General features: G+C 37.9%; 1 pseudogene; it reads right to left on the bottom strand.

Annotated features, from left to right (window-relative positions):
* Nucleotides 1-39,198: 39,198 nt before the first annotated feature.
* On the bottom strand, nucleotides 39,199-39,676 carry LOC124517023 (prefoldin subunit 5-like; annotated as a pseudogene).
* Between the last annotated feature and the right edge of the window lie 32,413 nt (nucleotides 39,677-72,089).

Here is a 72,089-nt window from a genome sequence, read left to right as displayed (position 1 = left end):
CTATCCCATGGCCCCGGGAAGCCAAACACAGAACGTCTTCCCCAAGAAACCTTACACCTTGAAGGAGCCACTCTGACTAGAGTTTCCCTCAGCTTGACTAAACTTTGCACACGTTTCTTCCTGACTTGTGGCCCTGACCTTCCTTTCTTAGACCACTTACTTTGGAAAACTTGTAAATGTAAATTCCTTCTCTGGTCCCTTTGAGATGTAAATCTTGCCAGTTTTAGAGCCCAAGAATGTCTTTCTCAAGGGCTTGGAAGCCATGTCTTGGAAATGTACACATCAAGTATGATCACGTCCCTACCTCCCAGTTTCTGTGGGGTGGGGGGAAGGCTAACTTTGGTGGGCTCTTTGCTCCGAGTTTTAAAACGACTTCCTATCACGAAGACATGAGAATATTTATTTTTCCTGTAGGTGAGGCCAGTTAGCAAACACAGATGCCCTATCATCTTCTCATTCCAATTCTTAAAGAACTTTGTTTCAGTGGAGAGGGGTTCAGACACTTCTGGCCTCTCCTCGCTATTGGAATAACCTTGAATAATGTCTTCCTTCTGTGTTTATCTTTGTCTGGTGCAATTTTTGCCTTGACATTCCAAACCAGAATTTATTTAAAACTCTCTAAGCTATGCTTTGCAGTTTTAAAAAGTATGTTCTTCAGTCTACTTACTATTATACAAATAATAGACCTTCAAATATAGGCTCAGGGTTTTTAAATGTGAAGTACTTACGTGTGAGGGAATGCATGAGTTTTTTGTTCTGACAAAAATAATTCGTATGACTGTAATGACAGTTACACATATCTGTGAATATACTAAGAATCATTGAATTGTACATGTTAAAAGAGTGAATTGTAGGGTATGTGAATTTTACCTCAATAAAGCTGTTATAACAATAAAGAATGGCAGGAAGCTTCTAGGGAGTATGGTACTTGTTGGCTAAATTGACGTCAAAAAGAAAGACAAAATGAGAATTCTCCTGGTGTTAAGAAGGTCACAGTTTGTGTTTCTCTTTCACACATTAAAGAATTCCTCTGTCTTTTAGATGTTTCCTATGTTGTAGAAACAGTGTTCAGCTAATTGTGCCATCCATAAAACACAGATTATGGTGAAATCTGAGGATAACTAAACTTGATCATGCTAAGGAGGTCAGCTTACAAAGCATTCCAAAATACACTGTATTTTTAAAAATTACAAAAAAAAAATCATAGCTTTAAGCAGTTTTCTAAAAGGTCCTCAAACTCCCAAGAACTACTGATCCACCGGAACAAAAATCATATTTCCCTTAGCAATTGCTCTATGTATATGACTTAAAAACATGTATTTGCTAAAAGCTAGCTAAGTGAATTTTGTTGACGCCGTGCAGGAAAGCAGTATTATGTGAATCTAGCGGTATAAATCACTTGTTAGATAACCCAAGACTTTGTAATAACCACTTTATAAAATAAGATTCTTTCAGGTATAAAAAAGTCAAAATGTAGCTCTTTTCTAGAATATATTTGTTAAAAGCAAACTGGAAAAAAGAGCTAAAGTTATGCAGGGTAGCCCATGCAAATAGCTGTTCCTTTAAATTTTCCCTTTGGAATCAACGTTTTAATAGTTGGTTATATATCAGTTTTCACTAGACCCTGCATACCGCAAAAGGTAATGTTTGTGTGACTTTATTTTATTTTGAGCTTGATAGCATTCTAAAATAATTTAAGTACCTTAAATCGTATCGTACTTATGTTATAACTGTAAGTGAAGACACTGTTCCTGCCATCTTTTTAAATTACAAGTTTTATATACACATATGTATATATGTATATACATATACACATATATACATATGTATATACACACAGATATATACTCTAAATTAGATACATATTTCTATTAAAACTTGAAAAAAAATTTTTAACGTTTATTTTTGAGAGAGAGAGAGAGACAGAGCGCAAGCCTGGGAGGGGCAGAGAGAGAGGGAAACACAGAATCCGAAGCAGGTTCCAGGCTCTGAGCTGTCAGCATAGAGCCCGATGTAGGGCTCAAACCCACAGACTGGGGGATCATGACTTGAGCCGAAGTCGGACACATAACCGACTGAGCCACCCAGGTGCCCATATTTCTATGAAAACTTTTCATGGACTCATTAGTCTGTGATATGATCACGAGGAATAAAAGGTGGCTAAATTGTTCTTTAGACAATTTTCTGTTTAAAATTTTTGAAAAATAATTATTAAAGTAATGTTTTATTGCAGAATATTGAAGTGTAAAAACATTATATATACATATATAATTATAAAGTCATTATTTTGTATACAGGATACTCGTATAATAAATATAAAATCTCAGATTTTAAGATTTTAACTTCTCTCTATAAATGCCTCAGCAACACATAAAATCATACCTGATAACAATAAAAAAGAACTTCCTTAATAATTCAAGAAAGCTTAATGTTCATCTGGTACCAGAGTTTGATTTTGAACACATTTTTTTAAATTAGTTAAAAATTATTTAACATCCTGTTTAAAGAAATAAAACTAAAGTGTTCTCTTTTTACAGTGCTGAGTTCTATTCTAAATGTCATGGAAAGACAAGATACTTGTGCTCGAGAGCTGTTAACCAGGTTAGTGGGTAGTTACGACTAAAAAATTGGTGCTTAATTCCACTTGGATGAAAATGACCTTCTATTAATATAAAGCAAACCATTTTGTAAATATATCAAAATAATGCTTGTGGGAATAAAAACATCAAGTAATGGGTTATTATTTAAATTTTTGATATGGGCTATTATTTGAATTTTTAATAGTCATTCAGTATAACCAGCTTTTAAAAGCATCATTTATTTAAAATTTCAACAGCTATAATAAGATTTCAAAATTTCAAAAGTTCATTCAATTAGAGAAAATTTTTTTTAATTTTTTGATGTTGTACCAGACGACTGAAGTTTTCAGAGCAGGTGGTAAGTAACTCTTTAAGCAAATGGAGAGAATTCAACTCCCTCATAAACACTGAAAATCTAGAGGTTTTTTTTTTTTTGTAATGCTTATTTATTTTTGAGAGAGAGAGTGAGAGGCAGAGAGGGGCAGCGAGTGAGGGGAAGAGAGAGGGGGGACAGAAGATCTAAAGCAGACTCTGCTGTCAGCACAGAGCCCAAAATGGGTCTCAAACTCACAAACCGTGAGATCATGACCTGAGTTGAAGTTGGACGCTTAGCCATCTGAACCACCCAGACACGCCTAAAAATCTAGATTTAACTGACTTCCAAAAGTTATTTTACACTATGTGCTAAAATATGAAATATGTATAATATTAAATATGAGAGTAAGGTTGTTATTTATATAGAAAGGAAGAACAAAAAGAATTAAGGAATGCTATGTAAGCTTAAATTCGTGGATGTTTCTACTATTAGCTTGTACTTTTTCATATAAAACTATGAAAATAATCTGTTAGGTTATTTAAACATTCTGATTTCTGTGTAAGTTGGAGTGATATGTAAACAATAGTTTGCACGCATACTTTCAGGTGCAACAACACTCAACTGTAACAAGTTGAATTGTTCCCCATAGTTGGGCATTATATCCAGCCACTCTTTCTATTTATATTTACCCAGATGGGTTTTAACCTGACTGTTGAATATCAGCATGGCTAAAATTTACATGGAACACTAAAGTCTGGAACACTCCAAATGCCGCATTAGTGCGTTTCAGATTTTGTTTTTGTTGTTTGAAATGTGTGTATGCTAATTTCAGTTTCAAAGAAATTTAGAATTCAGTTTGACTCACAAATAATCCCGCATGCTTATTATCAAGTATCTCTACTCCTCCTCTGTCAAGTCTCTCGTGTAGCCTGATCAATCATAGGCACTGTTTCGGTTGCTAGAACCCTCACAGACAGAGAAACCTAGAAATATCTAGGTTAAATATCCGTTAAATTAATTAAACAAGGAGGCCATTAGACTGAGCTGGCTAAATGCAGCCGTGGTCTATGTAAGCAAACCAAAATCTAAACTGTAAATGCCTCAGGGCTACAAATTCAAAACCCAAGGACAACCAATCACAAATAGCCAACTAGGCTTTAAGCCATAGGCAATCAATGACTTCCTTACTTTGCTTCTGCCTTTTCTCTATAAAAGTCTCTCTGTGAAAGTTCTCTCTAGGAGTCTCCCCTGGGTGGAGTGCTCCTAACCACTTCTGGTTTGGCTTTCCCCAATTGTAATGGAATTTTGCTCAAATAAACTCTTAAAATTTTTTTTACCATTCGTCTTTTAACAAATTCTAACATCCAATTTTAATCAAAGCCCTCCCTGTCAGCATCTAGAGATTCTGGCTATCTTGGTCTCTGGCTTTGTTAGTATCACTGACTTGTTTGAACAAAGCCTGTATACTATTTTATTCTTGGTTACTCTTTGTTCACTCATTCATTTTCATTTATCAGTTTGGGGAGCAAATCCTCTTTTGTTTCTTGGATTTTTAGATTATCAGACCCTCGAAGCTTTCACTGTTCTTCCATTTGAAACACATTTCCTTCTTTGGCATTCTTCAGCATCAACACCAACACCTCCAATCATTATCTGCGTGTATATAGGACAAAGCTTTAAATGAGGTACAGTCTGCTTTCCAAATTCTGCACTGAGGACAATGGCAACCTCTGCCTCAATTACAGGTAAATTTAGTTTTGCAATCTTTCGTGTATGTTAAATAGATTTCAAACTAACATCTGCAAATTTTCAAATTTCTCAGTGCTGATTTCTCTCATGAAGAAAGCACACTGCACTGTTCTCAGAAGTATTTTTCTGCCTCTACGTTAATTAAAAGGTTTGGCTGAGGACAATCCTTGCAATGACCGTGATGTTTGGAGAGACTTTATGAAATTCATTGGTGGCATAGAGGTGGACACCCACTGAACAAAGGGTCCAGTTTAATTTATACTAACACTCATTCGTTGTATGTCACTTTGCCTAAATGTCTTTGGCGTTTCTATAGAGCACAGGATAAGCATTCTTACTGAGAGCATTTTGACATCTCAGCCTCCATTGGCCTGTCCCCACGAGGGGCTATGACTTGCTTTTTAATCTTATACTTTTATTTTTCCTACCCAAATGGTACAAATTTCTTGAGCATTTCACTTAAAAGTATTCAATAACGAACTGTTAAAACGCCACAAGATCTATTTCTTCACGTGGAGGGTAGCTATAAGCTTGTGTTCTAGCCGTGGAAATTCAGTGAACTGTATACTTACACTGTGTGCACTTTTTTGTATGTCTGTTTACCTCTATTTTTAAAAAGTTAAAGAAAAAACACCACCACTCTAAGGTTACTATGTGGTAGTTTATACCAGACTAATACTCCTGTGCACCTACCAAAAACAATTAGAAACCGTGAGTAAAAGACAAAGAAAATGCCATCTCTTTGAAGGCTTTGCAGAGCTGCCGAAGCAGCCGGACCCCAAGGAATCTCGTTACGTTAGAGTAAAATTAGGATTCCACTTCTGTCCCAGGAGCGTTTGGTGACTCTTGGAATAGATGGGAGCAGCTAAGAAGTCATCAGGGTGTTGAGCAATCACACTGAGCTAACGTGCAAGAGCTGCATTCGGGACTGGCGTGGCTTATGTCCATGTCGGGGGAGCCGAGCTTCTGGAGCAAAGGGAGGCAACAAAGACGTGCCCCTGACACTTGGAGGTTTTCCCCTCGGGGCAATTGCTCTTCAGACAATAGGTTAAAAAACCAAGCTGATGGTGGGGAAACGGCAAGATACATACGTGTATTTCTACTCTGTCTGCCAAGAAGGTCTGGAAAGTGATAACCCAGCAGCACTGGGTACACCTAATACCCAGATCTTGATATCTAAATACCATTCTCCAATACGAGGAAGCAGGGATTCTTGGAAAAGCGGCCAGTTCTAGGGTTAGGGCAGGGAAAATACAACAGGAACCTGGTACATCTTGTGGTGCCGGAAACTAAGCAGATAGATTAAAAAACAAAACAAAACAAAAAAGCCATGTCTGTTGAAAGGGCACAGAGACACAGTAACTCACTTGAAGGGCCTCCCGGTGGCCAAAACTGAGGTAATTTGAATATTAAATAATGATAGCATTAAATTTTAGCCTATAGAATAAAATAGATCTGCATGAACCTCTTCTGATATAAATGGATAACTGAATGACAATTAAGTGGGGAAAGAAAAGACTTTTACTTACATTCGAACAAAAATGAAGAAAATAGAAAGTCATTATTAAACAAACACCACAAGAGCTCCTGCAGACAACGTCAGTGGATGCTGAAATTAGTGGACAAAAGTATGATGAAAAAACAGAATATTTCCACAGTCTCGAAATATTTTCCCCATGTACTTATTAATTACAAAGAAAAAAATGTGAAGAAACCTGGCACATACCACCTTAATCACGTGATCGAGGTGAACCTCACCCAGTAATAAGATATACCAACAACACATGATGCGCTGAAAAGGCACATCACACATTATTCAAATGTGCCCAGAAAATGAAAAACGATGAAGGACTGAACATCTACCAGATATTGAAAGAAACCGAGGAAACATGACACTCAAGCGCATTGAGGGTTCCTGGACATTACTGAAAAAGTGGGAAAATGCTATTCAGGTCTGAAGGTTAGTTAACAGTTTTGTACCAATGTTAATTTCATGGTTTCGCTAATTACACTATGTTTACGTAAGATATTAACATTGGGGGAGCTTCAGGAAAGAGGAGAACTCTGTATCATTTTTGTAAGCTTTCTATAAGTCCAAAACTATTTCTAAATAAAAAATTAAAAATATTAATGTCACAGGATGTTTTGTCAAGCAATTTATTCATGAGAGTTTTGACTCTTATGTTTAGAAATATCTGGGGCGCTTGGGTGGCTCAGTCTGTCAGGCGTCCAACTTTGGCTCAGGTCATGATCTCACGGCGTCAGAGTTCCAGCCCCACATCAGGCTCTGTGCTGACAGCTCAGAGCCTAGAGCCTGCTTTGGATTTGGATTCTGTGATTCTGTCTCTCTCTGTCCCTCCCCCATTTACTCTCTGTCTCTCTCAAAGAAAAATAAGCAAACATTAAAAAAAAGAATATTTAGAAACATCTTATGCTCTAGTGTTCTAAAGCAAAGGTCAGCCAACCTCTACTAGATGGTAGATATTTCGGTTAAACAAGAAATTTGATATGTACTTTAATATAGTTAAATAATGAATTCTCTATTCCTTCCAACTGGCTTCCTACTTTATATTATGCTATTTTATACCCTATTTACCTTATTTAAATTACACTGCTTAATATTGTAATCCCTTATGTCCTTTCATAGTAAATTAAATTACAGCCTGAGACATAAATTGGATTATGGTTGTTTATCCTTAGAAAAGTGGGAAGTGTGACACATTTTATTATATTTTAATATTATAATAACAAAAACATTAATTTAGTTTATGTTGCTTTTCCTTCCAAGAAAATGAAACTAAAAAGTGTATCAATTATTTACAAGAGAGGATTTATTTAGAGTGCCTAAGGGTACTATAATAAGGGTATTTAATTTATATTTTAACAGTTTTGAAGAATGATCTAAAGATCTGAGAAGACCCATGTTTGAACTACACAAGCATGAATGTTTTTCAAGCCATTCAGGCAGTGCTAGGCAACATATAATTTTTGCAGGTCCAGAAACAGACGCTGAGCATGTGCTGAGTCTGCCTGGGAGGTGGGGGGAAGAACCTGTAGGGATGTGCAGAGGCGGCCAACAAAGGGCACAAGCCGGCCACCACTGTGAGTGAACGGACTTGAATCCCACTGGGATGCCATGAAAGTCCACAATTATTGGTTGTGGGCTGCTCTGAAGAATGGTCATTCCCCAGAACTCTGGCTCACTGTATGCACAGCAAAGCAGGCTCCAACAGCAGGATAAAGCCCACATGCAAAGAGATGCGGGTGCCGGCAATAAGGAGTCAGGCCAGGGCGTGCTGAAGTATGAGGGGGCGTAGGTAGGACACGGACAACATCTACCGCCATTTATTTAACTGATGAGCCTACACCAGCTTTTGATGCCTGGGAAATTGTCGATGCTATTTTTCCTCCTCTTTTGCTCTTTGGGGCAGGGTAGAGAGCAGAATATTTTTATTTCCTTCTCCTTCTTCCCCTTTTTCCTCTCCTTCTCCTTCTTTTTCCTCTTCCTCTTCCCCTTCTCCTTCTCCTTCTTCCTCTTCTCTTCCCTTTTCTATTCCTTCTCCTCCCCTTCCTCCTCCTGCTCCTCCTTTTCCTCTGCTTCCTCCTTCTCCTCCACTTTGTCCTCTTCCTCCTCTTCCCCTTCTTTTTAGTTCCTGTAAATTTAATTATCAAAAAAGGTGATCACACAGCAGCAAGGAGACACGTTTTCCATCGCACATGACATTGCTGTGCACTTGCAGCTTATCTCCAAAGCTTCATTATATCTTCCCTTAGTCGAGAAAGTACTTGTTTGTTGGAGAGGACTGCCCACGTTAGCTACGAGGCTATCCATTTATGGCAGCACATTGCTGAGGAATGCTTCGGGGCTGTCCTGCAGAGAACACATCTTGCAGGAATCTGAGAGATGGCAGACGTGATCTTTAGCCGCACAGTCTCCAGGCTGGGCTTGAACCTGAACCTACACACCTTGCTCCCTGGAGCTCATTACTGTTTCTCGTTGCTAGTGATACGGTGGAACACAGTTTGTTCCAGATGCTGCTGGTGTCTGTAGGTCCAATTTAGTTCTTCACCGTATTTAACCTATGAGTACACCAGGAAGAAGATACATCACAGGCTAACTCACTTTGAACCATTAACCTAGATGGATGGCAGAAAAGAGAATTCCTTCTTCGTTTCAGAAAACAACGTAATAACTGACCACTGAATGTAGGGCCCCATGATATTGAATTTAGATAAGGTAGGCTTAGATAAAGCGTGAGTTTTCCTCTGAAATAAAGGAAAAGAGGCTTTGGAGCTGTGTTGTGTTTCTGCCTCTAGAAGATGAAAGAGGAGAAGAAAGGGAGAGAGGAGAAAAGAGAGAAGGGTCCAAGAGAATGGGGGAACCAGTAACCTAACAGCAGGCTGCAGCTTCAGGAAGAGCATATCCACTGAGAAGTTCCTTGTGGTGGAGACTAACCAATGACTTTACGGGTGTAGTAATATTTTACATGCAATTTAAAACTGTCTTCATCTGTGATGCAATTATTCACTCTGACCCAAAGAACGTTCAGTAAAAAATCTAATACAGACAAAAACTTTGGCCGGTAGAATTTGGGACATGAAGACAAAACAATCACAGTACTGTATTTCCAGGAAAAATTCCGCTTAATAACATAAATGTCAAATATTCTATGAAATAACTGGTGTAGACTCTTTTAAAGGTCAATGTTTTTGGGCGCCTGGGTGGCTCAACTGGGTAGGCATCCAACTCTTAATTTTGGCTCAGGTCATGATCCCATGAATCACGGGATTGAGCCCTGCATCCAGCTCTGTGCCGACAGCGCGGGGCCTGCTTGGGGTCCTCTCTCTCCTTCCCTTTCTGCCCCTTTCCCGCTCTCTCTCTCTCTCAAAATAAATAAATAAACTTAAAAAAAAGTCAATGTTAAAATAAGAAGGGAGATCAGAAGGAGAGGAGGACTTCTTTTCATTATTTCTCCACAGGAGGGAAACACCTCCAAAAGTATTGCTTTGAGGCAATTGTGCTAGCAAAGGATTTTATAAATTTTGGGGGAGGGAGCAATTGTGGCAGCAAATGACTGAGACATTGGGGACAAGACCCAGAGCAAGTTTCCAAGCACTCTGACCTGTACATTTTCAAAACAGGATATCTGGTTGACATGAGCAAGAAAAAAAGATTCCTCTCGTTTCCCCAAGAAAAAATGAGTGGTCATTTCTCAGTGGCTGGCATTATCTTAGGGCCATGTAGGATTCCCCAGTTGAGGTGTCTAGGTAAAATTCTATTAGGTTAGGGGGGATTCCAGATAGTTCAGGAACATGCAGTATTTCAATGGCACGAGAGACTAAATAAATCAATGTGCTGTAAACTCTCTGTCCTACATTTAGAAATCTAATAACTAAATATATTGTGCAAATTTTAATTGGATCTTTAAATAAATAAAATAAACCAACTAAAAAAGACATTTTGGGGGCATTCAGGGTGTGTTTAATATAGCCTCCGTGTTCTATGATGTCACTGAACTAACATCAATTTTATTAGGTGTGATAACAGTATTGTAGTTATGTAAGAAAATGTTTTTATCATCAAGAGATGTGCATGCTGAAATATTTAGGAGTAAAAAATAGCTTTACCAGAAGATGTGTATGTGTGTGTGAGTGTGTGTGTGTGTGTGTGTGTGTGTGTGTGTGTGTTGTGATAAAGGAAATATGGAAAAAGGACAACGATTGGTCATTCTAGGTAAGGGTGTCATGTATTCATAATACTATACTTTCTTCTTGACTGTAGGTTTGAAATTTTTCTTTTTTTTTCTTTTTTTTTTTCATGTTTATTTTTGAGGCGGGGAGGGGCAGAAAGGGAGACACAGAATCTGAAGCAGGCTCTAGGCTCTGAGCTGTCAGCACAGAGCCCAATAAGGAACTCGAACTCACTAACTGCAAGATCATGACCTGAGCGAAAATTGGACATTTAACTGACTAAGCCACCCAAGCTCAAACCCCAGTTTAAAAATTTCAAAATGAAAGTGAGTGTGGAGAAAGGAGTCTTGAACTGATTCTTGTTTAAAAAAAAAAACTGATTCTTGGGGCACCTGGGTGGCTCAGTTGGTTGAGCAGCCGACTTCAGCTCAGGTCAGGATCTCACAGTCTGTGGGTTCGAGCCCTGCGTCAGGCTCTGCTTCTGATTCTGTGTCTCCCTCTCTCTCTGCCCCTCCCCTGCTCTCTCTCTCTCTCTCTCTCTCAAATAATAAACATTAAAAAGTAATACATACATACATACATACAGATTCTTGATTACCTCAAACATCAAAGACCAGATGAAGTCTGAGCCAGCAGAAAATGAGAAATAGCTTGGAAGGTATAGAGGAAAGTGGAAGAGTATGGGGTCATTGTTGCCAAGAGGGAAGAGCGAGTCTAGAACAAGGGACCAGTACAAGTGTTCAGAGCTCCTAAGAGATCATGTAAGGCGTGGGCTGAGGAATAGGCATTGGATTAAGTAACATGGTAGTCACTGCTCATAAAATATAGCTCAAAACTCAGTTTCTAGTTTGAAAGAGGAAAAAAGGGAGATACAGTGAATTAAGTTTTTAAAAATGGAAATAACGTCATGATGGAAGCGAAGGAGAGACAAAGATGACTTAAGATCAGGACAACTGGTGTCCCTACGGAGAAGCACAGAAGATTGAAAAAGCCCAGAGAGGAGGAACTAAAAAATTCTGCTGAAATGTGTGATTACTTTATCAGCAACTTCCTAGTTGCATTCAAATGAACAAGCTCATCCCTGGTTGAAGTTGTGTCGTCAAAAGTTCTGTCTTCAAAAGAAGACAGAAGGGCAAGGAAGGCTGTTGTCAGGGTTTTGTAGATCAGGGGCACCAAGTCTCAGAGGCTTAGGCTGTGAAGTAAGAGAGGAGTCATCCAAAGGATATGGCATTAAGTAGAGGTATCCATGGACTGGATAAAGAAAGAGAGGTTTATGTTGAAGGGCTGTTTCTTTTGTTGTTGCTGCCGTGAAGTTCATTTATTTACTTTAAGAGAAAGAGCACAAGCAGGGAAGGAACAGAGAGAGAGGGAGAGAGAGACAATCCCAAGCAGGTTCTGCAAGGCCAGCCCAGAGCCCAATACAGGGCTCGAATTTCTGAACCCTGAGATCATGACCTGAGCAGAAATCAAGAGTGGAACGCTCAACAGACTGAGACGCCCAGTTACCCCAGAAACGCTGTTTCTTGAATTAGTGATTTGAAGGCGGAACAGTTTTCAATGATAATAAAAAAGGAAGATGTGTAGAGTAGATATGAACTTAGACGAACAAAGGAATTTCAGAATTGAGACACTTCTGTGATTGTGGCTCTAGCAGTCACTCCCAATGGCTATCTGAGAAAGCAGTCAGCTTAGGAGTGAATTGTGTGACAAGGGCATTGTATTTTGTAGGGATTTAGGAAAATATTGCTGAATAAATGTAATTAGAAATTTGGGGAAGGGGTGGGAAAACATGAAATAAAAGGATATGTTTTGATCGACTGAAAAATATTTATCCAATTCTTATCTAAGTATGCAACTTTCAAAACTCTTTCTCATTAAATGTACTGTAGTTTTGACTACACTTTATTTTTTTTTTAATTTTAATGTTTATATTTATTTTTGAGACACAGAGAGACAGAGCATGAGCAGGGGAGGGGCAGAGAGAGAGGGAGACACAGAATCTGAAGCAGGATCCAGGCTCTGAGCTGTCAGCACAGAGCCTGACGCAGAGCTCGAACCCATGAACCATGAGATCATGACCTGAGCCGAAGTTGGACGCTCAGCCGACTGAGCCACCCAGGCTCCCCTTGACTACATTTTAAAAGTCAATGTTTGGGGCGCCTGGGTGGCTCAGTCAGTTAAGCGTCCGACTTCAGCTCAGGTCACGATCTCACGGTCCGTGAGTTCGAGCCCCGTGTCGGGCTCTGGGCGGATGATGGCCCAGAGCCTGGAGCCTGCTTCCGATTCTGTGTCTCCCTCTCTCTCTGACCCTCCCCCGTTCATGCTCTGCCTCTCTCTGTCTCAAAAATAAATAAACGTTAAAAAAATTAAAAAAAAAAGTCAATGTTTATCCATTCTTTTCTATGAACATATAATAGTTATTAGATATACTCACATTAAGAAGCATTTTAAATTTTTTTTAACGTTTATTTATTTTTGAGACAGAGAGAGACAGAGCATGAATGGGGGAGGGTCAGAGAGAGGGAGACACAGAATCCGAAACAGGCTCCAGGCTCTGAGCTGTCAGCACAGAAGGAAGCATTTTAAGAACTAGTATGTGCCCACATAAACATCTTAAAAGTTCTTACAGAAATTTCGAAACAGATTATTATAATTCCAGTAAAATTTTTCCTTGGGTTGATTCCTAATTATAAACAGAATATTTGTTTTGGGGAAAGAGATAATTTATATTAAATCCATTATCTATGACGAGCAAGTTGGGAAAATGTATTGGCATGTTGAAAATACAGGGTATATTTCTACATGTAAAAAATACAAAAAAAAACCCCACTTTAAAAATAAAAGGAAATGTTCGAGTAAAAGCAATCATTTTTTTTTAAGGGAAGGCAATTTTCTGTTAATTAAATTACTTGTAATTTAACTTTCACGTATAAGTAATTAGCAAAACGGGAGTGTCACGTCAAGTTAAAATTAGCAATATTTAAATTTATGTATTTATGGTGTTTCATTTTAAAATTCTTTTAACCTTGGATTTATTCTCTGATCACATACAATCTATAGCAATATCCATAATGTACTTTATATATCTAAAAAGTACCTATTTTAAAAAATTTAATCTTCCCATCTTACTGATTAAATTTTCTCTCTAATCTACAAAAGCACAAAATGTATTTATTTTTGAAGCTCTAGATCATTTGGCTGATTCAATATCTGAAAACCAATTAATGTAATCCATCATATCAGCAGACTAAAGAAGAAAAATCATATGCCCATATCGATAGATATAGAAAGGACATTTGATAAAAGCCAACATTTATTCAGGATGGAAACATGTAGCAAACTATGAATACAGGGGAAATTTCTCAACTTGATAAGGAACTTTTACAAAAAAACTACAGCTTAATAGAAAGCGTAGATAAGCCACAGACTGGAAAATAAATGAAGAAGACATAGCTGATAAAGGACTGTTATCCAAAATATACAAAGAACTACCTTAAATCTCAACAGTAAGAAAATGAACAACCCAATTTACAAAATGGGCAAAATACCTGAACAGACACCTCACCAAGAACTTGGCAATTAAGCATATGCCATTGACATATGCTTGACATCATATGTTATTAGGGAAATGCAAATTAAAACAACAAGATACACATCTATTAGAATGGACAAAATCCAAAATTCAAAAATTAAAAATACCAAAAAGTACTGGCAATACCAAATGCTAGTGAAGATGTGAACTAATAGGAGCTCTCATTCATTGTTAGTGGGAATGCAAAATGGTAAAGCTACGATGTTTGGCAGCTTCTTACAAAAGTAAACGTATTCTTACCATATGATCTAGCAATCATACTCATTGGTACTTACCCAAATGAGTTGAAAAACTATGTTCGCCCCAAATCCTGCACACAGATATTTATAGCAGCTTTATGTTAATTGTCAAAATTTGGAAGCAACCAAGATGTTGTTCAGCAGGTGAATGGATGAATAAACTGTGGTACGTCCGATTTAGGGCTAAAAAGAAATGAGCTATCAATCCATGAAAAGATAGGAAGGAACCTGAAATACATATGAATAGGTGAAAGACATCAATCTGGAAGGTGATATATTGTATGATTCCAACTACATGACATTCTGGAAAAGGCAAAACTATGCAGATAGTAAAAAGATCGGGGATTTCCAGGGGTTGGAATGGGGAGGAATGAAGAAAAAGCAGAGCATGGCGAATCTTAAGGGCAGTGAAAATCCTCTGTATGATATTATAATGATGTTTACCTGCCATCGTATATTTGTGCAGACTCACAGAATGTACAACATCCAGAGTGAGTCACGACATAAAACTATGAACTTTGGGTGGTATTGATGTCAATATAGATTCATTGATTGTGAGACATGTACCATTCTTGTGGGGGATGTTGATAGTGGGGGAGAATGTGCATATGTGGAAGCACTGGATATATGGGAACTCTGTACGCTTTCTACTCAATTTTTCTGTGTGAACCTAAAACTGTTTTTAAAAAATCGGTTTAAAAATAGACAGCTAACAAGGGTGCCTGGGTGGCTTAGTCAGTTGAGCGTCCAACTCTTTTTTTTTTTTAATTTTTTTTAACGTTTATTTTTGAGACAGAGAGAGACAGAGCATGAATGGGGGAGGGTCAGAGAAAGAAGGAGACACAGAATCTGAAACAGGCTCCAGGCTCTGAGCTGTCAGCACAGAGCCCGACGCGGGGCTCGAACTCACGGACCACAAGATCATGATCTGAGCCGCAGTCGGACGCTCAACCTACTGAGCCACCCAGGCACCCCTTGAGCGTCCAACTCTTAATTTCAGCTCAGGTTATGATCCCAGGGTTGTGGTATTGAGACCCGCGTCAGGGTCCATGCTGAGCATGGAGCCTGCTTGGAATTCTCTCTCTCCCTTCCTCTACCCCTGTCCCCCGCTCATGCTTTCTCTATAGAAAAATAACATAAAATAACATAAAATAACATAAAATAAAATAAAATAAAATAAAATAAAATAAAATAAAATAATAGCTAACATTATACTTAATTGTGAGAACAAGATGCTTTCTTCCTAAGATGGGGGAAAGGACAGCATACCTCCTCTCACCACTCCTATTCACCATCGGACTATTAAATCCTAGTTAGTGCGTAAGATAAGAAACAGAAATAAAATGTATAATGATTGGGAAGGAAGAAATACAGCTGTCTTTATTTGCAGATGACATGATTGTCTACGTAGAAAATTCTAAATGATTGACAAGAAAAATATCCCGAAAAAGTCCTGCAACTAATTGGTAATTGTAATAAGATTGCAGGATCCAATCCGATGATACTAACGTCAACTGTTTTCCTATGTACCAGTAAAGAACTCTTGGGATTTGGAAAGAAAAAAAAATACTATTTATATTAGCACCAAAAAATGAAATACTTAGGTATAAATATAACAAAATATATATAGCATGTATATGAGGAAATCTATATAACTCTGATGAAAGAAATCAAAGATCTAAGTAAGTGGAGAGATACTCCATCTTCATGGATAGAAAGATTCAATAGCTAATATGTCAGTTCTCTCCAATTTGGTCTACATATTCAGTCCAAATCCCACCAAAATTCCGGCAATTTATTTTGCAGATATCAAAAAACCTGATTCTAACATGTTTTGAAAAGACAAAAAAACATAGAATAGCCAACATATTACTGAAGAAGTACAAAGTCAGAGGGTAGTCACTAAAAAAAGATTTATGTTGTAAACCCTGATGTAACCACTAAAAAATAAATAAAGACGTAAAACTAATTAACTATTGAGGGAGATAAGTGGAATTTTTTAAACTACCCACAATCCTTAACTCAAAAGAAAGAAGGGCCTGGTAAAAAATAAGTGGGGGCTGGGGGGCAGGCAATAGAGAAAATGGAGAAAATAGAAAAATGATTAGCAAGATCACAGCTTTAAACACAACTACATAAATAATTACATTCAATGCCAATATTCTCAATGCCTCAACTAAAAGACGGAGATTTTGATATTGACTTAAAGATGTGTGCTAGTTAAGTATAGGTTGAAAGTTAAAGGGGGGGGGGAGGAAAGGAGTAAAGAAACGACAAAAGGAGTCAATTCACCAAGAAAACATAATTTTCCTCTATGTATATTTACCTAATAGAAGAGCTTCAATATACAATAAAAATGATAAAAATTTAAAGGAGAATTAAATCCATATACAATTAGCATTTAAAACTTAAATTTTGTCTCAGTAATTTATACCACAAGGAGACAGATGATCAATAAGGGTAAAGAAAACCTAAAACCCATATAACCAATTTGATCTAATTGACATTAGAGGAACCTCCATGACAAAACAAGATACAGGGCTGGCAGATGGACACATGAAAAGCTCATCACCATCTTTAGTCATTAGGAAAATGAAAAACAAACCATAGTGGAAAACCACTACAAATTAGAATAACACACACACACAAAATTGACAATACCCAATGCAGATGAAAATGTCAAGGACGAGGAACTCTCGAAATTGCTAATGGGGATACCAAGTTGAATGATCACTTTGGCAAGCAGTTTGGTAGATGTTTATATTTTTACATACTAACTATGATTTAGCAGCCGCACCTGTCGATTTCTACCCAAATCAAAGTGTATGTCTGCAAAAAGCATCTTTGCAAATGTTTATAGCAGCTTTTATCCAATAACAGTCCCAATGAGCTACTCACCAAGTGATGACTGAATAAATAAATTGCGATGCATCCATACAATGGAATACTATTCAACAATAAACGTAAAAACCACTGATACATGTGGTGATACAAATGAACCCCTTAAGCGTTATTGTGAGTGAAAGAATCCAGACACCGAAGGCCACATGCTGTTTGATCCTCTTTATATGACATTTTGGAAAAGACACAATGATAGGAACAAAAAGTATAGCGGGGGTGAGTTGCCAGGGCTGAGGGTTGTGTAGAGGGGACTATCAGGGGGACAAGGAAAATTTGGGATAATGGAAATCCTCTACCTCTCCGTCGTGATGGTGGCTGTGTGGTTGGTTGCACATATTTGCCGAAACAGACAGAAATCTACACCTGACAGAGTAAGCTGTGCTTTGTGTCAACTATACTGCAAAAAAAACACCTGAATTAAAGAAATAAGGAAAAATGCTAAGGAAGAGCAGGGGCTACCCCTCCTCCATGGCTGAGTCTTCATGTAGGGTTGGAAGGATGATGCATAGCAAGCAGCCGGGCAGCACACCCTGAGGGATGAAGGAGAAACCTTCACCCTCAACACAGTTCTACTCATTCCCACGGTCTCAAAAGCCCTGGAAGTTCAGAGCAAAGAGCAATTTGCCACCCTCCCTTCCTTTTCTTTCTTTCTCTTTTCTTTTCGACATATGCCATCTTTCTCTAGAGACCACAATACAGGCTTCATATTCTAGTCTATGTCCAATGGAGGTGATATCTGATTTGGTGATGTCTTTGTTGACACAAGCTTTGTATATGCGAAATCAAATGAAACAGAAATCATTTTCTATGTGTAAAAATGTCTGAGGAAACAGGAGACTGTGGGTTTTTGTGTGCCATTTAATCAAAATTCTAATGCATGAATCATATTCAAAGGGTTGATAAGCTGGGAGGATTACCTGCTGTAGAAGGCCTAATTTGTTTCAAGCCACAGAATTTGATTTCTCATTAAAAAAAAAAAGAATATTAATATACTCCATTCAGTGTTCTCTTGTGAGAATTAACTGATATTATGGATGTAAATTATCTGAGACTCAGAGAAATTAAGCAATTTGCTTAAGTTTACCCTGCATAAATGACAGATGAGGGATCTGGCATTAATTACTAGTAAACCTTGTTAAATATATGTGGGAAGAAGTTGAATATCACGGCTCTTAGGAACCGATTTTTTTATAGGTTCAATTGAATATGCTTTACTGTGACTTCACACAAGAAAATTCACTGTAATCCCTTTACTACACTCACTCACACACACACACACACACCCCCCACGCGCGCTCACCTAGAAACCTTGCTTGCATTTATTCAATGTGTCCACCAGGTGGCACTATCGGTCCACAGGCGGTCAGATAGTCTTGTAAAAAAGGTTCTTGTAAAACTTACCGCCTGTATTTGTTCTGAGTTAGGGAAACCTGCGCTTTCGCCATACTTGTTCCCACACATGTTGACGTTCCGTTTACCATTCTCAAATGAAACATTACTGAAAAATCCAATATGTTCAGTTGTTTTACCTGCGTTGTGGTGGCGATGCATGGTGAGGCTGGTGGAAGTTCAAGACAGCCACCAGAGAGAGAGTGCTACACGTGGATAACTCCCGGCTCCCTGGGGAGAACACAGAATACCAGCGCGGGACCACTCAAACACCACCAAACTGGGGCACCAGACAGAGGGAAGGCAAGTGAGCTGTGAATAAGCACTGTTACTGTAGTTTGGGTGGAAAAGAAAGTGGAGACAGGGCGAGCATGTTTGGGATTGGCTAATTTGACTAACATCAGTAGGTTCTGGGGATGAGGGCTGTCCCTGGCTGTCTGGTACCTGGCCCTGGGGCCATAAGGGAGTTGGTTGGGGTGTGGACTGAATGTAATGGTCAAGAAGGAGAACTGACTGATTTCTCAGCTGATGTCAAACCTGGGTCAAGACAACACACACACACTCACACACACACACACACACACACACACAAACACACACCACGAGTGATATAAGTATCCATTAAGTGTTGTGGTAAGTCTATTCATACTTCATGTAAGTGATAGCCATTTGGATCTATCTTGTTAAAAACTTGAGACTCCATTTATTCCTAAATTCCTGAGGAATTCTGGCAGAGAATGTCTGTGGAGCAGGAATGGAACAGAGCAGGAACAGGAGACGTAAGCCTGGGAGTTTCCATTCTCTGAGGCTGCCTTTGGGTCCACTTAATGTGAGGTTTTACCTGGGTGTCTTACATTCCTTGTGTACAAAATTTAAAATGTTGAACTAAATAGCGAAGGCATGGTGTTTGACACATAGGACTTTAAAGAAAGAGCCTGAAAGAATGGTGGTGAGAGCTAGACAGGTTCTGGTAGTGGAGGTCAATTAAATAGCCATGTATTACACAGTAAAAAGCAAATATTGGGTAGCTCACTTGGTTGAGTGTCTGACTCTTGATTTTGGCTCGTGGGATCAGGTCATGATCCCAGGGTCTTGAGATGAAGCCCAGTGACAGGCGGGGAGCCTGCTTAAGATTCTCTTTCTCCCCCACCCCGCCCCTCCCTCATTCTCTCTCTCTCTCTCTCAAATAAAAAAAAATTAAAAAGCAAATATTGTGGATTCCAGTGGCAAAATGATTACAAAATTGGGGGCCAGGGCATAAAATTCAAACCTAAAACATAAGTTCAGGCAAAGGGGGCACAGATAGTAAAATGTACAAATCGAAAGCCCAGGAGTAGCAGCCCAAGTCTGTAACAACCCCCAGACCTTCCTCACCACCTCCAAAACCAGAAAGTACTACTTTCTACTCCCATGCAGAAGTAAAGAATCTCCTGGAAAGAAGGCCCTTTCTGAAGGTTCTCCACTCCAGCCATCACCATGATGTTGACAGGTGCTGGGGGGCTGGTGGGTGGACATTCAAATTTATACCACCTCTGAACCAAGCTAGGCAAGTTCTCTCAGGGCTTATGACCAAAGAAGCCCTTTCTACAGCAGCTCTCAAGAACAGTGCTCATGGATTTGCCTGAAGCTTATCCATCAGGCAGACTGGCCTGTTCGATATGAGATGAAAAGAAAGAATAGAAACAGCATCTGGTTGGCTTTTAAACACTGTGGGGGTTAGGGGCTCTGACCCCTGATGCATTTGAAAATCCAAGTATAACTTTTGACATCCCCAACACTGAATTACTAATAGCCTACTGTTGACCAGAAGCCCTACCGATACCCATAGTTTATGTCACATGTTTGATCTACTGTGTTCTTACAATAAAGTAAGCTAGAGAGAAGAGAAGGTTATTAAGGAAATCATTTGTATACATAAATGTATATGTATAAATATGTATAAGTGACAAATGTACATATGCACATTTATGTATTTATGTATATAAATCATTTATGTACATTTATAGTACAGTACTATTTATATATAAAAACATCCATGTGTAAGTGCACCTGCACAGTCCAATCCTGTCTTGTTCAAAGGTCAGCTGCATTTCAAGATAGTATTGTTCTGGGAGATATTAGGAAATTAGGATAGCGCTGTCACAGCTTACAAAGAGGAAGGTGGCCCCCAAGCAGTAAGATAAACCCAAGTAGAGTGACTGGATGGTCAGTTCCAGGAGATACGTTAACGAGAAACGTGTGGAACATCCTAAAATATACAAAATGGCCAGCTTTTCTAGTGTTATGATAACATTCTAGTGTTATAACATTTCTAGTGTTATAACAATCTGAATGTTCCTTTTTAACTGGTTTGGGGCAAAGATAAAATTGGATTCATTTTTCTCTATATTAAGCATCTCACGTTTTACAAGTCGAATGACGGGTTGGGGGATTAATTGTGTAGATTTGTGTGAACAGCATCTATTTACAGCCCTCTCAAGCTTTCAAATAGAGCTAATTGAAATAGTTTTGAAGCCCTCATATTGTCAGCTAGCACCTCTTTCATTCTTCATCTTGACTCTAAAACCACTTGTCCACAACTTTCAACCCTTTACCTCATTAAAATTTATTACATTTTATTATAAATTCATACCTTTATGACTATGGTCTCCACTAGGCTATCAACTCCTAAAAAGAAAATGTTCATTATTTTATATTTCCCAAAGCCTAGGATATTAGATGGCATGCATACAATGGATAATTAAAATAGGCCGAGGGAATAACAGAATATACAGATTTTGATTTTCTAGGGAAAGAAATGGGAAGTGGATAAAATATCAACACTGAATTATCACTGAAAAAAGAAAAGGACCCTGCTTAATGTTGTGTCCCGGAGAGTTGCACAGCCAATTTTTAGTAGGGAACAGAATGCTCACCGGTGAAGAAAAAATGAGAAAAGGTAGTTATAAATATCAAAAAAGGAGAGGTTCTATTTATTTAAATTTTGGGTACAGTAAAAACATTGCACTAAGAACAAAGTATAAATAGTTGTCTTGTAAGAGATAAGCATAAGAGAAATCTTACTGGAGTGCCCAAAACTCCAGGAGGAAAAGACACATAAAGAATATGTAGAGAAGAATCCAATGGCGGCGTCTTTTTGCATATTTAATTTTAAGCATAGATTTCTACCTTATCCTAATATTTTCCCACCTTCATTTTTTAATCATGTCTCACAACGTGCCGTTAAATATTGAAGTTTTAAAGACATTTAAAATAGTTCGCCATGATTACATTTATAGGTTTTGGTTGTGGTTAAGATTTTTATTTTACCTTTTATATTTAGTTATTTTGTGATCACATAGATTGTATTTTCCTGGCATGGCCCAGTCTATACTGATGATGCTTTTTTAAAAATTTTTTAATGTTTATTTTTGAGAGCGAGCAAGAGAGAGAGAGAGACAGAGAGAGAGACAGAGCATAAGCAGGGGAGGGGCAGAGAGACAGAGAAACACAGAATCTGAAGCAGACTCCAGGCTCTGAGCTGTCAGCACAGAGCCTGATGCGGGGCTCAAACTCGTGAACTGCGAGATCATGACCTGAGCCTGAAGTTGGACGCTTAACCGACTGAGCCACCCAGGTGCCCCCTCCCTTTCCTAAATTTTTTTTTTAATGTTATTTATTTTTGAGAGAGAGAGTGAGCAGCTGACAATGTTTTCTTAATAAGCATTGGGGATTTTCTAGACACGGGCACACCATTCTGTTGCAATTGTAGTTACTCAAATGCCAAAGAAAACTGTACATACATAATAAACAATATGTAAGCTTTTTGAGGCAAGGATGCTTGTTTATTTTGTTCATTTCTTATCTGCACTGTTCAGAATTGTGAATGGCCCTGTTAGATCATCAACACATTTATTTCACTGAGTGCATTAGAATCAATTTCTTTTGTCTACAGATTACCATTTGGAAGGAAGCAAAAAAAAAAAAATTAAGGTTGAGTCACTGGAAATTCACAAGAGGAAAACGTATGCAGCTTCAAATCACACACAAAAATTGTGTTTGGAGAGTGAAAACTGTAGACTTTGGAAATGGCAATGTAAGAGAAGAATGCTTCTCAGATTCTGAGAAGAATGGTCAGCTCTAATAAAGACAGCTCAACTGGTGCAAAATTTGAGAAAAGATTTGAATTTAGATGAGATTCAGGTTTGCTAAAAGAGCTGAATTTGGAAGAGAATCTTAAATGTTTGGTTTCTTTTTGTTTCCCCGGTGTTTGGAACAGTGCAGAGTATGTGGCACATACACAGAAAGAATGAGTTTAAAGGAGATTAAAGATGAGAGGTTGCATATATATTGCAAATAGATGGCCCTTATCCTTGAAATCTTATGCTAATGAGAGAGAGGAGACTATCCTGAAAACAAATGATTGAGTTCATGGTTGGAAACTCATTGGCAAAGTAGCAAGAGAAGGAGCCCAGTAATGAAAGGGGGTAGGGAAAGTCTGGTTGTCTGTGAGCATATTTTTTTAATAATAAAGGGTCCATCAAGGACATCAGTCAATTGGGAATATCCAAGAAAGACTGGATGGATTGTTTGTATTTCTAATGTAACATCGTAAGTTCCTTGGGTTTCTTAAATCACTCTGGGATGATATTTTGTACTTCATTCAGTATATCTTACACATCTGTTTTTCCCATTTCTTCTAGATCTAGATATTTCTGTACTAGTAGATCTTTTTCTGAACATTGTGACTGCTCTTTTCTGAGGCCAAGGCCAAATTATACATGCATCTTTTAAAAGACAATAGCTCTGTGGTTGAAGAGTAATTACTTTTCCAACTTTCATAGTAAATTTTCTTTTAAAACACTATCTGCAGTGTGAAATTGAGTAGACATCTGATGGAGCTCAACCCATTTATTTCTCCCCTCAAAAAATCATTAAGTTTGAGTCACATTGAAAGCTGTGCTGACATTAAATAATGCATTCTATTGCTTTAAATTGCTTTTCTACCTACATATTATCCAGGTACAAAAACACCTCACAGTCTTCCACATTTTGAGCTTGTGTGCTTTAAATACACACACACACACACACACACACACACACACACATCCACACACTTACACCACTTCATTATTAATAGATAATAGCAACACAAAGAGAACAACTTGACATAAAGTTTTGGCTTTTTGGGTTATAATCAGTAATTTTTGTGATCAGGGATGTTATTGCCATTGGCTTTTTTGAGTGTTATTTAATTTGGTACTAATTTTCCAACAAAAGTGCTTGCTATGTTATAATTTGTTTTGCCTTTTATGAAGTTATCTTAATTATGCAGAAAATGTTAGCACTATGGTTGACTTTAATTAGCATATTCCAAGAAGAGAATTTAATCCAAGCAAGGATATAAGGGTATTGATTTTCTGTCTTCCATGTCACAGGGTCAAGTATAATGTGGATGCTGTTTGTATTAATATAAATTCCTAGCAATAGCATTGAAATCTGTCACTATTATTGATTCCTGTTTTAAATGGCCAATGCCCATTGATCTGAGCAGAAAAAATATTGGGATGGATTTAGCACTTGCTTGCTTTGACTTGTAGTCAATACATGACTTATTGAACAGACATTCATAATATTGCACTTTATGCATACCCATCAAAAAGCATGCAAAAAGATACAGTGGATGGGTATATTAGAAGTGGCTTGTAGACCACATGTCCTTGCTGGTTATTTTCTGATGGATTTCCAGGGAGAATGGAGAGAAATTGTGCATAGATGTGGGTATCTTGTAAAGTGCATATAGCAGAAGCTATGGTATCTGATATATTATCATGGAAGTATCTGGAATTTGTGAGAAAATCCCAAGACACTAAGAGTATTAGAATATGAGAGACTTTCTGGATACCTATAGACAATCACAGAAGTAATGACAATATAGGCAGTAATGAATATGTGGCTAAGTTTGAAATTCAACATTTGTAGATCTAGGAGCTTATGGGGTGAAATAGTCTATTTCCTATTTCTTAACAAATAATAATTTTATCAATTATCCCCAAACTACCCCATGTCCAGGGGAGTTCAGATCTAGAAAGCAGAGGTACCACACCACATGACCTAGCAAAGAGTTATCCCTGTTTTAACTAGGCCTTTATATTCATTTAATACCAACCCAACCTCAGACTTTTTGATTTAGCCCTTTATCTTGTCTCACTATTGTACTGCATTCTGTGGTCTTGAAACTAATATTTTTTGGTTTGTCCCCATTTTCTGTTGTTAACTCTTCTGGTTTTACACAACTTCTCCTGGTTATGGTCTGTCTGATGCCTATGTGAGCCTGATTTTTACAACTTCTCATAATTTTCCAAAGGGTAGAGAAAAAAAACATACGTTCTATCTTCAAGAAAAGCACCTACAGGTGATCCTGGGACCTGAGCTAACTTTGAATGTCATGCCTTCATTTCCATAGCTCCTGTGATGTTTCTTGTTTCTTGAAACAAGTGTAATTGGGAAAGAGACTCAGGTAACCTTGAGCAAGTCACTTCATCTCCTAAGATCCACCTCGCTAATTTGTATAATGATGATCTTGATTTTAATTTTCTGAGTGATACTGATCTGTAGAACCTCTATTTAACAACAGTAGTAGTTCAATCAAATTTCATTGTGAACTGGGCTTTCTTGTGGTTATAGCTTGGTATCTGCAAAGGACTTAGGTAACTGGTTGATAAGTATTTGAGTTTGGCTGAATCTTAAGGCATTATGTTCTCAAATATTTAAGAATGTTGAATTTGGTTGTTCTTGTATGAATTACACTCTATACATTCCCCAATGCAATAACCTTCCTGGTTTCACCCTTTTAAAAAAAGACCCATCCTTTAAAAGAAATCACAAAACTGTGGGGGCATCAATCCAAAGCCAGTCTCTGGCGATAGGCAACCTTGATCTAACACTGGATTCCACCACTTAGTGACTGTGAAATTCACCAAGTCTCTCAATTTTCCTAAGGATATTTCCTCATCCATTAAACGAGGATAAATAAAAAAAAGTGAGGCTTAAATAAAAATGTGTACATACTTAAATGTGAAATATTTGTTTGCTATTATGCCATTACTATTATCAGTATTATTTTCCTCACTATTATTATTAGCTACCTAGTTTTATCAAACCATGATTTGACACTAGTAAGCTGACCACACATCATTTACAATTTGATGGGTATGTTTTAACTCCAAAGTACATTCATGTCCCAAATGACTGCCTTACGTTCAGAGTGGGAAGGGATAAAATCTGTACAAGGCATGAGATTGAGCACATCTCTGTAAGTTCAACGGGGCAAAAATGAGGCCTAGAAAATAATTGTAAAATTTTGTAGGAGTCAGAATATAAGACTGTTGTTTACAGAATCCAGTTCCTTGTGGTGCAGAACTCAGGTCTGTGTTTTCTCAATGGATGTGAGCAGAGCCCCAGCCGGATCGGACCCGAGGCAGGCCCTGTGGAGCCCTGCAGACACAGTTCACAAGGCTGTGCTTTCTTCCAGGCCCAAGAGTGTGTCTGCTGCCATGTCTTCTGTTTTTTAGGACCTATTTGATTAGGTCCTACCCAAGATAATCTCTTTTGATTAACTCAAAGCCAACTGATGAGGGACCTCAATTCCATCTGCAAAATCTCTTTGGCCCTAGAACATACCATAATCAAGGGAGTGATGTCTCGTCAGATTCACAGGCTCTGTCTGAACCCAAGAGGAGGGGACTATGCAGGCAGTGACAGTCTTGGGGGCTACCATGGAGTTTTGCCAACCGGAATTCTCCTTGAGTGACAAAGGCATTAATAAAAGGACTACTATTGGCTGGCCCTGTCAATAACCTTTTCATGGAAGCAAATTATTATATGCAAGAGGTTGAGATAAACCCAGCTTTGGATTATAGAGGAGCTGGCGACCCATGAGGGCATATAGAGCAAACAAAGATTTGAAACGGGTGGAGAATAACTGCAGAGGACCAGAGATGAGACTAGTCTGCCTGGAGAAAGGCTTAAGGAAAAGTAAAGTTCAAAACCAAGATGGAACCAGTTGATAAGGAGGTCTATAGATTTGTAGAGCAGAGAAGTTTATGTTTCCTATAAACTTTCAAGCACAAAAGGCAATATTTATAAATAAAAATATTCCCTAAGATACATAAAGAGAAGCTAACAGGATGATTTATTTGTTTTTCCTCCAAAATGAGGTAAAGACTTTAGGAGAGCATATGAGTTCAAAATGTATCATTTATAATTAAAAAAATTAAATATTTAGCAAACCTCAGAGAGTGAGATACAAAATTTTTTAAGGTTAAAATACCAGATGAAAAGATAAAACAAGTAAAGTTAACTACATATATATAAATATTCTGTATAAAACTAAAGTTCATGTTTGATAAACATTTATAGTAAAGGAGATCGAAGGTTAGTAGTTTTATACAAACTCATCATCTAGTAAGTGAAAGATAGTCTTTCAAAAAACAGTGTTAAATACCTGAGGGGTATAAATTGACCATACCTACCATTTTCTGAATGTTTGATCACTGCTGAGCTCAGTGATTTATATCCATTCTCCTAATTTTAATGTTTAGTTTGATCTTGGTACTAGAGTTTTCAGAATGAATATGATGATTTATAGAGGTTGACTGCCTTAAGTCCCCAAGACAAGATGACAGAGCCCTCCCCAGTCAGTGCCAGGCCTGACCTCAAAGCTTCCTCTTTCATTTTTCTGCCTCCCCCCATTCTAGTACCCCAAATATAAGTAGTTAAGAAGCAGGAAGTTTAGGTAGGTCTCAAATATGCAGAGTACAATGCTTAATCTCTTTACTAGTGAAGGAGTTTTTAAAATCAGATGTCATTTTCATTTATCAAACTATAAAGATCTTTTTTCCCCTCATTTGTAAAGAAGTTTATTTATTTATTTTGAGAGACAGAGCAGGGGAGGGGCAGAAAGAGAGGGAGAGAGAGAATCCAAAGCAGGCCCCAGGCTGGTAGCAGAGAACTCCAGAGCCCCAAGCCGGGCTTGATCTCACAAACTGAGCTGAAACCAAGAGTCAGATGCTTAACCGGCCGAGCCACCCAGGCGCCCCTTTTTCCCCCTCATTTTAATTGGCACTTATCAAGTTGGCTGGTCCTCAAATGACAATAGATTCAAAACTTCATTTAATAGCCTTGGTTCATATCTGAAATCACTGTGAGAGTATCATGCAATAAACATTCTAAAACCTAGCATTCTGTTCATTGTCTTTAGCCACCGAGGAACCTGAGAACATTTTCCTTAAAAATTTTACAGGCCTAATTCTTGGGTCAGTGCTGTAAAGATTAGGACATGGGGGTTGTAGATTGTCTAGTCACCCTCATGATAGGCTGAAACAAAATTTAGTCCTTTAGCGCACACTACATATTTGGGAGGTAGCCCCCAGAAATGCTGGTAAGAGAGTAAGAGAGTCAGGGAAGAGGAAGGAGCCAGTGAAGACAATATTCTACACCAGCTGCCACTGGGGACTCTGGAGGCGGAGTAGACCATGAGCTGGGAAGAGTAGATAAAGGGCAAGGGAACAGTGGTATTTATCACCAACTCCCGCCAGTCAATGTGTGAGTACTGTTCCTACGGCATGTTAACGTGCTGATGACACTTTGGACAACTTAACAAATAGTTGAGTAGGTTCTGGACACTGGAGAATGCCCTCAGACAAAGAGATGTGGGACCCAACCTCCCAGTACATGACAAATACTATAATAGTAAGGCTAAGGGCTATGCGTGGGGTCTTGAGACATGTTTTTATCAATATTTATTTGTGCCTTAACTTTAGGTAGCTTCTGTATTATGACTAAATAATGATATGTAGAGAATGGCACATCAAACATATTAATATTCATGAAGGAAATGTGTTAATATGATAATGTTTATTATATAAAAATTTTATTTTATGTTATTAAAAAATTTTTAATATTTATTTATTTTGGAAAGAGACAGAGACAGAGTGCAAACAAGGGAGAGGCAGAGAGGAGGGAGACACAGAATCCAAAGCAGGCTCCAGGATCTGAGTTGTCAGCACAGAACCCTATGCGGGACTCTAACCCATGAATGGTGAGATCATGACCTGGGCCAAAGGTAGATGCTTAACCAACTGAGCCACCCAGGTGCCCCTATTATATACAAATTTTGTTTGTAAAAATATCATTTAATGTTTATTTTCTTTTTGAGAGAGAAAAAGAGAGTGTATGGGAGTAGGGGAAGGGCAAAGAGAGAGGGAGACACAGAATCCGAAGCAGTCTCCAGGCTTTGAGCTGTCAGCACAGAGCCTGACCTGGGGCTTGAACCCACACACTGTGAGATCATGATCTGAGCTGAAGTCGGATGCTTAACCGACTGAGCCACCCAGGCACCCCTATATAAAAACTTTAAAATAGAATCCAAATTGTATATTTTATCATTTAATGCAGTAGGTTTGCAATGATGTTAAAATATCAATAGGAAAATCTAAGAAGAAAATTCAACAAAAGATACATAGCTGTTATCTTTAGGTATTAATTTTTGTCCATATTTAATTACTATATTTTTATATATCCTTAAATATGTAGGCATTCTTTTTATATTAAAAATGAATAATTACATTCTTATTTTTAAAGACTGGTTTAGAAATAAATTGTGATTAAATAGTTTTGAGAGATATGTGATTATTTTCATAGTGATGAGTTCTTTTTTTTTTTTTTTTTTAAGTAGGCTCCACGCCCGGAGCAGAACTTGAATTCATGACCTCAAGACCAAGACTCGCATGCGTTACTGACTGAGCCAGCCAGGAGCCCCCATAGTGATAAGGTCTGATCATTTTCTCTCACAGGCTGATACCTGTCTATACCACTTACAATATCTCGGGTAAGCATACAACGGAGGACCACATATAACGGATCTAAATTTTAAAAGTCGTAAATCGAGAGCAAGATGATGGAATAGAAGCTTCCAGTCCTCACACCGCCCATAGAAACATCAATTTTAACAACCGTTCATGGACAAGAATACCATTATGGGAGCCCAAGAATACAGCTGAGAGATTCCCAAACTGAAATGGAGCAAAAAATCTGAGAAGAACTTCATTTTATGAGGCCAGCATTACTCTGACACCGAAGCCAGATACAGCAACTTTGTTTGCAATATACAAGCAAAGTGTAGACTGTGTGAACACGCACATTCACATACATGTATACACACACACACACACACACACACACATCTCTTCTGTATGATCAGATTGCATAAATCGCTAATTAGACATTTGGATGGATAAAATGCCCAGTGTGTAATTCTTGTTGTGCTGATCAGCAGCACAGAGGATTGGCCCCCAGTTCCATCAAGCTGATAAAAAGCCAGTCCTCTGCTTCACTCAACATGCAATAATCATCCTGTGTAGACCTATCTTCTCTCCTCTAGGTCTCCATGAAATCTGATAATTGTGTTACTTTGTGTGTGGGGGGGGGGGAGGGGGGAGAAAGCCATTTCACAGCATCGTGCAAAGGGAAGCAGTGCATCAACACTTTTGGATGCTGAGCATTTGGCAACATTTTTCTCTTGGGCTGTGAGGCACGTATCCTGGAAAACCGATGTACTTATTATGGGTTTTCCAATTGCACTGCATCGTTAGACATAAGGTTTTATAGAAGACATCAGGTCAGAGATGTCCCTTTCTGTGCTTTGGCTGCTTTACCTTTTTTCAAGACCATTCACATAATAAGAAGTTATTTCGAAGCAGCATTTCACAAGAAAAAAAATACAAATGCATTGTAAATAGCATTTAATTTCCTGCAGGAGAATAGCTCAAAAATGGTAATTATCTAAAGCACTGAAAAAAAAAATCCAGCAATCATTAAACAGGTTTCAATCTTTTGATAATAAATAGATGCACAGGATCTAACTGGCATTAGAAATAATGAAACATTTCATAGTTGGCATAATATTTTTTGTTGTATCAATATTTCAAAATATTACAAAAATCAAAATAACAAATTATGAACAATTGAGCTTGAAAAACATGAAAAGAATTACTGCATATCCACAATAAAGGGGATGAAAAAGAAAGTTATTTTACATATTTTTCACACAACATTCTTTGTTGTCTGGGCTCTATCTGTCCTCAAAAGCAGAATAAAAAGGCAAGAATATTTCTGATCATTGTCAAGAATTGCTTTAGGATTTCCAGTTCTCTTATTGCTTTTAATTTTTTTTAACACTTATTCATTTTTGAGAGAGAGAGAGAGACAGAGTGCAAGTGGGGGTGGGGCAGGAGAGAGGGGGACACAGAATCCAAATCAGGCTCCAGGCTCTGAGCTGTCAGCACAGAGCCCAACACGGGGCTTGAACTCACAAACTGGGAGATCGTGACCTGAGTCGAAGTCAGATGCTTAACTGACTGAGCCAGTCAGGCACCCCTCTTATTGCTTTTATATTAAGCAAGTGAAATGACTCTGTTTTATTTCTCAAACTGTGAAAGTTGTTCCCAACTGCATCTACTCTATAGTGTTTATGACAAAACGTCTAGTCTCTTTATCAAATATGCAAATGTTTATTTTAATTTAATGTGATGTTTCCAATTCAGTTACGAGTTTCCTGCAAGGGTGAACGGCTTAATGAATTAATTCTGATGCCCGCCCATTTCTTATTATTTTGGGTCTCAATACGTACTACAAGGAAAGTCCTTTAAAGTCTGCAGTGTAATCATTCTGTAAAGAAACTTATGTTATGCATACTCGTAGGGTCACAGTAGTCTCATGGTTTCTAGTATCACAAAAATGCTTTGAGATTTTGATGAAATCTGTGTGGATCTATGGATCATTTCCTTTGATAACATACAATAAATGACAAAAATAAATATGCAATTTTGGTGGCTCTCTGTCCTTTTAGAGTTTATGGGTTTCATTTGAGGACCCCCAGTTTATTTTTCTTCCCTATGTGTGGCGAATGGGAATTTAGAATAAGCAAAAGGGGAAAAACAAGTGGGCTATTAAGTTTGAAGTGTGATGATGGCTTCACCTTTGTGCACCTCTGTCCCCTTTGGCAAAATGAGGCGATTGAATGAGATGATCTCGGAACCCATTCCACCTCTGACATTCTATAATTATATATAACAATTACAATGATGTTGATAATTTCTCTAGAATAGCCATCCTCAAACTGTGCTCTTCAAGCCATAGGGGTATTAGGAGGTGCTTAAGAGTTATCACAAGTTTGTTAATCAATGCACTGCATCTAAGACTGGGTTTAAGTGCTCAGATACTAACTGGAGCAGTTCCTCTTGAACGTAATTAGGCATCTGTGTGTGAGTTCATTTATATATTTAAATGCTGTGCGGTATGCTAGCCACCGGTCAGAGGAGGCTATTGAGCACTTGAAATGTGGTCAGTGAGACTCGAGGAACTGAATTTTTAGTTTCATTTAATTTTAAGTTAAGCAGCAACTTAACTAGTTTCTAAGATGTTGGACAGGGCAATTCTAGGAATTTCTGAGCGAAATAACCTGCCTCAGTTTCTTATTATTAGAAATCTTTTTTTTTCTTAATTTCAGTCCCAAATCTACTTTGTATTTAGGTCTGATTTACTTATTATTGTAAAATTGAGATATAATTGTCATACATTATATGAATTTCAAGTGTCCAACATAAGGTTTCAATATTTGTATATATTGTGAAGCAATCACCATAATATAAAATAATTAAGTCATGGGGATGTGATGTACAGAATGGCGACTATACTTAATAATACTGTATTATATATTTGAAAGTTGCTAAAAGAGATCTTAAAAGTTCTCCTCATTATTAACAATCTTTAAACATCAGCTGATGACTAATTTAAAGAGTTATTTAGAGGCAATCCAAGCATCAAATGAATAATTGTACTGGGTGACTGAAGTTTTTGAGTTAAAATCTTTTGCTCAGATTATAAAGTAGGCACAGACTTTGACTCCTAAGATCCGGGGTGAATTCCACCTCTGAAGGGTAGTAGCGGAGTGTTCTGTCAAGTGAGTCACTGACATCTGTAACCCTCCCCTCCTTTGGTTAAAGCAAGTACAATCATTCCAATCTCACAGGATTGCCGTGAGGATTAAAGACAATCATTTGTATGTAGGTCCCAGTGAAGTGCGTGGCTCATGAAATTTACTTTCTACGAGTGCTATTTCACCTCTCCATGTAGTTATGTAACGTGTAAGTCAGGCATGTTTAATTCATCTTTTGAAATGTACAGATAAAATATATCTTTAGTGCCGAGGATGGAAAAAATAAAACAATGATACAGATGCTGCTAAACCAGTTTTACTTTTCCAAATGTGACTTCTAATTTGATGGCTGACTGTCCTGGTATATCCCAAGACTCAATAAGGAGATTGAGGATGAAGATTTACAGTTATAGCTTAATATAGACAGTACAGCTTTGAATCTAGCAAGTATATCCACTGACACTAGCAATAACATTACTGTCAACTCCAGAGTGGGCTTGTCACTGAGTCTTGAAAGACCTGTGCGTGTGCTGATGCGGCTATACATTTCTTCCTTGATTTGACTTCTCCAGAGGGACTAAGTCACCTGTAGTAGAGGCATGTTGATTTCCCAGGAAGACAGTGCAGGTGAATAGCATTGTGATCGCCTCTACCCTAGGGGAATTAACCTTAGGAGAATGATCCAACTTTCTCTTCATAAATCAAAAAGGTATTTCTTGGGATGCCTGGATGGCTTGGTCGGTTGAGCATTGGGCTCTTGAGGTGGGCTCAGATCATGATCCCAGGATTATGGGATCAAGCTCCGTGTTGGGCTTCACACTGATCGTGGAGCCTGCTTAAGATTCTCTCTCTCTCCCTCTGCCCCCTCCCCCACTCACACACCCTCTCTCTCTAAAATAAAAAAATAAATTAAAAAAGATGAGAAGATATTTCTTGGGCAAATTTCTGAGTGAGGAACACCGAAAGGAGACTCTATTTTCTGTTACTTAATAAATGTAGTGCTCCCAGCATGCCCTGACACCCACAAATGTGAGACATGAACACAAATTTTCCAGTTATATGTATTTTCCACTTATGTTCTTCAGTATCTTTTTAAAATTTGAGTATAGCTGACACACAATGTTACATTATTTTCAGGTGCACAACCTACTGATTCAACTTCTCTATATGTTATGCTATGCCTACCACAAGTGTGAGCTACCAACTGTCACCATGCACTATTACAGTATCATTGATGATATTCCCTGCACTGTGGCTTTTATTCCCATGACTTATTTATCCCGTAACTGTAAGCTTGTATCTCCCACTCCCCTTCACCCACTTTGCCTCTCCCCTCCCCTCTTCCCCATGGCAACCATCAGTTTGTTCTCTGTATTTTTAGGTCTGATTCTGCTTTTTGTTTGTTTTTTCATTTGTTTTGGTTTTTAGATTTCACAGATGAGTGAAATCATATGGCATTTGTCTTTGTCTGACATATTTCACTTAGCATAATATCCTTTTGGTCCATCTGTGTTGTTGCAAATGGTAAGATTCTGTCCTTTTTGTGGCTGTGTAATATTCTGTGTGTGTGTGTGTGTGTGTGTGTGCATTGTATATATATATATTCCATTGTGTTCCTTATCTACTCATCTATCAATGCAGATGACATGATACTCTATGTAGAAAACCCTAAAGACTCTACTAAAAAACTGTTAGAATTCAGTTTTTCATACTGAATTTCATACTGATGAATTCAGTAATGTTGTAGGATATAAAATGAATTCCCAGAAATTGGTAGCATTTCTATAAACTAATAATAAAGTAACAATTGCACCAAAAATAATAAAATGCCGAGGAATGAACTTAACTAAGGAGGTGAAAGACCCATACTCTATAAACTATAAAACATTGATGAAAGAAACTGAAGATGACACACATTGAAAGGTATTTTCCACTTATTCTTGACTCTAAATTCCAATTCACAGATTTCCACTCTAAATGTGCTTAAGGGGAAAGAGTTTTTCAAAAATTTTAGTCCAGGTGATTTATTCCCATGCTCCATCAAATTCTTGAGTTTCCTTGTAGTTGAAAGCCAGAAACCTAAAAATAATTCTGTTTTATATCTAGTTAACATACTTCTTTCCTTAGAAAGGATTGTTACATCTATATTTCTTTGGGTGACTCCAAAATCTAAATGCCAGCTCTTCTCTTGGGACTCTCTTTGAACCCCTATGGCATAAAACAGATTTGTTCAATGAATCTCAACCAACTTACAAGATGTTTTACTGGATCAACAAAAAAATAATATTTTTATGGTGGAGGTACATGTTTTTCTGAGGACTAATAAAGGTCTGGACTTATTTTACCATTAAAGATATATTAGTAATTAGTGGCCTGTTTGCAGGTGAAGACCTTCATTGACATTTGGGAAGCTGTGTCCAAGCAGCCAGTTCTAATTGACTTCAAAATGTGAAATGGCTCCACAGTGAATTACTGAATTATAAACCTCACCTCCTCCACTAAGATAAATTTTATGTAAAAATCCTGGGCATCTTCTGAGAGGGCCTGACCTGCAGGGAACCTGTCTAATTCTGATGCTCTGCAAAACTACATAATGCAAAGCCCTTTGCTTATTCTAAAAATAGTGAGTATAATTAGTCTTGCAAATCAATGTTTCCACTCATCAGGATGACAAAATAACTTGTTAAATAGCATGCTTAATTTACATATCCAAGAGTCAACAAAAGCTTCATCTACCATTTATTTGATTATATCCTTTTAGGAGAAAAAAATGCAGTTCATTGGCCGGCTGCCACTCTCCAAAATATAGGAGGTAATTAGAACCATACTGTTGTCATGTTTTCGTAGCAAAATACAATCTGCTTTCAGAGCAAATATGCCATTATCTTATCTGGAGCTCCTTTATTCATAATTATTATGTTATTTACGCTTATGGGCAAAATTAATAAAAATATGAGTAAATTGACAATGGATTTTACATGTACCATCTTGTGTTTATCTCAACAAAATTTTTAGAAATAAAAATAAATATCACATACACACGCATATATTTGTAAATACTTTTTTGTATAATAAAGGACAAAATAATATGCAATCATAAATGTTTAATAATTACAAATCTTTAATTTTTTCAAGTGATATGAAACATAGTAATGTAAAGAATTTTACTGATACTAGAACTGTACTATAATTAAAACATTTGGGGGCCCAGCAGCAAAAATCTACCAAGTTTATGAGAACATGTGAAAAATTTAAAGAGAAGGATAAATTTAGGTGTGTATTTCTTTTGTATTTCTACTTTCATCTCTGGATGTGGGTTACTATTTTTTGGTTCATTTTAAAACAAAGTTCCTATGAAATTTGTTTATTCCCATAATAAACAAAATACTATTAATATTACTATTAATCTGCTTAGTTTTCAATCATCATATCATGATCAGTTGACTCAAATCTTTTGTGGATAGTAACTCTTCCTCGATTGTCTGCTTCCCCAAACCAAAAGTGTTACGAGCTTTTAAAAGTATGATTTTACTCATATGTGGAATTTAAGAAACAAAACAGATGAACATAGGGGAAAGGAAACAAAGAGAGGGAAGCAAACCATAAAATACTTTTAATTATAGAGAACAAACTAAGGGTTGATGGAGGGAGGTGGGTGGGGGATGAGCTAGAAGGGTGAAGGGTGTTTTTTTTTTTTTTTACATTTTACTTATTTTTGATAGAGAGAGGCGCAGAGCACAAGTGGGGGAAGGGCAGAGAGAGACGGAGACCTAGAATCCGAAGCAGGCTCCAAGCTCTTAGCACGTCAGCACAGAGCCCGATGCGGGGCTCGAACTCACAAACCCACAAACCGTGAGATCATGACCTGAGCCAAAGCCGGACACTTACCTGACTAAGTCACCCAGGTACCCCTAACTAACTAGAATTTAAATAAAAACTTGAAATAAAAAAAAAGTATGGCAGTTTTCCAGCAATAAATAGATTTGTCAAAGAGCTGGAATACTTGAAATTATTGACACCAGTGAATTCTTGTTGACAGATCTCACTGGGAAGAAGTTCATTATAAGAAATTAGCTTTAGTAGCATGACCTGAGAATTAAGAATGAGAATTTTTGGCATCAGGATAGAATAGCATCATAATATGGGTGCTATTTACAAGGAAAAATGTAAATTTAATTCCATTTAAAATCATGAAATACTTGTTGAATAGATGCATTGAGCTGGCCTACTGTGTTTCAGGTTCTATTCAAAGGTTTGAAAAACGAAAGAGGAATAAAGCCAAAATGGTCACTTCCCTTATAAAACTTCCACTTTAATGAAGAAAAGAGAAGAAAAACCAGTACTTTCACTATAAGGGGAAGGGTATATTGTGAAAATACCTAGAAGAATGAGCTAGGCTTGTCCAGATGTCCTTTAAATTTTTAATATCTGAGGGTATTAAATATAAGTTAAAACATGAAGGATTAGTAAAAGTGTTTAAAAAATTCCTATTTTACTCTTGCTTCCTCGGCTTGTTGATTTTTAAAATGCTTTAGGTCAAATGTTGCATTATTTTATGTTTAGGTTAAACTACTACTAAGCTTACTTAATAATACTCATGGCCTAATAATACTTCTGTATTATTTGAATTTACTAACTAGACATGATAAAAATGTATTTAACATCTGAAGTTTGAAGAATGCATCATTCTTTCTAAACAGAATATGAATTGCATAAAATTCTCACTTATTACAAGTACGTGAAGGAAAGGAAAAGGAATCAAAACATTTAAAAAGTAAATATTCTGCAGCAAGCCTTTCCTAGGTACTATAGCATCAGGATAACAATAGCATAATGACAAATGTTATTGTTTTTATAAATATTCATACATAACAGATACTTATATATGATTTATACAGACGATAAATTATATAAGTTTATAGTATAATGGTTGATACAATTATTATCCCTGTGCAGAATTTTCCCTACATGCATGGTTTTATATTAAGTTTGTAAGAAATTAAAAATGAGTTACAAACCACTTTATGTACATTCTACTTGTTACGACGATTATCCTTGAATGACAATTATGTTAACTTATTTTATCAACAATTATATGGCACCTACTATGTGCTAAACCCCAAGCATAGAAAGAATTCAATACCTAACCCAGTCCACAAAGAGCCCACAATTTAGAGAGGAAGTTGGACACGTAATGGTTCCTTATGTAGTTCAGGAATGAGCAAAAACTCTTACATCTGTAATCTCATTTGATCCTGATAAGGTAAATAAAAAAAGTATTCTTTTTTTCCTTTTTTTTTTTTTTAATTTTTTTTTTCAACGTTTTTTATTTATTTTTGGGACAGAGAGAGACAGAGCATGAACGGGGGAGGGGCAGAGAGAGAGGGAGACACAGAATCGGAAACAGGCTCCAGGCTCGGAGCCATCAGCCCAGAGCCCGACGCGGGGCTCGAACTCACGGACCGCGAGATCGTGACCTGGCTGAAGTCGGACGCTTAACCGACTGCGCCACCCAGGCGCCCCAAGAAAAGTATTCTTATCACATTAACTTTACATTATTTCTTAATGCTTATTTATTTTTTGAGAGAGAGACAGAGCATGAGCGGGGGGAGGGTCAGAGAGAGAGGGAGACACAGAACCTGAAGCAGGCTCCAGGCTCTGAGCTGTCAGCACACAGCCCGACGCGGGGCTCGAACCCACAAACTGTGAAATCATGACCTGAGCCGAAGTGGGATGTTCAACCAGCTGAGCCACCCAGACGCCCCTGTCATGTTAATTTTAAAAGAAGCAGTTAAATGACTTCCCTATTACCACGCATTTCGTAAATTACAGAAGCGCACTATGTGGCCGCAGATGACAGGAATTCACAAAGCTAAATAAAAACCACTTGAATCAGGTCCAAAAATCAGAATAAAATATAGAATTTTTAGATAAAAATTTATCTAGATAATGGTCTCTAATGCAGCTTCTCTCAATTCCCCACTAAAAAAAAAAAAAAAAAACAATTAAGAAATGGAGAAGAGATGAACATTAATCTAAGAATGGCAATTAGCTATTACCAACATCTGGGGCTGGAGAAGAGATTCATTAATCACAAGATGTGTGGATCCCAATTAACAATCATAATCAGAAGTTATTCATTCGTTATTAAATGTTTGCTGTGAGCCATTTTGTTCTTCCTTGAAAGAGAGGTAGTAATATGATTTAGCTTTTTATCCCTACTATTCTGGATCTAGTTTGAAAAAAAGAAATATCTACACTGAGCAGAAAACTGGGCAAGCAGTCCTTCTGTCTGAGATGGTCAATATGAAGTCAATCATTTTTAACTTCCCAGAGACTGCCACACCCCAAAAACAGAAGGGCAAGGATTATTCATGTGTGTTTATGTCGGTGGGAGCAGGGGTGAAGGTCTGGGCATGAAGCCCAACATGGCAGCTGTAATTTAAGAAACAGAGTGAATGGAGTCAGAAGAGTAAGGCATTCTTTGTTTTTGTATTCCATGATTTCATATCATTTTTAAAAAAAGCATTAATAGAGGTGCCTGGGTGGCTCAGTTGATTAAGCGTCGGACTCTTGGTTTCGGCTCAGGTCTCACAATTCTTGAGTTTGAACCTAACATAGGGCTCTGCTCTGACAGCGCGGAGCCTGCTTGGGATTCTCTCCCTCTCTGCTCCTGCCCTACTCTCGCTCTTTCTCTCGAAAATAAAATGAATAAACATTGAAATTGTTTTCTACCCAGCTGGTACATTCATTAGCATTAAACGCTAGATCCTTCTCTTTCTTGACCCCAAGAAGCCATGCCCACAAAGTCCTAACCTCCTTAGGCAGGGTCCCTCTGTTCCATTTCTGAAACAAGCTCTCAGACAGTAGCCTGAGTTGTCCCCCAAGGCTGTGAGCTGCTGACGCTTCTGGCCCATCATCTCCATGGCAGCCTGATTCGTGGCATGCTTCTCCTGCAGAGCGGGCTGCATTTTCTCCATTTGCTTGGTGAGGAAGTCCATCTTCCTCTTGAAAAAGCCCTTGGCATCCTCAGCTGTCTTTTCTATATAGTAACCTGTTCCCACATTGATGAGGACATGTTCCACATCATGTAGCTTCCCAGGGACATACATAGAACTCTTCACTGGGACAAGTAATTCCCTTCTTTTCCCTTGTCGTCATGAACAAGAACTCCAGCCAGTTCTCGAGTATCTCTAGCTGCGGCAGGTTCAGTTTGGTGATGTTAACTGACTCGGTCATGTTGGGAAGGATATACATTTTTTTTCAAAAAGCATTAATATAAGCACTTAATAATAGGAGATAATATTTCTACGCAGTAATACTTAATAAATTATATGCTTGCTCATCTAATTCAGGCCACATATGTGGGAACGACAAGTATTCCAGCTCTTAACATTACAAATAAAATTTAGACCAAGTTCACGAACATCCCTCCTTCTGGTATAAAATGCTTGCTCCAATCTAGCAAGACCCAGTGGGTATGAGCAGTGACAAGGGGAATTTATATACCCTGAATGGCACCACATCTCAACAGACTGCTCCTTACTCTAGATTAAGTAAATATATACAAATACCCCTGAGTTCTGCTTCTGCTCAGGACACAGGAACCTTCAAGAAAGTGTCATTTCCGAACCAACAATGACAGAAAAAAAAAAAAAAAAAAAGGAGATTATTTACAAAATCATAGCTTTCTATTGCGCTCAGCAGAGAGTTAAAGTCATGAGTCAAGTAAACTGTATTCCAGAAAGAGATAATCCCCTTTTGTGAGCAACGGGACACAGGAACTGTTTTATTTTAGCCAATAGAAGATGTGGAGGCCATACAAACAAGTAAGAAAGAGCTGGCTGGAATCGTAACACATTACTAAAGAGCAAATGTGGGCTAGCAACAGGTTAGAATAACTAAAATCCGCAGACCCAAGGAGGGGCTTATGTTCACGTAGAAGCCTTTTGCATTGCTCCCCAATAGGTGATCATGAGAGAGGTCAAGGATGTGGTGGGAGACGAGACCCCTTCGGGGGTGCAGGAGGCGGCCGCTGCCGGGGCACAGACACACAGCCCTGCCAGACGGCCTTCATCCTTCTCTGCTATGAAGCAAAAACCCTAAAACTAGGTGCATGCGCAGCAATCGCTCAACACCCAGGGCCACTTAAAAATTAATTAATTCTGAGAAAAGAATAGAAGCAGAAATCCCTCTGTTTTTGATTGAGGGTAAGAAAGCCCTCTTAACTCAGGAAAAAGGCAAAAGTCAGTTGTGTCTGGAGAACACCTGTACCTGAGAGGGAGACAGGAAGCCCTTATGGATGCAGGATTCTGCAGGATTCAAGCAGGGGCTAGCCATCCCTGGAGAAGGAGCAGGAAACACCTTCCCGCCCGAGACAAATCACAGATCCGTGTCTGTGATGACCTCAGAAAGCCTCATCCCCAAAGGCCAGATACACAGGGCCTGCCTACGGTGGAGGCCGACCTGGGCAAGGGCCAGCCCAGCATGACCCCATAGCAAAACTGGTCCTGAGGAAAGTGAAAGTGCTCCCACTGAGGATGGAGCGAGAGTACCCTCTGAGGTCCAGGGGTGCAGGGCACCCCGAGGGCAGAGGGAGCCGGAAAACCCTGTGCACCAAGCCCTGCTCTCAGCACAGGTGAGAACAGCATCCGGAATGGCATTGAACAAAACAATAGCAACAGTGGAACCCGAACCCGGGACAACTGCTGACACAACTGAACTGGAACTCTCTATGTAGTCTCTTTCGGGCTGATTTTAGTAACTGCTGTCTTCAGTTATCAGCAGTTTGACTATCTATCAAGATGTTTTGTGTTTTTGTTTTGTTTTTAATTCTGCTTAGAATTTGCTGAGATTCTTGGATCTTTGCATCAACGTTTTTTTTTTTCTCAATTTTAGAAAGACCTTACACTTTTTAAATATATATATATATATATATTTTTTTTTTTTAAGAAAGTGTGAGTGGGAGAGGGGCAGAGAGAAAGGGAGACACAGAATCTGAAACAGGCTCCAGGCTCTGAGCTGTCAGCACAGAGACCGACGCGGGGCTTGAACTCGCAAACCACGAGATCATGACCCGAGCCAAAGTCGGACACTTAACTGACTGAGCCACCCAGGTGCCCCGCTGTGGATGTTTTCTAATTTGTGGCTATATGCCAATGCTTTCACACACAGAAAATGTACAGAATAAGTTGAGTGATACATATTTTCCACACCTCCATCTTTTGTCAAGCTGTGGGAGCTGAGAGAAGGGTCAATCTGTCTGATGTAGCTGGGCCTGGGGTTTGTCACACATGGTGTTTGATGGAGTTCGCCACTGACTTTAGATAGTCTGAGAGTTGCATGGACACTTTCTTATCAGCAGGGCATGGGGCTAAGAACTGGTAGGATTCGGCAATCTGCCTGTGCTTCAGAGCTGAGCCCCCAGAGAGATCTCTTCCTACTTCCCAGCCTGGCTGGTAAGTTTCTGGGTCAGCAGGGCCCTCTCTTTGCTCTCCAGGTTTCCCCTTCATTTCTGTGCCTTCGAGAGAACTCCGTAGTCCCGTTGTCTGTTCCTCAGCCTTCAGAAGGGGCCTCCCCGTCTGGGGTGATTCGGAAGGTCTCAGAATTTCTCTCAGTGCTACCCTGATGCGTTCAGGCTTTAGTATCTGCAATACTGGGGCGTCTCTGGAATTTCTCACAGTTCTGTCACCGCACCTCCAGACTTTGGTGAATAAAAGCCCTCATCCCCTCAGGTGACCCCCTCAGTCTGCATGTCCAGTTCCCAGCTTTTGGTAGTTGAAAACCTAAGGAAGTTTTCCGAACAGCCCTTCCTCACTACTTTGTAGGCAAAAGGTGGCACGTTTTGGACAGACTTCTGTCGGCTCTCCTGCCGTCCCCACCACACTCTAAAGGTGACTGCTTGGTACTGGGGCGATGGCCTCATGTGCCCTGGGGAGAATCCTTCTCCGTTCTCCTTCAGTACCCCAAGTGTTGATACATGACTCCCAAGGGTCTGGTGACGATGTACAGGAAAATGTTGGTGTTTGAACGCAGACTTGCTCTGGGGTTGGGCTGCTTATAATTCTAATATGACTAGCCATCCTGCATGTTGATGGGAAAAGATTTTCAAAGGTTAGCTGTTTTTACCTACCCGTCATCTATGGCGGATTCCTCTTCCACCCAGGAGAAAGTTCAGCCATGGGTCTCAAGTCTCCTCTAACTTGGCCTGGGGCGGGGTGTGGATTTAGTTCTTTTAGATTTCTTTGAGGCCGCAGCAAACTGTCCCTCCCATCCCTTGTGACGGCTGTTTTCGTTTGAATAGCTGCTTTTCATCAGATCTTCATAATCTCTAATATTTACTAGAAAGTAATATTCAGCTATTATCAAATGGTGACCCTTAAGTTATTCTCCAGCCCCCACTGCCTGTGCAGTTACCACTCTTCACATTCCACATTCCATTACCCTGGTGTCTAAACATTTTTCTTCAGGGGTGCCTGGCTGGCTCAGTCAGTTGAGCGTCTGACTTCTGCTCAGGTCACGATCCTGCTTGCGGTTCGTGGGTTCGAGCCCCGCGTCGGGCTCTGTGCTGACAGCTCGGAGCCTGGAGCCTGCTTCAGATTCCGTGTCTCCCTCTCTCTCTGCCCTTCCCCTGCTCACACTCTGTCTCTGTCTCTCTCTCTCTGTCTCAAAAATAAACATGAAAAATTTTTTTAAAACTTTTTCTTCATAGTCTTCTCACTGTGTGAAGTCTTTACTTATATGTCTACTTAATTATTGTCTAAATTTCTCCCCCAGAGTATGATCTCCATGAAGGTAGAAGCTTGGGTTGTTTACATTGGCCACTCTATTCCAGTACCCAGAAGAGTGACTGGCACTGGGTAGATACTCAATAAATACATATTGAATAAATGAATGAATGAATGTTAGGGTGAAGAGTTTGTTTACTTCGCATGACTACAATAAAAATCCACCTCCTCTTGAGAAGTGCTTAGAATTAGAACTGCTAGTTGCCCATAAGCTGGGAGGCTGAACTGTGAGTAGTATACAGTATAAATCACCCAAGTCCAGAAGTCTGCCTCAACACCAGTGAGCTGGTGACTCTTAAGCAAATCAGTTTTATTCTCCTCGCTCGCACAACCAAGTCTACAGAAAAGCTGGACATTAACAAGTTGGTCTTGGTACTCGAATGAAATTGCAAACCTAATTTAAAAATAGAAGTTATTAAAAATAGAATGATTGTTAAAAAAGGAAATGTTAAAAATAGAAGTTATCTAGAAATAAACATGACTTAAGTAGTTATCTCAAAAAAGAAGAAAAGAAAACCTTTAAAAAATCTCATGGGGTGCCTGGGAGGCTCAGTTAGTTTAGCATCAGACTCTTGATATCGGCTTAGGTCATGGTCTCACTACTGGTGGAAGCGATCGCATACCCTTGTCGGGCTCCCAGCTGACAGTGCGGAGCCTGCTTGGGATTCTCTCTCTCTGTTCCTCCCCCACTCACGAGTGTGTGCACATGCTCTCTCTCTCTCTCCCTCAAAATAAATAAATAAACATAAAGAAAAAGAAAACAGAAACAAAGGCCAGAAAACAATAGAAGAAGATGTAGGAAAATCAACCTTATCACAACAAGATATTTGATGCATAAACTAAGTGAAAATTTATTTTTAAAAAAGTATATCTTGCTATATAAAAATTAAACCTTTAGGGGCACCTGGGTGGCTTAGTCGGTTAAGCCTCCGACTTCGGCTCAGATCATGATCTCGCAGTTTGTGGGTTTGAGCCCCACAGCTGGCTCTGTGCTGACAGCTCAGAGCCTGAAGCCTGCTTAGGATTCTGTGTGTGTCTCTCTCTCTCTCTGCCCCTCCTCCACTCACACTCTGTCTCTCTCTCTCTCAAAAATCAATAAACATTAAAAAATTCATTTTTATTTTTTTAACTTTATTTATTTTTGAGAGAGACAGAACATGAGTGGGGGAAGGGCAGAGAGAGGGAGACACAACTGGAAGCAGGCTCCAGGCTCTGAGCTGTGAGCACAGAGCGTGACTGGGGCTCCAGCTCACGAGCGGTGAGATCATGACCGGAGCTGAAGTCGGAGGCTCAACCGACGGAGCCACCCAGGTGCCCCCAAAACATTTTTTTAAATTAAAACCTTAGGCTGGGATCATCATAAAGAAACCTAAGCCACTTACTAGGAAAAATATTTTCAGCATATAAGGCAGAATATTATCTTCTTAACATAAAATGCTTTATATAACAGTAAGAAAATATGATACCTCAAATGGAAAATGAGTAATGGACATGAATGAATAATTCACTACAATTAAATGATAAAAAATTTTAAATTGTCAGTTATTAGCTATTTAGTGAATGAAAAAGACAACACCGAGATGCTATTGTTTTATGTCTTGGACGTTGGCATCAGCAATTTACGTTAGCCAAGGTCCTCATGTTTGCAGACAATGACACATTGTCATCTACTATTAACTGATCTGTAAATTGAGTTCAATTCCAAGACAATGTGCTGGCAGGTTTGTTTTTTTCTGAGTCCTCCCTCCTTGGTTTGCATTCAACCGCCTTCTCATTGTGTCCTCACATGCTTGCCATGTCTTGTGTCTCTTCCTCTTCTTGTAAGGACACCAGTCCTAGTGAATTAGGGCCCCACCTTCCGACCTCATCTAAATGTAACTGCCGCCTCAAAGGCCCGATATCCGAATACAGTCAACATTGGGAGTGAAAACTTCAACTTTTGTCTGAATTTTGGGAGGGACACAATTCAATCCATAACAAGCACCTTGTAATGTACTGACCATTGGATCTTTCTTCACAAGTGCTATTTCAAGTGTTCTACCATTTTCTGTTGGGTTTTCTGTTTTTCTCTTATTGATGGGTAATTCGTTAGATGTTCTTCCTATTTGTTCGTTGTTAAATATATGCATTGCAGATATCTTTGCCTCCTCTTGGCTTGGCTTTCACTCCTAAGTGCAGTCTTTAGAGAAAAAGGCATTGTTAATTTTAATGTAGACCAATGTATCAATGTTTTCCTTCTTCTTTGTTTTCCATTTAAGAAATTTTTGCCTATCAAGCGAATGATGATTTTGCTTCTATTTCTTCTAAAACCTTTATTGTTTTATCTTTCTCATTTACATTCACAGTCCATTTAGAATTGATTTAGGTATACAATAAGAGGAAGATATCAAGAATAATATTTTCTATGTGCATATCCCTTTGATTCAACATTTATCAATACTTATTTATTTTGAGAGAGAGCGCATGTACGTGCATTCAGGGGAGGGGTAGAGAGAAAATCCCAAGCAGGCTCTGTGCTGTCACTGTGAAGCGTGACACCCGATGCAGGGCTCGAACCCACAAACTGTGAGATCACTACCTGAGCCAAAATTAAGAGCTGGACACTTCGCCAACTGAGCCACCCAGGCTCCCTAAATCCAACATTTATTGAAAAGACTAGCATTTCCTTATTACTCTGCAGTTATCTTTGTCAAAAATCAGATGACCATATATATTGAGGTAAATGTTTAAAAATATGTAAATTGAAGTATATACACTTAAATTTTAACAGATATTTTGGACATATTCATTAAAATTTTTTTTTAATGTTTATTCATTTTTGAGAGAGACAGAGCATGAGTAGGGGAGGGGCAGAAAGAGAGAGGGAGATACAGAATCCGAAGCAGGCTCCAGGCTCTGAGCTGTCAGCACAGAGCCCGACACAGGGCTTGAACTCATGAATGATGAGATCATGACCTGGCCGAAGTTGGACGCTCAACCGACTGAACCACCCAGGCGCCCCTCTTTGTTTTAATTTTTAAAAGGTTTTTACTTTTTCTAAAGTAATCACAAACTATTTTAATAACAAGGAAAATAAATACTGAAAACAGTGTAGAATGTAAATTTCTTTCTTGGGATAAAAACTTATGTTTTTAATATGTTTTAATATGTTTTATGCTTATGTTTTAATATGTTTATGTTTTAATATGCTTATGTTTTAATATGAATATTCTCCTAAAGGATACTATTATTTATTTCTGAAATAGTATGCAGAATGGAATCGGATATTTACTCGCAGTTTGGTTATTGAAATATACTCTTTCCACATACACCTATACATGAATATATGATACGGTATATGACACACATGTTTAGAGTTATGGTTTTTTACATGTTGGGAGGTCCTTAAAACCACCATCAGGTACAATAATTCACCGGAAGGACTCAGAACTTAGCAAAGCTGTTATACTCATGGTTACGGTTTATTAAAGCAAAAGGAAACACATCAAGATCAGTGATGAAAAAAGGTACCGAAGGGCAGAGACCCTGTGTGGAAATTCCCACTGTCCTCCTTCAGTGGAGTCACGTGGGCGGTGCTCATTTCTCCTGGCAATAATGTTTGACAATATGCCACGCTGGTTGGAGTGGCCAACCAAGGAATCTCACCTGATTCTTATTGTCCAGAGATTTTATTGGAGGTCAGTCACAGTGGCATGACTGCCGACAGGACTGACCTTAGCTCCAGCTCCTTTAGAAGTCAAGCCGAAACTATGTGGTCCAAGGTTCCCACCATAAATCACATTGTTAGCATAGATAATCTGGTGTGGGCTGTGCCGCCCAGGTTAGCAATGACATACTTTTCAGTCAGGACATTCCAGGGGATTAGAAGTTACCTCCCAGAAGCTGGGGGCAAAGGGCCAAACCTTTCTTGGGACAAGGTTAATCCCTTAAAGCACAGTTCTATATGGGCGTTTATTCAGCTAGGTTATACCAGTTGTGTATCACACAAACATACATGTTTATTTCTCCATCTTATTGTGCTACAAGCTGAGTTAGTGATCTATAAACAAACAAACAAAACCCCCAGAAAACAGAGCAAAAAAAGAAAACCAAAAAAACAAAACAAAAAACCACAAACAAACATACAATCCATTATAGAATTAAGGCAAATTGACACAAGAGCTTTCTAACTTTTGGAATAATTTACTGTTTAATTCCCTCATTAGTTTAATTTTTCCTCAATGGATTCAAGCTTTTAACTAATAAAATTATACTTATTTAAATTAAATTTTATTAAAATTGCATTTTATTCTTGAAACCTTGAAACCACTGCAGAAAAATACATTGGTAATCAACAATTAAGGGAAATTTCTACTGCACAAATAATGACAAATGATGCTCAGAATTCATTTAGGCATAGTTTTCTTATCTGAAGGGCCAAGCAAAGATATTTATTATCTTTACCACTTTTCCCCATCGCATTGGAACTATTGTTTATGGAAATTGGAAGATAATGCATTTTAAATATATACAAATCATTAAAAAGATCGTAAAATCTTTTATGTTGGTGTCATTATCACTTTTATTTCCTAATTTAGTTATACCCCAAATTGTTCGTAGTTATTTTGGAATCTGGTATCTAATTTATCAGTCATGAAGCACATTTTCTCAACTGTGCTCATCTCCTGTTATCTGCACTACATTTTGTACACACTTGGAAAGAAATCTGAAATGAGAAATAACCACATAACTAGATAAAATACTGTATCAAAAATAAGGGGGTGTTGTGGATATTTAATAAAACCATTTCTAGGTTGTTTCTTTCCAAATACACTAACTTACTCTATGTGTGTAAATGTGTAATACCTCATTTGGATATGGTGTCATTCGCAATCCATGAACAAGTTTCAGAATATATTTTTGTTAAATGAGGGATGTCAAGTCATTCTTTGACCGCTAAGACTAAGATGCTCCAATTAAGGAAAAGAAAAGCTTAAGAGCTATTACTTCCTACACAGGACAATAGACCTAATCTAAAGGACAACCAGTTATGAACAGCTAGAAAAGTTAGGGAACCAAGAAGAAAGTCAACAAAAGGCAAGACGTACAGTTAGAGTCATCATGATTTTGGAAGAGAAAATCCTTACAGTAGATCCAGAACTGAAAATAAAGGGGGAGGATTATCCTTAGAATGCTTGGAGGATTTTTCTGGATTAGAGGCTGAAATAATTTGCATGTTCAATCTAGGCTCTGAGCCGATTCAATCTACTTCTGTTATTTAACTTGTAAATATTCTATACCTAGCCAGTCTTCATAAGAACAACCCTCCCCGTCTCCACTGGCAGGGGTATGAACTCAGAACGAGCAGGTATTAAATATATTACCACTGAGGCATGAATTCCCTTTGGCTGAATAATCTGGAGAAATGATATTTTGAAAAAACAAATTCCATTATCTAAAAATTACAAAATTTTTAAAATTCTCTAGTTTTCAAACAACAAAAACTGATATATAATAACTAGAAGGTGGATGGGGAAGAAGTCTTATACATGGGGGTAAGGGGACTTGTTTATGTGGCATGATGGTGCTCATCATTAATCACACAAAGTCCAGTTCTGCTTAAAAGAAGTACCAAGACATCTTTATCACAACATGGATATCCTGACCACTGCTTGAATCAAGGATCCATAATCTAGAATTTCCAAGAGATTTTGCTGTTTCAGAATTCTCATTGTAAGGTACTTATTGCTAGTGATTTTGATTTGAATTCATTATGTCCCCGTAGGCAGAGGGTAATGTTCTTGGTGACATAAAAAGGAATCAATTAGGTCTGAGTCCTCCGCTAGGTAGTAGTCTGAGATCGGTAATTCTTACATTAACAGATGTTGAAAGGATTACCTGAACATAAACAAACGTATAAAACACCATTAAAGCCTCATTAATTTGGTCACACCCTTCAGAATTTATCATTACTTATTATTATGAAATGCATTAATGTTTACTTTTGGTGAATAAATTCTTTCTTCACAGAGTAAATGCATAAACACTTAAGGGAATATTATGTTTACAAGCCCTTTAGACACACTAATTTACATAAGTGGTACACTTAAGAATCGTAAACCCATGAGAATTTTTTTTAATGAGAAATTGTAAATTTTTTTAAATTCTGAAAATGTTCAGAGTTTTTCAGTATTAAAACAACTACACCTAATCTTATTATATCTTCTTGAATGTTTCTTATTTCTATCTTGTTTTTAAATGGGAAAAAGCTTTAAACTCTGTAGTTCTGTTGTTTGTTCTATTGGGGAACCAACACAATCTGAAACAAGGATTTATTGGGGAGTTTATCTAAAGGAGAAGAAATGAAGCAGCCAGGAGAGTGACATAGTCAGGAGAGCTCAATACAAGGGCAAATTACAAATGAGGACCAAGTTCTTATGGGACCTCCTAAGAAGTAAAGCAAGATCCTTCACTGAATTATTTATCTGAAGTACAGGAAACATGCATGTTATCTAACACCTCCCCTATCTGATTATTTGAGATCTTCCTTGGGGGCATTAATCCCTTGTACATCTGAGCAGCACATGAATGTAGCCTGAATAAAATTCTCTCCAGATCTTCAGAGAAGGTGAATTGTGAAGGCAAAAAGTGAAGATACAATGTGAAAGGGTTCTAGTCAAGCCCCACCCCCCCACCCCAGCCTAGCTTCCAGACAAAACTCAAAAGAGTCCTTACTTGGCCCCAACTCTTTGTGTTTCTAAGTCATGGTGCCCCTCATTCTCAGAAAGTAGACCACAACCATGAAACATATACTTCCCGGGATGCCTGGGTGGCTCAGTTGGTTAAGGATCTGACTCTTGATTTCAGCTCAGGTCATGATCTCACGGTTCAGAAGATGGAGCCTTATATCAGGCTTAGTGCTGACAGCACAGAGCCTGCTTGGGATTTCCTCTCTCTCTCTGCATCTCCCCCACCCTCCCCCAAATAAATAAAATAAACTTCAAAAAACCATATTCTTCTCTAGCCTGACCACAACCCACATCCCAACAAGCTCCAGACAGAGCCCCTCCAGAAACCTGCCAACTCTTGGCCAAGAATCTACCTCGCCAAGATCGACCCCCTCCCCACACCCACCATGGGCACAGCTGCAACCCCCTCACATCCTTAAGGAAAAGAAAAACCATAAAAGCCTCAGACCAACAAAGCTCAGAGCAGACATCCCTCTCAATGTCTGGACCTTCTTCTCCTTTGGAGAATGAATAAACCATCCTGCTTGTTGTTCTGCTCTTTGTGTAATTCTTTGCCACCCGCATCACTGGTCACCTTAACACATGGCACGCAATTGAGGATAGACTCTATCACCCTCTCAGGGAGGTGGAACACACCTAGATGGGCTTAGACTGAAGACATAAGAAAATGCAATAATAGAAATCATTCATCCTGAAAACCAGAGAGAAAAATATTAAAAATAAAATGAACAGAAGCTAAGTGACCTGTAACATAGTGTCAAGGAGTAGAATGTATGTGTAACTGAAGTCTCAGAAGAGAGAGCAGATGGGCCAGGAAGTACATCGCAAGGAATAATATTCCCCAAATTTCCCATATTTGGAAATTAAGTTGAAGACCCAAGAACTTCAGGGGTGCCTGAAGTCGGTTAAGTGGCTGACTTCAGCTCAGGTCATGATCGCACAGTTCGGTTTGTAAGTTTGAGCCCCACATCAGGTTCTTTGCTGTCTGCACAGAGGCAGCGCCTGCTTGGGATCTTCTGTCTCCCTCTTTCTCTGCCCCTCCCCCACTCGCACTCTCTCTGTCTCTCTCAAAAATAAATAAACATTAAAAATAGAAGATCCAAGAAGTTCAGCAAACACCACATAGTGTAAGCTTCATGACACGTTGGTACTTATATTACAAAGTTAGTTACATCTTAAAAGTATTTAAATAACAACATTTAAAAAAGTATTCACTTACGTATCATTTACAGTGCTCTTCATTCCTTTGTGCATGTCTAGATTGCCATTTTGTATCTCTTTCTTCTTCCTGAAGAGCTTCCTTTATATATTCTAGGGCACGTCTTCTGGTGCTAAAATCTTACAGCTTTTGCACGCCTAAAATCTTATTTCGCTTATATTTTTGAAAGCCATCATTGCTGAGTATAGAATTCTAGGGTGACAGTTTTTCTCTTTGGTACTTTGTAGATTGTCACAGACTCTGGGTCTAGAGTTCTTTCTTGTCCAGCAAGAAAGCGGGATGCAGGATTAAAAATGTGGGAGATGGCTAATGTCTGGGAGAAGACAGGAGCCCCAAGTAAGGGTCCTTGCTCTATTTTTATTAGATAAGAAGGCTTACAAACATGGTGATGGACGTGCACAAAGAGACAATGAAACTGTGAACATCAACTCATGGGCGTGAGGGAAAGGGGGTTTTGAAGATATGTGTGGTTAGGGGTTTGGTTAATACAAAACAAAACCCTGGGGTGGAAGGTTGTTTAAGGCAGACATGAGGCCCCACCTCTGTTTACCTCAACTGGTCCAGGGGACAAGAAAGACAGAGCCTGCTACCTCAGGGTCAACAAGGCACCTTTCTTTTGCAATTAGCTCCGCTCTGGGCAACTTCACCTTGCTGAGTCTATAGTCCTATTTACCTGTTCACCTAATTAGGTCCTTCCTTCCTGTGAAAGCAGTTTTCTGCTATAGTACTAAGTTGGGGGGTGTTTCTGCCCTGCATATCTATCTAATCTTGTTTACCTCATATACCTTTGTCCTATACTGGGGCCTTTGCCCCACCTTACCTATTCTTACTTACCTAGTTTTGTTTACCCAAACTTGGGTGTGAACATCCTATGGCTTTCTAATTCTTTATGCCTTGTTAACCCATCAGTGAGGCTCAGGGAATTCCTAAGCTTATTCCCCACAGTAGATGGTGTGCCACTATCTCTTGGTTTCCACTCCTACCAAGAGGATGTCTGCTTTAATTCTAATCTCTTTTTCTCTGTATGTGTGTGTGTGTGTCATTTTTTAAAAACAGCTTCTCTTTCTATCCCTTGTCTTAAATAATTCGAGTATAGTGTGATTTCGTATACTTTCCTTCATGTTTCTGTGCTCAGGGACATTGAACTCCTTGGATATGTGGATTTATAACTTAATTTTTAAGGAAAATTAGCTATTATCTCTTTAAATATATTTTCTCTCTTACTATTTGAGTCTCCCAATAACATGTATATTGGCCACTTGGGCTTCTCCAGATTCTTGTTTATCTTTTCAGCTGAGGTGACTGCCTCATTTTCCCTGAGTCTAGGTTTGGAAACCTCTGGTTAGTATGTGTTAGCAATTGTATGGCTCACCTTCTTTATTTTCCTTTTCTCAGTGATCACTGCCTTTTTCTACCCAGTGTTTAGTGTCTTGAAATATGTTTCAATATTTTGTCTTGTGTTTTAGTTGTTTCACATGGGATAGTTTATATGGTTTCTGTGAGTTCATCTTAGCTGGAGGATGAACTCCTCTTGTCAGTGTTTTTAATTTTAGCCTTTCTAGTGGGCATGGAATGTACCTCATAATTTTAATCTATGTTTTCCTGATATCTAATGATATTAAACTTTTTTTGGCCATTTCTATTTTTGTGCCGTATCATTTTATTTATTTTTTATTTATTAATTTTTTTTTTACTTTTATTTATTTTAGAGAGAGAGAGAGAGAGCGTGAGCAGGGTAGGGGCAGAGAGATGGAGACAGAATCGGAAGCAGGCTCCAGGCTCTGAGCTGTCAACACAGAGCGCGACGTGGGGTTCGAACTCAAGAACCGCAAGATCATGACCTGAGCGAAATCGGACACTTAATTGACTGAGCCACCCAGTTGCCCCTGTCCTGTATCATTTTAAGTGGTAGCTCTTGGATTAGAGTGTACAGTTATATTGCATTGGACTTAGAGCTCATAGTGTACTAGTCTCCAAGAAGATAATCACCTTTGCCGCAATATAATTTCATTTATCACCCAACTGTGAATCTTAATGTCACATATTTCACATCTACACACGTTATGAACCCCAAAACGTGGTGTTATACTTTTGACATGAAAGACATAGCTATATCTTTTTGAAGAGCTTAAATAGGAAAAAAAATAATATATTTACTTACATATTCAACATTTTGATGCTTTTAAATCCTTCTTGCATATATAAGTGTGTTTTAGGATCATTTCCTTTCATTCCAGAAATCTTCAGTTAGTATTTTAATGCAATCCTGTGATGAATTCTCTCAACTTTTAATTATTTGGAAATGTCTTTAAATTACCCTCATTTTTGAACATTTTCATTAGATATGGAATTGTGGTTTGACAACTTTTTCTTTTGGCACTCAATCCAAAAGAAAACAGAAGAAGAAAAAAAGTACCAAAGAAAACTAGGAGAGACATAACATAAATTGCAAACTGTACATTTAAATGCAACCATACTAACAATCACATGAACTGTAAATCACATCAACACTTCAATTTAGAAGGTGGAGATTCTCAGATTGGATAAAAATTCAAGACCCAACTATATTCTCTTTTCAAGAAACCCATTTTAAAAATAAATATATACATATATTAAAGGTACAGTAATAGAAAAAGATATACCATGATAACACAAATCAAAAGAAACATGAAGTAACTACATTACTACCAGCCAATGTAGATTTTAGCCAATTATTAAAAGGAATAAAGAGGGTCGTTTCATAATTATAAAGGGGTAAATTTACCAAGTGAATATAACAATGGTAAACATTTATACATCTAATAATAGAACTGCAAAATTCAAGAAGAGACAACTGATATATTCCAATACCCCCTTTTCAGTAACTAAGGGAACAGTTAGAAAAGCAGTTAGTATACAAAGACTATGCAGCCCTGACCACCAATATGTTTTAACTGACATTCATAGAACACTCTGCCCACTGACAGCAGAATGTGCATTCTTTCAAGCACACGTGAAATGTTTACCAAGATTGACCACATTCTGGGTGTAAAACAAGACGCGATAAAGTTAAATTGATTTGAATAATACAAAGTATGTTTCTATTCAAATGGAATTAAGCTAGAAATCAATTACATAAAGATATGTAGAAAACAATCAAATATTTGGAAGCTAAGTAGCACATTTCAAGTAAACCATGGTTGAAAGAAGAAATCCAAAGGGAAATTTGAAACTTTTAAATTGGATACAAATGAAACACTACATATCAAAATTTGTGGGATGCCACTGTTCAGAAATTCAAAACACAAAATGCTTATATTCAAAAGAAGAAAAGTTTCAAATCAATAACCTCTACTTCTACCTTAATATATTAGAGGGAAAAGTAGAGCAAAGAAAACCTACAGTAAGTAGAATAAAGGAAATAATACATATTATAATTGAAATCAATGAAATAGAAAACATAAAAACAATTGAGAAAATCAATAAAATAATAAGGTCATTCATTGAAACAGGAGAGAAAATACAAGTCAGCCATATTGGGACTGAAAGAGGTGACATCACTACAAATTCTACAGATACCAAAAGAATTAATAAGGCCATATTATAAGCAACTTTATGCAAGATGGACAAATTACTTGAAAGGCAGAAACTATCAAAGTTTGTTTGAAAAGAAATAGACAGCATGTCCAGGGTGATGAAGTAAAGATTTAGAAAACTCTACTCTTCCACAAAAGGGACGGGAACACGGGAAAATATAAAACTAAACTTTTTCAAAATTCTGGAAATTAACCAAAATCCCGTGACAATCTGACAAATCAATGTTAAAGAAAATTGATGAATTCACTGAATAATTACAAATCAGATTAACACAAAATAAGAATCTCTATTAGACAATATTTTGCTTGTATGTTATCAGTATGAGTATTAAACATTATTCCAGTGTAGTTTAATCCAGCATGTAATTTATAAGCAAACATTAAAGATCCTGAGCTAAGTACTTGGGGTAAATAATGAACAAACAATAACCATGTGAATGCATGCTCCAAAAGACCACATCCATCTGTCTTGTGATCAGAAGCTGACTTACATAATAGAAATAAGGGCAGAAGTGCTAGCTTGAGGCATACATATTTGTAATTCTAATCCAAAATAAAGTGATTGGAAAGTCCTATAATCTTCTTGCAAAGATAAAATTTGAAGTGGACATTGAACGACATAAACATTCCAGTATCTCAATTATGAAAGATCAGAAGGAGCGAGGAGGATGTATTTTAAACCTGAGAAAACACCATAAACCTCAAAACATTTTCTGAAGCAAATTGTTTTCTATAATGCTTTAAATGAGTGAGACAGAATTATGTTTCCATGAATTAAAAATAAGTATGGAATAATAATAATCAGACAGCAGGTACTATGTGGTTATGAAGATGTGCTCTCGGGAATACACGATCCCTGTTTTTCAAGGCACTTACCATCTACATAAACAAGTAAGCATACTGTAAGAGTGCATCAAGAATACTCTCCTGTGGGAGTGAACATGTCACAAATGTCTTCTCCAGCCTCACTGTAGGAGTGGGGAGAACATGAGCGAGAAGGGTTCAGGGACTGCCTGAAGAAGCCTAGAGAGTAAATGAGAATTAGCTAGGTGCCTGCCCAAGGGTTGTAAACACAGGATGGAGGGGACGGTTCAGAGGTAGTTAGGAATGTCTGAAGCAGGCTGCAGTGGAAATTGTGGCCGTAGTAAGACACAAGGCTGCTGAGGAACTCTCTGCTCAAATTGTTAGTAGAATCTAGAAGAGGGCAGTGGAAGGAAGTCAGAGTCCCAAGTCCTTGGAGGGGAATGATAGAGACCTGAGCAGGAGGCCAGGACCGTGATAAACAAGCTACACAATAAAAGCTTGGGCCACAACACTGTGGCCTTGTGGCTTCCAAGACCTTGGGGATGACAGATCGAGGGCCACAGGTGCAGGGTCTGAGCTCTCCACTTCTCAGCCCCAAGGTAACCCCTAGCCTCATTCTAGTGCATTTGCATTGCGAGTACAGAACCCCACCCCAACCCTCCATGGAGAAAGGCTGCTAAGAGGGCTCCTGTACTTTCACTGGCGAAATCAACTGTAAAAGTTTTTATTTTTTTATTTTAATTTTTTTAATATTTATTTTTAAGAGAATAAGCAAGCAGGGGAGGGGCAGAGAGAGAGAGAGGGAGACCCAGAATCCGAAGCAGGCTCCAGGCTCTGAGCTGTCAGCACAAAGCCTGGTATGGGGTTTGATCCCCATGAGCCACGAGATCATGACCTGGGCAGAAGTTTGACGCTTAACCAACCGAGCCACACAGGTCCCCCAGTTGCAAAAGTTTTTAAAAGATGTGGCTCATGATTCCAAAGGGTTTTTCTGTTATAATATATGTATCTTCCAAAGTGCCTCTGCCCATTATAGATCTCTTTCCTTACCAGTAAACAGTAGCTAGACCAAAGAATTCATGAGAATAATAAATGAGAATATGTTTTTAAGACATCAGGTTTCACCTGTCAGCAAATGAGGCTGCTATAAATTGCAATGATTTTAGAAATTTCTACTAAAGAACTACTTAGACAGCCACCGTCCAATAGAAATATAATGTCAGCCAAATACTTAATTTTAAATTTTCTAGTAGCCATATTAAAAGCTAAGAAGAACTGGGAGAAACTAATTTTAGCAATATATATTTAACTCAATATATCCAAAATACTCTCACTTTGACTTATAATCAACATTCAAATTACTTTTTAATTTCTTTTTAATGTTTAGTTTTGAGAGACAGAGCATGAACGGGGGAAGGGCAGACAGAAAGGGAGACACAGAATCTGAAGCAGGTTCCAGGCTCCAAGCTGTCAGCACAGAGCTAGATGCTGGCTGGGCTTGAACCCACGAATGTGAGATCATGACCTGAGCCAAAGCTGGATGCTTAACCTACCGAGCCACCCAGGCACCCCACACTGAAATTATTAATTTGATATTTTACATTCTTGTTTTCTTTCTGCTAAGTTTTGAAACCTAGCGTGTATTTGATGCTTACTGAACATCTTAATTTGCACTAGCCACGTGGCACATTCTCTGTAGCCTTGTGTGTGACTAGAAGCTAATAATGGATAGCGTGACTTAGGCATTGAGAGTCACTAGCATTACCTTGTCCTGTAGTAAGGGCAATGTCAACATGGTCCTCACTATGGTTAGCTTTCCAACCTGTCTGGTTTTCTCATATCGCTTCTCTTCTCTTTCTCCAGTCCTGTCCGTGGAGGTCGCAAGTCATTCCACAATATTTCTTGTGCATCTACTATGCCAGACGGCGTTCTAGTCACTAAAGAAACAGTAAAATACAGGTAAGTTCTCTGCCACCATCATGCTTATATTCTACTGGTCATATCGCTGTAGTTCTGTATCAGTTTTGGTCAGAAAAGCAGAGCCTCTATTAATCATATAGAATCGGCCTTTTATTATAAGGACTAGACCTTGCACAATAATGGGGACTAGTTAAGTGGCCTATGCAAAGCAGTTATTTTTGCATCTAGTGTTTGGCCTGAAGTCAGCAGAGCTGGAGTCAGGAAGGAAAGATGGATGTAAACTGGAGTAGTGCAGGAAAAAACTGGAACCCGCAGAGAAAAACTGGCATCACGATGTCTACCAGGAACCCAGATCTGTCTCTTGCCACTTTCAATCTTGATGCTGTGAGTAATGGACAAATTAGCACCAAATACCTGACCCGGGACACCTAGAATCTAAAAGAAGAAATCGGGTGGGAGCTAGAGGAACCTCGGGTCCGCTGTGGCCCCACCCCCAAAGGGCCAACCAGCACATGGGCCATGACGTGAAGAACTACAGTAGCTCCTGCCTCACACCAGAATCCTAAAAGAAAGGGACACGGTGAAGAAGAATTTGAACTTGTTAATTGGACACAGTACAAGGCCACTCTAATGTCTACCTCCTGGGGATTCCCCGTATCTTCCTCACATACATTTATTTACATTTGATTTTCCTCTGTTTTATCCTATCTGTTGTCAAGAAAACTTCCAAATATCGATTGTTTGGAAAAAAAGCCAAAGAGTACTTTGACAAAACAGGGTGTGTATATACTGTTTGCAGGGTTTGTATAATACTTTACGTGCCCCGGAATACTGTAAACAGTAATAGCACTTCCTTTAAAACGAGACACAGAAAAGGAGGTATTCCACATGAGGAAACAATCCAGATATATCAAGGTTACCCCATTCAACTCATAAAAATTAATCTTTGTTTTATGAGGGTGTCATTCTTTCAGGTGTCATTCTCTCAGTAGTCAGTACTGTGCTATAGTCCTTGATGCCCCCAGGAGATCACATAGTCATTTTCCCTGACCAATCAATAATGATAAAGGACTTCTGAAAAAAAAGCCTAAGTGGGTGAAATTATTCCATTAAAAATTATTTCTACACAGCTGCTTAGAAGCTCACTGAAAACAGGAACAGCAAATCAGTAATACCTAAGCTGGCCAAGAAGTACTTTTAACATCCCGGGAAATGGAGCATTTGCTTTTCTGTAATACACGAACATCCGAAAACAGGAGCTAAGCACATATAATTAAACTTACAATTTTACTATTAATTGCAGATTGGTTTCTTAATGTGCATTTTAATGATCTCAATGCTACTTTTAACAATTACTTTGTTTTCATTCCATCAGTGGTAAACAGTCATCTACAGTTTCAGTTTCCGTCAAGAAGTCGGCTTCCATGAATTCTCCCTTACTTACCTTCAGTGTAAATCTGTAGACAGGGAGATTCAATTACTGTAATGTTGGGGAAAATTAAGTGGGTTCATTAATGGACCTCTAGTGACAGTGCAAAGGAGTTTTTTGTTTTCTTTTTTTTCCATATGATGGACTTTGCAACATCTATCTGGGTTATTCAGATACATTATTTACTTAATCTGTTTTCTCTTTCTGTATTCTGAAGACTTTACCATACCAGATAAATTACTTCTGAATAAATTAGTAGTTAGTTGGTTAATTAATTATGTTTTTAATATTTTAGTTTTAAGTAATCTTTATACCCAATGCAGCGCTCAAACTCACGACCCCAATATCAACCGTCACCTGCTTTACCAACGGAGCCAGCCAGGAGTCCCAGGAATCAGTTTATTTATATATGTGGAATTTACATGTAATTATATAAAATGTCACCAGTAATTCTGCTGTCTTGGTTTCTGTCATTAACTGTAACAATTTCGATCCATTTATCACCAATTGTAAGAAAGAGCTAATGTGGAAAAAATTTCAATAGCACTGACAAAACACCATGGGAGTAACTTCTGATTCAGTGTTTAGCTTCTTACATTCTCCTACCTAATTTTTCCCAAAGTCAGTATCATTTTTCCCCATTCATGGTCTTATCTGTGATGAAATGTTCATAGAGTTCGTTAAGACTACAGGAAACACTTTAGGTCATCTATTTGAAGGGAATACATTAATGACCTCAACAAGTATTTTTGATATTTCTAACTCCTGATGACACTACTTTATGGAATTAATTTAGCCTTGATAACATTTCTTCTGAATTCTGGGAAAGTGGGCACGAATTTCACCTTTGTAGTTTCACATGATTATTCTCACCTTTTATTTACCTAAATTCATATTTTTATTACCTTGATTACAACCTACTACAGGACTTTTAATTATAAAATAACTTTTTACTGAGCATTCCTGTTGTGCTTGCCCTCTTCACATAAAATATCAAGTCTTCCCATAAGTAAACAAAGTAAGTGTTACTATCCCTTTTTTAATCTACAAAGAAACAGAGGTTTAAAAGATCAAGTCACTTTCCCTAGATCATACAGCTCCATGAGTCAGCCCTAGACCTTGCATCTAGACCCTGTGCTCCTTCCTCTACAGTATATGGCTTTTCTTTTTTTCTTTTTCTTTTTTTTGTCCCCCCCCCAAAAAAAAAACATGCTTGTGATTCCAAAATGTCAAAGAGTTTTATTTTAATCTATGGATATATTTATAAGATTAGTTGCATACATGTAGTATCTTCTCATAGCACAGATGTATTGTACATATTGGGGTGCAAAATAATTTTCCCCCAGTTCTTTAATACTCTGCCATTCGGTTGATACCACCTACAACTGATAGTCATGATTCTGTCAATATCTCTAAACAGATAAATCCTTAACTTAATTTTTTGTACTTCCTCCCCTTCATTCCTAAAGTCATCAATTTTCATTTCTATTCATTCTTTCTAGGTATATAAGAATAACTTAAATTGTTGCTACATCTGCTCAAAGTATCACGATAAAGATAAAAGTATCACAGAAGTCCTTGGAATTTTCCAAATCCTATTATTATTGCTTGTTGTGGAAACACATTGAATAATACATGCAATTAAAACATACAGACATTCTAATTTTATTACACATCTAATTACACATCTAATCTATTACACATCTAATAGTTGCTAGGAGGATTTTATGGCCCATTTGACAACATAGACATTTATACTAATAGTCAAGGTAGAACATGGCAGTTTATGATGAAGTTTACGAGAGCCATGTACAACTTTGGACAGATTATTTAAGCTGTTGGCAAAGATGGCCAAGGGGAGAGACTTCCAACAAGAAGTTGGGCCCATGTGAAAAAACAGCTGGTTGGCAGTCCAGCAATGGTCAGTGGCAGCCGAGCAAGGCAGTCCCTAGGAAGGGTCAGAGATTGGTTATAAAGAGGCGATCGAGTATATTAGTATACATATCAAGGATAATAAGAGCTGTGTTTCTTAAGTGAGAAAAGGGACAATAAACTTTGATGTGTTGGATTTGAATTGGAAGAATCACTGTAAACTATAGGTCATTAAATATGTATGTATATATACACATATACATACAATATGTACATATATACTATATATACACACGCAATGTGTACATATACACTATAATATACACACACGATTTGTATATATACACTATATATATATACACATACATATACATATATATACACACATGCAACATGTGTATATGCCCTATACATACATGCCATATGTATATATACACTATATATACACATGCAGTATGTATATATGCCCTTACATATATATATATGTGTATATATATATATATATGTAAAATATATTTGTATGTGTTTGTATATATGTTTGCATATTTTTTTCTTGGCTTTGTTTATTGAGATGGTTTGAGACTAGCAACATCGCAGTAACAATGAGCACACCTAGCATTAAGGTCTCCATTTCCAAATATCATTCTCTATTAGAAGAAAACAAGGCTCCTTAGAGAAATGACTGAGTCTAGGGGTAGTAGGCAAAGTACAAAATGAACCTAAAACATGTTATTGTGGCAGATACTAGGGAAATGCTCAAAAGCTGATGGAAATCTGTTGAAAAGAACAGAACTCAGTTTGAATGAACTATCACTTGCCAAAATCTGAGATAATTTGAGCATGAAAACAAATAATAATGATAATGGATTTTACACAATAACTTTTAGCAATATTTACTAATCTATGAAATTATATTCATACAAATAGGTAAAGGAATAAGTGAATAAGATAAAGCTCTTCCTTATAATGGTAAAAAATAAATGTAGAAAGAATGAGATAATTATGAAAATCACCTGGTGCTATCATAATAATACATTTTCAGTCAAGATTCTTCAATGAACTATTTATTGGGTGAATTTTGATGAACTAGTAGATGAAATTAGGATACAAAGTGATATATTTAAAAAGCACCAAGTATCTCCACATATTTAATAATTACACATGGAAAAAGATAAATCGGCAGACAGCACTTTATTTAACTGCTTAAAGTTAACATCAGTAGTAATGGAACACAAAGAAATCCCTACATCCCCAAAAGGGCATAAGAAGAAGAGTACCGAATCATTCTGGAACATCCCTATCAAAAATGCAAAGCTTGAATCTAATCATGAGGAAATATCAGACAAACCCAAACTGAGGGTCACTCTACAGAATAATTGATCTGTAACCTTTGATATAGTAATATCATGGAGGCCAAGAAAGGACTGAGGGACTCTTCTAGAGGTGAGCAAATAAGTAAATACATGGAGGATAGTGAAAGTCAAGTTTCTCATCTAGAAGGTATTTATACATCTGAAAAAGGAGGAAAGCTGGAATGAACTTTGAGTTTTTAGTTGGAATTGGCGGTGTCATTTCACATGTGGAGTCCGGTTTTGAATAAGATAGATGGATAGATTGAGAGTGAGAAAGATGATAGATGGATATAGATACACAGATAGGTAGGTAGGCAGGTAGGTAGATAGATAGATAGATACATACATACATACATACATACATACATATATATTCGAGGAGTCGAAAGAGAAATGACAGCTAAGTGCAATACATGATCCTGGATTGGAAAATTTTGCAAAAATAGACATAATTGGACAATTAGCAAAGCTTGAATTGGTATCTGGATGAAAGGAATAAGGATTTTCTGAAAAATTGTAATTATTTCAAAATAAAAAGTTTTTAAACATTTTAAGAAATTTTATACAGGATAAAGAATCTTAGGACATTGAATGTTATAATTTGGAATAGGCCAATATATCCAACTTAGTAGGTTTTAAAATACAGTTTTCTATTTTACTATGTAATTACATGTTCTAATTATACAACTAATTCCTGTAAGCATACTTATATAATTAAATGATATAATTACAGAGAGTAATTGCATAATTATTGTAATGACATAATTATAGTAACTACTCAATTGCAAAACATTCGATGCACAAGTAAAACAACCAAATTAATTGCTTTAATAAACTGTATCCAAAAAAGCCATTTTGAATTTTAAATAAAAATTTCATTTACAGATCAACCATAGCATATTTTTAAAACCCTCATATACCCATACATTTTAAGTGTATTGTTTTTGTCTCCGCTATTTTTAAAATACAGAAGTAGTTGAGAAAAATATTATAAATTAAATGTTTAAAATGAATTAATTTCCTAAATTCTCTAGTCCATTATTTTCTAGCATTTATTGCTAAGTATTTGAATGGAAGCAAGGAAAATGCTTTTTTTTTTTTTTTTAATTTTTTTTCAACGTTTATTTATTTTTGGGACAGAGAGAGACAGAGCATGAACGGGGGAGGGGCAGAGAGAGAGGGAGACACAGAATCGGAAACAGGCTCCAGGCTCCGAGCCATCAGCCCAGAGCCTGACGCCGGGCTCGAACTCACCGACCGTGAGATCGTGACCTGGCTGAAGTCGGACGCTTAACCGACTGCGCCACCCAGGCGCCCCAAGGAAAATATTTTTGAGAACAGTTTTGATTTTTTCTCGTCGGTTTTTAATTTTTTTTTATATTTATTTATTTTTGAGACAGAGAGAGAGAGAGAGAGAGAGAGCACGAGTGGGGGAGGGGCAGAGAGAGACAGGGAGACAGAATTTAAAACAGGCTCCAGGCTCTGAGCTGTCAGCACAGAACCAGACGCAGGGCTCGAACTTGGGAATGGTGAGATCATAACCTGAGCAGAAGTCGGACGCTCAACCAACGGAGCCACCCAGGTGCCCCTCGTCAGTTCTCAATAAAGAATCCTCCATGTAATTGGAGATTCATAACTATTTTTTATTAGTCTCAGGGCAAATAGGAAATCTATGGTGTGTATGCAAAATGCACCCAAACTTTCACATTTGACATTTGAAAGTTCATTATATAAATCACCAAGATGAATGCTCTCAGGAGATCCCTGGACATGATATTTTTGATTTGGATTAACATGAGCTGATCCCATAATACGGCTCTTATTTTACTCCTATTAATATATCACTTTGGTTTATCAATGCCTCCCTTTGCATAGCACTTCCTGAAGTGTTTTGCAGAGTCAGCTCTAGGTCAGCTTCCCTTTTTTGATTATTTTCTCTTGCAAGTTTGTGCCTTTCCCCCAACCGTATGACAGATGTCTGTGCTACTTCTTCCAGGAGCATTTGTTTTATTTTTAGGAAAATAAATACTTCTGTTTGTCATTCCACTTTGATGTGAATTTAGAACATTTGACATTATAAATTCTTTTCTTTTCGAATCCTGAAAGCCTTTGATTATTAGTGGGGAACTGGGTGGAACAATCAGCAAATTTTATCTGTGAGAGAAATGGTGTGGTAGAAAAAGAACAACTCTGGTATTCTTGACATCGCAGCACACAGGCCTTCTCCCAATATTTGCATTTTGACGCTAAAAAAATCATGGCACCCACACTTGTGTCTATGGTATTGAGAGCCTTTTAGCTTCCATAAAATGAGACAGTACTTTCAGCATCTGAAAGAATATCTTTTCCATGTAAATCTGCGATATTGGGATTATTTAAATGTTCTCTTACAGATTGTCATGATTAAAATTATAATTGAAGTTAAATTATTTGCGGAGAAGTTTAACTTTCTGAGATGAAACCCACAGTACCTAAAATTGACCATTTCAAATGAACAATTCAGTGGCACCTGTTTTCAAAACATTTCATCACCCCACAAGAAAGCCCAGTACCCACTATAGCTACTGAGAAATATTTCCAGTCCACTTACTTTCTACTGACCTTCTGGCATTTATTCTTCAAGGCTACTGTTGGGAAAACTTGGGATCAGATTCCTTGGAACGTGGGAAGCACATCTTTGCCCTACATTACTAAACTCTATAGACCCCGGAGCTCTACCCTATCTTAGTATTCACTTAAACTTATATCCTCAACGTCAGTCATGGGACTCATATCTCCCTACCCATGTCACTGCTGCTGATTCTAAATATGCTCTCCACACCTCTACTAGGTAGGTGACCTCTACTGGGTTTTCCAGTGTTATTAATATATGATCTTCAGCTATTCCATGGAGAGTTAAAAAAAATGGTGTTAGGGTGAAAATGGAGCCCTTGTCTTATTCTGAACTTTAATGGGAGTGTACTAGTTTTTTTTTATTTAGGCATGATGTTGGCTTTTGGTTTATATCATTCGTATTGTTAAGAAACTGTCCATTTATGTCTACCATGCCTAAGCAAGTAAACAGCTAGGAAACAGAAGGGGTAGAAATGGGAGAAAACTCAGACTTCACCAGACTGTAATTTTCCTGTTTTACGAGATGGGGGTAAAACCTCCTTTCCTTTGTGGGAATAAGTCCTCCTTCTACACTGTTTCTGTCTGATCTTTCTCCTCTGTTGTAAGAGGTCCAGCATGGATGAAGTCTGCTAAGAGTTTCCCAATCCATCTTCATTCTTCATTTCTTTTCATATTCTTTCAGGCTCTGGGACACCATCGTATGATGTCATTACATCCTAGTTCTGTTGATTTTAATGTCACGTCTAAAGCCAGCTACCTGCAAATTCAAATTGATCTCAGAAGTTAGGTGATTTCTCCTGAACTGTGATCATCAGGTAACGTGTCTGACTTTAAAAGGCAGGTTCGGTTTATTGAATTAAAATGCAGATCCCTGGCTTCACCTCAGATCAGCTGAATCACAATATCCATGTATGGCCACGAGGAATCATATTTTAAAAGTAAAAATAAATCCCACATGACTTTTATTATTCTTAATTTTTTAATGTTTATTTATTTTGAGAGAGAGGGAGAGGGAGAGACGGAGAGACAGAGAGAGAGAGAAAGCTGGGGAGGGGGAAAGAGAGAGGGAGAGAATCCCAGGCAGGGTCTGCTCTGGGGCTTAATCTCACGAACTGTGGGATCATGACCTGAGCCGAAATCAAGAGTTGGATGCTTAACCAACTGAGCTACCCAGGGGCCCCAATCCCACGTGATTTTTAAACGCAAGACAGATTGAAACTATTTATTTAGATGAGACAATTTTATAATATATGTTGCCTAATGAAGCCCACATCAGTGTATCTGCCAAAGGTATTTGGTGAAGGAAATCATTCTGAAGATTGCAAAACCCTCTTTCCACACAAAGGCAATCACCTTCTCCATCATGATCTTCAGGGAAAAAAATGCAAGGTGAAAAATAATGTAATAGAGATATTAAAAGTATGCTCTTTACTAAAAATACTAAGTAACCATAGGGTTGGGATCATGTAGCATCTTTCTGGGTTTCTGGTATATTATTGAATGCATACATAATCTATTGTATTAATACTATTGTACCAGTTTTCATAATACAAGTCCCAAAGAAAGTATTCTAGTCAACATTTTTCTTCCATGCTGTGGCATTGTTTGGTATTTAGAAAAAGAATGGATAAAACCTGCCAACTTGCATCTCAACAATAAATTTTAAAACAAAATAAGCAATCATGTCAATGAGGCTTTTAATAACTGCTCATGATACAACAGAGCGTTTTAAATTATCATGAAGTAAGCACTTCATTTACATTCAACTAGGCATGGATTGTGTACTAATTAAACCATCACAGTGAGGGATACATCATGTGTTAAAAATACACAGACAGATAGTTCTTAATTGGAATTCTTGTACAGGCTTTAAGAAGAAGAATAAAGATTGTGTTTCAATTTGAAGTGGTTTTGTCAAGATGTGTGGTATAGATTTGAGACAAGACTTTACAGCAGGGCTTGATAACCAGACACCAAATCCAGCCCACTGCCTGTTTTTGTAAATAAAGCTTTATTGGAGCACATCCGCATCTATTCCTTTCCTCATTGTCTGTGGCTGCTTTTACACTATGAGGGCACAGTTGAGTAGCTGTAACCAAACCCGTGTGACCTGCAAAGCCCAAAGGAATTACTATCTGGTGCTTTATGGAAAAAGTTTGCTGACTCCTCCTTCAGATGCATTCAGACCTCATTCTGTGATATCTTGTTCTTGGGCCATTTATTACGTTTCTATTGGTCTTATTTTTCTAACCAACAAAATGGGAATTAAATGACCTAATATCTAGAGAGTTCTGAGCTACGTTTTAACTTAAGAGAGACCCTATATGTGGATCTGTAAAGCCCTTAGCTTCAAGTTGGTTATATTATGAGGTACAGGGGTTTAGGACTTGAACATATGAATTTTTGGAGAGATACAATTCAGTCGATAGCGTGGCACTACTGGGGATGAGATGGGATCGGTCAGCGAAGCCATCTGAAGAAGCCGAAGGATGAGCTACAAAACAAAGAAGAGTGGATGTTGACTCTTTGAAGGAGAAGGTAATGCATCTGAGGGTGGTATTTATAAAAAGATTTGGTGTTGGAAGAGCGTCTGGTCTTTAGAAAACCACAGGGGGGTTAGCAATCCTGTGTTTCAGTTGGTGGTGTCCATTGAGAGAATGCAAGTCTTTGGGAAAGACAAGTACTTGAGTGACAATGGCCATAGTCTTACAGTTCTAGCTCATGTGCAGCTTGTGACTGGGACTTGAAGACCTAAGTCCTCTGCTTCCTTTTGATTCTGAGGACTTTTGTTCAACAAAAACTGTCTTAAAAGATTTCCTTTTAAGGATTATGGTTTCAGTGTCGTCGCTAAGGAACTTCAGTGTATCACAAGATCAACAAGTTCTCCTATGTTTTCCACTAGAAACTGCAGAGGTTTACGTTTTCCATTCAGATTGATGATCCGTTTTGAATTAATTTTAGCATATGATGCAATGTGTGGATTGAGATTCATTGTTTTGTGTATGAATATCAAATTTTTACACCACCACTTGGTAAAAAAGTTTTTCTCCATTGAATTGCCTTTGCATATGTCTTCTCAAAAATCAATTGGCCATATGTGCATGGGTCTATTTTTGGATTCTCTATTTTCATTCTTTGATATATATTTCCATCCTTCTGCAAGTATCACATCTTAAATACTGTGGGTATGTAGTTATATCTTTTTTTTTATACTTGTCTTAAAATCAGGAAATGTGAGTTCTCCAACTCTCTGTTTCTTTTTCAGAATTGTTTTTAGCTCTTATGGTTCCTATTGAGGGTCACCCTGTCTACTTCTACAAAAACAAAGACAAAAGCTCCTTCCAGAATTTCTGTTACAAATGCATCGACTCTCTAGACAAAAAAATCACATCTTAACAATATTGCATCTTTTAATCCATGAACACGTCTCCATTTATTTTGGACTTCTTTCACTAATGATTAATGTTTTGTAGTTTTTGCAATACCTACATATGTAAGCAATTCTCTTTTTTTGTGTGTATAAACTTAAACTGAATTTATTAATTTTCATTTTTAATTGTTCATTGCCAGTGTATACAAATATAATGAAATTTTGTATATTGATCTTTTATTCTGCAATCTATCTAAACTTTATTATAGTGGCTGTTTTGTGGATGCAGATTTATATGATTTTCTACATAGGTAATCAGGTCATCTGTAAGTACAGATGGTCACATTTCTTCCTTCCCAATCTATAGGACTTTTCTTTTTCTTGCTCTATCGCACTGCCGAGAACCTTGAGTGATATTTGAATGAGTGGTGAGATGTGGTGAGACTTTACATCCTTTCCTTTTCCCAAATGTTGGAGGAAAACATTCAGTCTTTTACCATTAAATATGCTATCAGCTGTAATTTTTGTACATGCTCTTTATCAGGTGAAGGAGGTTTCCTTATCTTTCTAGTTAATGAGAAAAATATTTTCATGATCGGATTTTTTTTTCAAATACTTTTTCTTCACATATTGAAATAGTCATGATTGTCTTTAGTTTGCTGATGAGTTACATTACTTGATTTTTGCATGTTGAACCCAATTGGTGCATATTCCATTTTATATATTGCCATATTTAATTTACTAATATTTTGTTGAAGATTTTGTGTCAATCTTTATGAGGGATATGTGTGCAGTTTTCCTTTCTTATAATGCCTTTTTTTGGGTTTTGGTATTAGGGTAGTGCTGACCTTATAAAACAAGTTTTTCACCACCTGTGTGACTAAAGTTGGCTTCCGTGTTGACCTTTAAAAATTTTTTTTAATGTTTATTTTTCTGACAGAGAGAGAGAGAGAGAGAGAGAAGGCAGTGAAGGGACAGAGAGAGAGGGAGACACAGAGTCCGAAGCAGGCTCCAGGCTCTGACCATCAGCACAGAGCCTGACGTGGGGCTTGATCTCACGGACTGTGAGATCATGACTTGAGTGGAAGTCAGATGCTTAAACGACTGAACCACCCAGGAGCCCCATGTTGACCTTTAATAAATAAAGTGCTCATATCAAATTGCTACAATTAGTACTTGCTTCTATCAAGCCACCTGTCTGCAGTCAAAAATAATAAATTGGATGCGACTGCCCTTAAAACAGCTAAATGTGCCATCATGAAATTAAACTTTGTGCACATGTGTTACTAGAAGGAGGTGAGCTTTGCTATGGCCTTGCAGGTCCCACACACCACTGCAGTATGTGTTTCATGCCTGCCCTCAGCCCCCGTGTCCTTCTGCTGTCCTCTCGTGTGTCAGCGTGAATGTTGTGTGCACACGGCTGTGCTGCAGAGGCCCAGGGTAAAGAGGGCGCGTGCTGATGCTTCTCTGTGTGCCCAGAGCCTGTCTCTGGTGGTATACCTCCCCTTTGCTATTAAAATGTCATATAATCCAGGCAACGATAAAAGAAGCAAGGCAGATTTAACAATAACTACAGCTGTAAGGTGAGCCTTTATTGTCTGCACAAAGCAAAGCTGTCCAAAAGAGGGTGGGGGAAGATATTTATTGGTGAATGTACCATGTACAGCTAGAAAGACTGTGATTCTATCAATAATGGGTTGTGTACTATATAAATATCACATCGATTAATTTTACTGATAGTGTTTTAAGGTTTTTCTATATCCTTAACTGATTTTATGGCTATTTGTTCTATCAATTTCTGAGAGTTGGGTTTTGAAATTTTCAATTAGTATTGTGGATTAGTCTATTTCTCTTTTCAGTAGGGTTGGTTTTTGCCTCAGTCTTTTGCAAAAAGGATCCAAAGCCAAGTATTAATATTCCAGAGTTCTTCAGTGAATGTATTATCAAAAGCCTACCTACACTGATGAAATGTTTTCAAATACAATCTCGATGAAAGCAACTACTCAGATATCACACATTCCCAGGGTATGTACTGATATATTTCTAAGATGCTAAGTGAAACTCCCAATTCTGTTTCCCAATTGGCATATGATATACAATTTCTAAAAAAAAAAAAAATGAATCTTCGGTTAATACAGACATATATTTCCCACCTAATGTAATACGTTCAGTCTTTGTATAAGATTTTTATCCATTTTTACTCCTGACCTGCACATCAAGAGACTAATATTTTAATATTTTAGAGTGAGCATTTTTTGTTTCATTTCTTTTATAGTTAACTCAGTACACTATTTTTAAGAGCAAATAATTACATCATCTATCTTTTTATTTTTTTTTTTTTAATTTTTTTTTTCAACGTTTATTTATTTTTGGGACAGAGAGAGACAGAGCATGAACGGGGGAGGGGCAGAGAGAGAGGGAGACACAGAATCGGAAACAGGCTCCAGGCTCTGAGTCATCAGCCCAGAGCCTGACGCGGGGCTCGAACTCACGGACCGCGAGATCGTGACCTGGCTGAAGTCGGACGCTTAACCGACTGCGCCACCCAGGCGCCCTCATCTATCTTTTTAAAAAAATTTTAATGTTTATTTAATTTGGGGGGTGGGCAGAGACAGAGGGAGACAAAGAATCCAAAGCAGGCTCCAGGCTCTGAGCTGTCAGCATAGAACCCAACGTGGGGCTCGAACTCACAAACCATGAGACCATGGCCTAAGCTGAAGTCGGATGCTTAACCGACTGAACCACCCAGACGCCCCTCATCAACTGTCTTGTAAAGAGCTCAGCTAAGTTTCAAATGCTGCCATTCAACTCAAGGAAAGATACAAATTGCAGTGTCACAAAAATGGAAGTGTCGCTTCTTTTATGCTTTGAAAGCTTCAGTTGTAATGTGATGAACTCTATTAAAATAGGACATATATTATAAAACATCAAATTACTGAATTTCTTTGGATTATGTTTAATTTCGGTTTCCTAAGAGCATTCGACACATTAAATATTTATTACCACTACCTTTTTCCCTAACATGAGTCCTTATCAATTTTTATAATATTAAAAGGAATTAAGCATTGGAGAATTTTTTAAAGTGCTATGTAGTGAGGTAGTTAAACAATCTACTTGTACTTTTGTTTAGAGACATGACCATACAGTGTCCTTCATGTTCATTTGAACACTCCTAGTACACATAAACATTAAAACTCCTGGCATCTTGGGGCACCTGGGTGGCTCAGTTGGTTGAGTGTTCAACTTCAGGTGAGGTCATGGTTTCGTGGTTTGTAAGTTCAAGCCCCATGTCAGGTTCTGTGCTGACAGCTCAGAGCCTGGCACCTGCTTGGGATTCTGTGTCTCCCTCTCTCTCTGCCCCTCAACCACTTGCGCTCTGACTCTCTCTCTCAAAAATAAATAAACATTAAAAAAAAAAACCCATGACTCCTGGCATCTTAAAATATTTTGGCTTTTTCCATGTCACAGCTTATTTTATTTGATCTCAGACCATAAAAATACATGAAAATTATAGCTTTCTAAGTGTAAGTTAATTTGACACAGAGTGATTTTACTAATGTTTTATGATTTTCCTTATTAAATTACACATTTATATAAAGAATTTATTTATTTATTTATTTATTTATTTATTTATTTATTTTGAGAGAAAGAGAGAGAGGAGCATGAGTGGGGGAAGAGCAGAGAGAGGGGGAGAGACAGAATCCCAAGCAGGCTCCATACTTAGCACGGAGCCCAACACAGAACTCGATGCCACCACTGTGAGATTGTGACCTGAGCCAGAATCAAGAGTCAGATGCTCAACTGACTGAGCCACCCAGGCATCCCTTTAAAGAATATAATTTAATAGAATACCCAATGACTAAAAAAAGTGCTATGTAGCTATCGCATTGCTTGATTCTATTGAATTTAAAATTATTAAAACATAAGCCATTTCAACAGTAGCCTCAGTATACTGAACTCTACACATCTACACTACGCTATGTTTT

Source organism: Lynx rufus, unplaced genomic scaffold, assembly GCF_022079265.1.
Source record: "Lynx rufus isolate CCGP_SWC_20201006 ecotype Redwood Valley unplaced genomic scaffold, mLynRuf1.p SCAF_20, whole genome shotgun sequence".
NCBI lineage: Eukaryota > Metazoa > Chordata > Mammalia > Carnivora > Felidae > Lynx > Lynx rufus.
Note: the sequence above shows the minus strand (reverse complement) of the source record. Positions and strands in the feature narration are given on the sequence as shown.